This window comes from Lichenostomus cassidix, chromosome 3 (assembly GCF_008360975.1).
Source record: "Lichenostomus cassidix isolate B80296 chromosome 3, HeHo_3.0, whole genome shotgun sequence".
NCBI lineage: Eukaryota > Metazoa > Chordata > Aves > Passeriformes > Meliphagidae > Lichenostomus > Lichenostomus cassidix.
In genome coordinates, this window is record NC_139483.1 from 65,307,500 (window position 1) to 65,379,588 (window position 72,089).

General features: G+C 38.9%; 1 protein-coding gene and 1 long non-coding RNA gene across 4 annotated transcripts; one reads left to right on the forward strand and one right to left on the reverse strand.

Annotated features, from left to right (window-relative positions):
* Positions 1 to 23,764: 23,764 nt before the first annotated feature.
* LOC146439892 (uncharacterized) lies at positions 23,765 to 30,314 on the reverse strand. 2 transcript variants are annotated; one of them, XR_014850953.1, is made up of 3 exons: positions 30,047 to 30,314; positions 28,394 to 28,505; positions 23,765 to 23,854 (listed from the first exon to the last, which is right to left on the reverse strand). It is a non-coding gene; the product is annotated as an uncharacterized LOC146439892 (long non-coding RNA). The 2 variants fall into 2 exon arrangements; XR_014850952.1 differs by lacking the exon at positions 23,765 to 23,854 and adding an exon at positions 25,405 to 25,582.
* Positions 30,315 to 31,018: 704 nt separating this feature from the next.
* HDAC2 (histone deacetylase 2) lies at positions 31,019 to 55,124 on the forward strand. 2 transcript variants are annotated; one of them, XM_085056134.1, is made up of 15 exons: positions 31,022 to 31,221; positions 37,472 to 37,526; positions 38,444 to 38,556; positions 38,897 to 39,014; positions 39,906 to 39,980; positions 40,275 to 40,413; positions 42,141 to 42,282; positions 46,639 to 46,731; positions 46,830 to 46,938; positions 48,369 to 48,509; positions 50,390 to 50,498; positions 52,612 to 52,742; positions 53,667 to 53,822; positions 54,527 to 54,584; positions 54,800 to 55,124. In XM_085056134.1, the coding sequence occupies exons 3-15, from the start codon at positions 38,482 to 38,484 to the stop codon at positions 54,828 to 54,830; spliced, it is 1,377 nt and encodes a 458-aa protein (XP_084912260.1). In that variant the 5' UTR covers positions 31,022 to 31,221; positions 37,472 to 37,526; positions 38,444 to 38,481; the 3' UTR covers positions 54,831 to 55,124. The 2 variants fall into 2 exon arrangements, with proteins under 2 accessions (XP_084912261.1, XP_084912260.1); XM_085056135.1 differs by lacking the exon at positions 37,472 to 37,526 and having other exon boundaries at positions 31,019 to 31,221.
* The last annotated feature ends 16,965 nt before the right edge of the window (positions 55,125 to 72,089 follow it).

Sequence of the window (72,089 nt, forward strand, 5' to 3'; positions counted from 1 at the left end):
AGACAAGGAAAAACAACTCAAATATTTTTAGAAGTCTTTTAAGATGTGACCACTGTGTACTTTCATGAAGAAACTACTAATCCACAGAAATAATATAAATTTATACTCAAAATAAAAAAGAAATCTACATTTTTCATATTTGCACATTTAATTTGGACAGTATGTCTAATGAACCATACATCTGCAGAGATAAGGAACAATTCAGCTGTCTGCTGCCTTTTGCTTCTGTTTGATTTATGTTTGTTTACAAATGATTCTAGATTCCAAATTTCTAGGTTTATTGTTTATCAATAATCACTATTATTGGATTTTACATACGTACAGGAATTAATGGTCCAGAGATTTTTTACTAACTGCGAAGTGGGAACTGTTCACAGGCAGCTTTTCCATCAGTCAGTGAAATGCAGGGAGGCAGGGCCAGATCCTAGGTCCATCCAGCACTTTAGGTTTTCAAAGGACTGAAGGTGTTCAAAGGTCTCACAGGTGGGATTATAAAGGGGCAATTATACAGAACCAAGGGAATGAAGCCAAAATCTTGTCCATGTTACACATTCACTGTAGCTCACAGATTCCTGAATGCTGTAGCCAGCCCTACCAGTGTGAGCACTTGACAAAAACATGCTATTCTGTCCTCCAGCCTTCACTGCAGACAGCCAGGACCAGAGTAGATCTGGCTTTGCATTGCAAGGACTGGATGTAATACTGCCATCACAGAATCATTTCATGTTTTTACTTATGGAGAGAAAGTAAACTTTTTCATTCTGATACAGTTGTGGAAAGAAATGTCCTAGGGTAGCGTACTGGTTTGAAAACAAACCAGTGGGAGATCACAAGTCAAGACTGAAATTAAAAATAAGTGAAATAATACAAGGAAAAAGCACTGACAAAGTCAGATACAACCTGACACCCTGTTAGGGTGGTAGTAGTAGTCCAGCTGAAGTAGTCCAGTCAAAGCAGTGATCCTGTGAAGGTCTAGTCTCCAGCTGAAGATCCAGTGGTAGCTCTTGTCCTCTGGGAACCCAGTAGACAGGGCTAGCTCAGGCAGTTCCAAGACCAGGTTATATCCAGGTGGGAACACCTTGCTCCTCCCTCCTGGGCAGAGCATCCCACAATGGGATAAGTCCATGAGTCACACGGTGGGTCCCTGATAGCCCATTGCCTATCATCCGGGGTGGGTCATTAGCAGGTGATAACAGCTAATGGCCCACAGCTGGTGGTAATAGAATACTTAAATACATCTATATTGCAACCTAGGACAGGTAGCCCAGCATAACTGCTCCCAAAAGCATGGTTGTCAAGAGCTTTCAGCAAAGCTGAATACTTCCAATGGAGCTCATGTTAATTTTCCAATAATCTGCGCACAAGATATTAAGGACTTTGAGGTCAGAGAAGACTAACTTGCCATTTTTTACAGCCTAGTAGTCAAATGAAAAGTCTCATTGGTTCACGAATAAGTAACACAAAAATGTTTAGTTTACTGATAATGAAGTCTTCAAGAGATGGATCACACACCTACTTAAGATGTTAGTTACAGAGGAAGCCGGGCATGCAATTCATCATTTCTGAGTTGTTTGTCAGGGAAATAACTGATGCCAGGAAATACTGAAAAATGTAGAAGAGCACTAGGTTCAGCAGAATACATTCTTTACAGGCAACATCCTATCCTTGTGGGACATAAAGGGCAGAAAACAGAAAAATTAACATCAGAAAAGGTGAAAAGCAGCCAATACAGACTAAGTACTTTTTAAATGCAGTTTAAGGAAATAACAAACCATTATATATTTGTACTGAATTTTATTTCGATTCTGTAAGTCTAAAGAACAAGACTGGGGAACAAGAATCCCTCATTTAAACAAGGGTATTGATAAAATAATAGATGTATCAAGAATTTGTTACAAGGAAAATGACCTGTTTAACACTATAGCTACTCTATCTATCTAATTATATTACTCTTTCAGTAACCTAATCAGGGGCAGGTCTTAATCTAGAGCACTATCTCACCATGGTCCATGCTGCTGGTATTCCTCATGGCAAAGAAGTGATTTGCAGCAACAAGCAGTCTCCAGACATCTTCTTTATTGGTATATAATAGCCTATCATACCAGGGTATGAAACATAGAGAAAAGCTACAATATCCTTGTGTTAAGATGTACATCATATACACAAAAAAATACAATCAGACTTTTTTCAGGTCTAAGCCAAGTGTGTTCCTCCTTCACTATCGCTAGCTGTAACTTGGCTACTTTATGTTCCCTAACAGATGAAATAGGGAGGTCTCAGTCTTCTCCCATACTCCAAGAATGAAAGTGTCTGTTGGTCATGACCACAGGTAACACCAGAGGCATCATCATAATTAAGAGTAGCTTAATACAAAACAGATGGCAGACGTAATGAAAGGAGATGCTTTGGAGATAGAAAACCAAGAATCCCTTAGGGGAACCATCCTGTGCCGAAAAACTGGGATAAGCAGCAGTAAGGCTACCTTTGTTCAGCAAAAGGCATATTCACATTTATACCAGATCGTGAGCATCAGCACTTTACTGAGTCACAAATAAGGCCTAGAAACATTCTTCTGTTTATTACTCAACACAAAACACCAAGCTGAGACAGTTCCAGAGGGAGCTGGTGGATTTATAGGCTGGACCTATAAAATCTACAGAAATCTGCCTCCAAGGTTTTAATTTCAATTAGGGTTGTGTTGCCCCTCTTCTTGTTAACACTGCCAATATCCACCGCACTCGGAGTGTACGCTGAGCCTTAGATGCATGGGTACAGCTGGCAGCATTGACTGTCACCAGGAGCCACTTTCTGAAAGGAAATGGCTGTATTCAAAACACTTGCAGGACCTCAACGGCAAGCATTGCCACCTCTGCAGCAAGCAGCAGATGATAAGCTGTTCCTCAGGCAGTAGCTTCTGTTCCTGCTGAGCAGTGGTTGGCAGGAGGGAGTGAACTGCAGCAGTGCCCAGAGATTAAATTCTTGTTGTAGTAGGGGGCAGCCTGCTTCGTGATGAGCTCCGTTAATCCAGTAGGAGCTGGAAACTGCCATCCCAGCTGAATGTGGTAATCCCCACCTGGATGTGCCATCCCCAGCTGTATGTGGTAACTTTTGACTTTTGAATGGGTCAATGTGCATTCTCCTTTTCTTTAGCTCCTCATTTTGTGCACACTTGACTAAGAGGGAAGATTTACAATGCTGAGTCATACTGTAAGCCTGGCCTGTTTCAGCTCTACAACCTCCCTGTGCCCTTTGAGAGAAAGTTTCCCCCAATGACAGTGAACTGTGCCTGTGTTGTTTACATGCTGCACAATGAAAGAATGGTGGTAAAGTCCATCTTTAGACTAATGGCTGCCTTATCCCTGCAAAATTCCCTGGTGTTCGTAGATGGAAAGCAAGTGAAAAGGGATAGATACAGCATATTCAGATTGTTATAAGGTAAGTTAATCCTCTTGCTTTCATTCATGTAGAAATAGTTATATCTTACAGAAATTAAGATTCCTGTCTTTCCAACTGCACTGAAGCTCATTGATGCCTAAGGCCTGCCTGAAACAGTGTTACAGAAACCATGTGACTAACAAAGGCCATAAAATTATTTAAATACTTGCTGGTTCTGTTGTATTGCAGAGGATATAGAGACAAGTCAATGGTATGTTGGTTCATTGCTTTCCTATCCAAATACTAGGATTTTTAGGTATTTTGAAATAGAGGATAACAAGAATGGGAATCTTTGAGGTTTCATCTGTGTTTAGCAACTTAGCCTGTTCCTAAGCATAATAGGTGAAATTGATGCCCAGGCACACTTGCAAAGGTAATCTATCTGCATTTCAAAGGAAGTATGGTTTTAATCCTGTAGCAATTCAGTCATAGAGTGCAGTTGTAATTCCATCCTGAAACGAACCTTTAAGTAGAAAAAAAACCAGAGCAACCAACTAACCAACCGAAAAAGAAAAAAAAAAGGAAAAAAGCCCTCAAGATGGGAGTGAGGGGGCAGGAGATTATCTGTTTCAGTAAAAGAGAAATATGTTCCAGGAAGAAAAAATTACAGCTGGAAGATTTTACCTTACTAAGAGAACCTCTGAACCTGCAGTTTAAAATACAGTTCATTGTACATTCAAAATGACTGGGGTTAGCACTTCATAGAGAATTTGTAGCACTTTTGTACCTTTTTCTCAAGGGTTGGGAGGAAGAACACATCTTAAAATAAAAAAGATTTTATTCATTTCTCTTTGCGTGTCATAAAATAACACTTTTTTTTTTTTTTTACATTTAACCTTACGGAAACTTTTATTCCCCAGAGAGCAGCTGGGAACTCACTAAAAAGTAGTACATTTGCCCTGGGCTGGAAGATGCTGAGAAATTCTGTGCACATGAGGACCATGAGCTGTGAGCACAGGAGCATGTTGTGTTCCCCTGAAGATGGCACAGAAATCTTGATTACAAATCTTTACTGTATACTAATTGAAGGGGGACAGCTGGAAAACCAGTGTATAATCTAGAACATTCAGCCTGTTACAAATGAATGAGAGATTGATTCCTCCAACTGGCTTATTAGCATCTTTAGAAAATATTCCTTTACTTTGTAGGGTTGGGGTTTTTTCAGTGAATTTCACCTGGAGTCGTTTTCATTAACTGGAGCTCCCCCTCAAGGAATACAATGGGAAACTAGTTTTGCAATACAGGACACAGATTTCTCATTTTGACTGAAACAATCCTTATATCTTAACCAACAAAATCTTAGAGATTTTCTTCAGCATATTCCCTCACTTACTGCTGATATAAAGTTTGCTAAGCAATTTCATGTAGAAGTGAGACTGTTCTTAAACAAAGAAGCATAGGCCAGAAAAGATTAGAACATTGATTTGAGTGACTTTGGGGATTTAAGTATGATTTTATTCAAGCTTAAATTCTTGTGCCATAAAATGTCTGATATCCACATTCCACAGTAGTACAAAAAGCCTATGTTTTGGCTCAGCCCTGCCCCTCACACTTAACCAAAATTTAAATGAGACCTGCTAGATGGGTCACTCCATGGAGCTCTCAGCAGAGCACCTCTCCAGCAGCCCCACTGTCAGCCAAGGCAGCACACTCAGAAGAGATATGGGGCCAGAAGATACTCAGTTCAAAAAAGGAGGATACAAGAGGACAAGTCACCCACACCCTGTTAATGGAAGTCTAGGCTATGGTGCCCAAAAATTGTGGAATGAACCCTTCCAAGGCATGAAAACCCCTTAGCCTCAAATTTTGCTTTTCTTCAGCCTTACTTCTCTAATTGAGACATTTTTCAGTATAGATAAAGAAACCCAAATCCAATCAAAATTACAGTATATATCAAACAAAACACAGCACATCACAATTTTGGGGTGGAGAAGAATGAGCCATATGCAGTAATGTCAGTCACCTGGCTGAATTCATACTGCAGTATCATTAATATTGTGATGATACCCAAACAGGGAGGGCTGAGGGAAAGGAGTGAATAGCCAGTATCAAACAGTTGTTACTAAGCAGGTGAGGAAGACTGAGAATATCATCATCAGGAATGAGACTTTACTTTGTTTCCTTCTCAGTGCCTCTAATATCCCCAGTGTCCCTTCACCTTGACTTGTCATAGGATAAGTCACACTCCTATAAAATTATCCTAAACAGGAAAAGATGTCCATGACTCTTAAGATTTCACTGAGACACCCTCTGCAATAGTTTCGGTGGCATTAAAGCTTTTTCTGCCTGTCCACATTCAGTCATACTGAGACAGCAAAAATAATATTATACAAAATTTTGAGAGATCTGGCTAAGACATCTATGTTAACTAAAAGAACATCTCTGTTGACTAAATTCTAGCATTCTGTGACTGTTTGCACCTTCTCACACTGAGTCAAGACAATTCTGGCTGTGCCACTCTTATAGGCTCCACTTATAGCTGTCTCTCTGTATTTTCACATTATTTACTCTTTGATTTCTTCTTCAAATTATGGCAGTTAGTAAGATACTTAATGAGTCCAACACTCCCAGGGATGTGTAGCTGGTTTTGTTGACATTGAAATTATTGGTTTTCCCTGATTTTTTAATTTTTTTTTTAATTCTTTTTTCTTAAAAAGTACATAGGTTGGGTCTCTGCAATCACTTGGGAGAGAACAGGGGAGCAGAGGGGGAGATGGTGGCCAAATGTTTTCTCACTATGATCATAGTTAATAAAGCTTATATCTGACCCATGCATTATTATAGTACACTAGATCTATGACAGCAACTTCAGAAATACCATTTTTAAGGTTCTTCAGGGACCTGGTCACACTCTTAGTACTCCATGGTACAGTTAGCATGGTATGATTAGCTGTTAGAATTCAGTTTTAATTTCACTTGTTCCAGGGGGTGAATGAACTCACAAAGCTTTACCTGACACAATATATATCATTTGGTTTTCTTTTTAATGTGCAGAGGATAGAGAGCAAAATGACACTCACTATTGGCTCCAGTAAGGTCACTCAACCAAAGCCCTTAAAAGCTACAGTTTCATGCTGTTTTCCTTGACACAGTAATTAGATTTTGTGTTTTGCAGGCCCTCACAGTTTTGCTGTAGACTGTGCACATGCAGCCCTGTCCTGAACTGGTTGCTCAATCCTGAAACTTTGGAATTAGGTACTCCCCTTTATTCCTCCTAAGCAGTCAGAGCAAATGCTCAGTCATTCAGAAGCCTGGTTGCCAGAGATCTAACAGCAAATCTTTGTAAATCATGCATATTTATTCAACAGAAACTGCAAAGCAGACACAGCCAGTGAAACCAGTGGGACCAGAGAGTTTCCTCTACTTACCTACCCGTAAGTATCTTACAGATGTAGAATCTGCTGAGAGAGGAGTGGGTTTTGCTCAATTAAAAAAAAAATAACATGAGTAGCAACTGTTTGAAAGTGAAATAAGTTGCAGCTAAATGGACAGAAGGGATTTAATTGACTTAATTATGTCAAATTTAGTTAATTATTGTTCAGCTGATGCAAACAAAGCTACTCTTCTATGCTGTACAACAAAATCTGTAGAACTTTAAGTAAATACTTATAATTCCCTACTCTCTCAAGAATTACCTGAATGTTAATATGACTTTCCATCAGAACCAAGCCTCAGTCTACTTTTCAGTTATAATGGCACCCCTTTTCTATAATCAACTAGCACAAAAACCTCCTCCCTGGTTCTTCAGCAGCTCAAGTCACAAGTATATAACTTTGAGGGGAAAGCAGAAATTATACTGCTCCACAGTTGGTAGTCCTTTCATGCCCATACACATCTACTGAGAAAAAAAAAATTAATGTTGTCTGTCCTTTCTATGTCCTTTCTATATGCTATGGCCTCTGGGCTATGACCTGAGAACTCCAGATGATTCAATCTATACAAAGAGAGCTGGAGGGAAATGGTCAGCAGCCAGGCATGTCTATACTCACAGCCACATGAAGCCACAGTTTATACTTCGAAAGCAGTGCAATTGCAGTAGGATCTTTTATTTTTAAATGTAAATTAAATCTCTCAAGTAAAAGGATCCATGTCTGCTCTTAAAAATCTCTGACCTTAAAACTGTGGAAATACCCCATACACAGCAACACTCTATTTTTTTTTCTAGAGAACATTTGTTTTGATTTTTCTTACTGTCCTGTTAGCTGACTAAACCCTTTCCTTCCTCATCTACACCTTCATTTCCATGGACATGCAACATACAGACATTGCAAACAGTTCAGATACTCTACATTTATACCCCATCTCCTCATTACTGCTGGCCTCTCATTTGTCATAAACAATGTGCAGCTAAGTAAATGCAAGCTTGTAACATCCAGGCTACATCACAAACTTCTATTCATGCAAGGGGAAATAATTCTGTGTTCTGTGTCAGCTGGCTTTGGGGTTTTCAAAAGCTGTAGTATCATGGACTGATTAGAAAGGAAATGAAGAATGCAGCAAATGCAATTGGTTTTGCTACTGCTACTCGCATCAAAGAAGGCACTTTTGATTTGCCTCTGTAATGAGAGAGCCCTTCCACTCACAGGTACATTAAGAGAGAATGTGTGCATGAGGGGGTCCCCACTGTGCAGTTTCCCTGATGTTTTCAGGACTTTTCAGATGGCTTCTGCTGAATTAGGTGCATAAAGGAAGAACTAATCCTGCTGAATCAGGAAATGAGACAATGGGGATACTCTGTATGATTCCCATTAACTTTATATTATAGTCTGTGAAGGCTACAGCTCTGAATATTTGATTCTTGTCTAAGTCCTACTGAAATCAATGGGAATTTATTGTACAAGTTCAAACAAACTGCATGGGGAATGTGGAGGACCCTGGCAACCATAAAAAGAACATTTTCTATATTATTCAGGTGTTTAGAATCTGTATCTCAGTGCTCTGGGTCTTGTCTATAAAATAGCATTATTGAGGCTTCTGAATAAGACTGGGAAACAATTTACAACCTTATTCCTTAATATGCCTGAAGCTTTGGGTGTTGTACCATTAAAATTTTGAATCACAAGGACAAAGTTCTATTATAGAGCAACAAAGTTCGTTTTAACTGCAGTCCATATGCTTCAGTATCACCTGTCTTTCCATATTGTTAACTTAACTACTGGCATCAGCTTGTTTAGTGGAATAAATAGATTAATTAGTCTAAGACAGGCATCCCCATTATCTTCCATTCTCTGCACAAAAAAAGACCAATCACAATGTGCACTTATATTAAATTTTGTCAGTAAAATACGCTTGCTTGATATTGTAGGCATTTGCATATTATACACTTCAGTTACCATCTGCTAATAGTAATTTTATCATTCAATAAATAACACTAAAGAGATCAACATTAATGAAGATTGGAGGATTTTTTAATATAATGAATAATTTTTGGTTTATTTCTGTGGACTGCAACTGCAGCCAGCAATAAAAAGGATAATCCATTAAAACTAGAACACAATAATGAAAGCTGTTAAGGTTCTGGCATAGTGGATGACCAAAGGGGATTGCAGATTCCCAGAGCGTTGACTTTCTCTACCCTTTACTAAGGAGTAATGTGTGAATCATTATGCTATAGACAGATGGGACTACTCCAGAGAGACTAAGATTGCATTCTAGCCTAGCAGAAGTTACAGGAGGCATTTGTACCTTGGATAATCACAATGTCTCCAGCAGGGCAGGAGGAAACTGGGTATAACCAAACTCTTTTACAGAGTGAAGGCTTTAGACCCCAGCTCAAGAAAGGATGCTTCTTAGGGAGAGCTCTTCAGGCCTGCTGAATAGTTAAGTCAACTTGACTAACACTTCCAGTTTAAATACAAGCATTTGATTACAGGCTTCTCTTAGTGAATGTATGCTGAAATGTGCTTATAGGTATTTCTTTCCTAATCTTCTAAGATTTTAATTTTTTTTCTCAACCTATCAAAGCACAAAAACTCTTTTTTAAAGTTAAAAACATACACTGTGTTTAATCCTGTTTTCTGAAGTATAGCCCAGAATTTTTCTCAAATGAGATCAAAAACTGTTCTCTTAGCAAGGTAGACACTAGCTTAATCCCAAAATACAGAGCTCAGTTGTCCCCCAATAAACTCCAGAATGCCAAGATCTGTATCTCCATGCTCACATCTTCTGCACTTAACATCATTTGTAATTCAAAACCGGGATCCAGGAAGTGTAACAGACACACAACAGCAGTAGTGCTGTATTCAAGCAATAAGTTAAATAAGAAGAATCAATGATAAAATGATATATCCTATGGGTCAGGTCATTTGCCAGCTGCTCATTTGCCATTTTCCCCTTGGCTATGTCACTAGGAGATGCTACTTAGAGAGCCATCATGAGCATAGTGTTATCCACTGCTTGTTTTGCTCATCCCTAGTATCCATGATCATCAGGATGTTGAAGGGTACATATTTCTTTACTATCTGTTTATGGACACATTGTTTATGGATTTGTCTAATCCCTGTTTGAATTTCCTGATATGGTCTGTATTTCTCAGCAACAAAACCCCTTCAGCAACAAAATCCAGTAGTATCACCAATTGTTGCAGGTTGGTCAGATTTCCAGAGGTCACCCAGTCCAACATCCTGTGCATTTTATGGTTAGCTTCAATGTTAGACCAGGTTTCTCAGGCCCTTGTCCACCTCAGCTTTGGAAGCTGCCAAGGATGGAGACTCTACAGCATCTCTGGCCAACATGTTCCTGTATTTAACCATGTTCATTGTGAAAAATATTTTTCTAATTGGAATTTCTCTTACTTCCCTTTCCTCATTGCAGTTTGTCAACCTTTCCCTTATATTTTTTTTCTATCCACTGTGTAAAAACTGCTTCTTTGTTTTAAAATATTTTTTTTTAAATAATCTCCTCCGTGTTTCAAAGACTTTCCCCTTTAGTAGAGGCCTGTGGTAAGAAGGGTAATGAGTCTTTTTTCACACTATAAGTTAAATTTCCATGAAAACAAGAGGATTTTTCTCCCTTGTATTAAATGCAGTGAAGTGGTTTTTGGTTCTGCTGAGGTGGAAATGTGACTGTATTGCAGTTTTTTTATTATCTATAATCCAAGATGAACTATGACAGAAAAATTAAATATGTAGCCAGTGATTTATTCTTGATTGGATGTCACTGATTAGTGCAAAATAATGTATTCAAAATCAAGTTTCCAGAGTGAGCAATGTCTGCAAGCACAGGAACATATAACACTAGCAAACCCTTTGTGTGAACGTCCTTCTTTTGTACAAATCCTGAACAACCTGTGGTTGGAACAAACACAGAATACTTAAAAAAATACTTTGGATCTGGTTAGTATATGGTTCAGTACTTGATGGTCAGGTGTCTTGGATAAGGGTAGCTATTCCCATGACAGGTGAGTCTAGATCAGCATCCTACCTATGCTTTATTTTGCTTGAAATGTTTATAATATGAATAAGTTTCTTCCCGAGAAGAATTTTTCTATTTTTTTTTCTCACTCAACCTGTAATTCCTGTCTTTTAGTAAAAGACTTGCTAAGTATTTGCTCATCAATGAAGTGAGTTATTCCCATTGATTGATGCCATCCTACTTTAAACTGATGAAAACAATCTCTCATCCATTCTGGAGTCTTCAGAGATAAATAATTTCTCATGTCAGCTACTGCACTAAAAAACCCTTTGTTTATGAGCTTCTAAACCCTGTGGACTGAGGCACCATTTCCTCACTATAATTCTAAAATAAAATGTAATAAAATATTTTGTCACTGTCTTGAGTAAATTATGACCTCTCAGGCATGTGTTTCTAAGACACAACAAAGGAAAGATTAAACACAAACAATAAATACAGACAATTGTAAGTAGAGTACGACAATAATGCAAAATTCTGTTGAAGAGAAACTTGTTATTCTTTCCAGTGGCAAAGAACAAAGGAAAAAATATATATGGAATGGTGTGCTGCAGGAAGTGTGCCTAGATTTTGGCTCACATGTCAAACCAAAATGGAAAGATCATAATGGCAGTAACAGTCAAGCAATTCTGCCTGGATGCATGTAGCATGAGCAGGTGCTGAAGCCTTGTGTACAGGATTACTGTGCCTGTGGTGGATGTTGAGGGAGAAGAAGCTCCAGCAATTGTACATCTCCAGGAGCCATTGGTCTCTTGAGCCTCAGCACAACTCCCCACTTCAGTCTGTACTGGCAGTAAAGTCCAAGTCCATAACAGATGGGGCTGGGCAGAGGTGTGATGGCTGTGGTGTCACTCTGACTTCTCAAGGCTCATGGCTGTGCTGTTCCAGCTGCTGTCCCCATGATCCCTGCTGTAGCTGCAGTGCCTGGTTTCTCCTTGGCTTCAGGTGATACTCAGTACCTGATGCCTAAAGCCTCCTGCTCAATATGGTGCTACTGGCCAGTTCAGAGGGTGCTGCTGGTGCTGTGGACCCCCAGCCTAGTGTTGCTCTCCCACCCCATTGGATGTCTCAGTGTGGTGCTCAGCTCACAGTCAGGCTGTTTTTGACGTTTCCATTGCTTGCACTAACCTACATGATATGAACACAAGCATCTTCATCCAGTGTGTTTTGCCTCCTATGTTAACATCTGGGTGAACCCAGAGGGCTGCACTCAGGATATCTTGCATTTCCATCTTCTGATGTCAGAGTCAATTTGGGGATAAAAATATCTCTAATGGACAATGACTACCTCTTATTAATTCTTTGCTATTTCCCAGTCCTTTAGTCCCCATTGAATTGTTTTTGCAGTGAATGAATGGCCTCTGCAATTTTCACGAAACAAAAGGATTTATGTGTTTTCTCAATAGTCTGAAGACAAGATGTCTGTTGCCCTCAATGAGCTAATTTGCCTGAACCCAGCTGAAGGATGAAGCCAGTTATTCAGGCTCAGGTGAAAAGGAGCAGAACCACCCCCGCTATTTCTTACAGTTCATTTTAGTGAATATAGTTCCCATTGGAGACAAGAAAGTAGATGACAGCAGCTATTATCCTGCTTTGTTCTGATTATTTCTGGCTTGCTCTAAAAGTAATTTACTATAGAATAACCCATGTTAGAAGCTGTGGCTCTGAAATTTTATACAAAGCAAGTATAGCTTGAGCATCCTTCCAACATTATCCTCACAAAGAGTCCTTTCCTGTGTTGAAGAGAGTCGATTTGTCCCAATGCTCCTTCAGCACTTGGTCTGTCTGCTAAAACAGTCAATGAGGTTGCCACTGGTAACACTGTTTTATTTTGAATACAGAACCATATTTTTTTCTAGGTCTAAATGTCTGGCAAGCCTATTAATTGTGCCCGTTCCAGCAAGAAGTTGAAGAGATGTAGTTGTAACACTTAACAACCAAATAGTCATTCATTAGGAAAAACAAAACAAAACAAAACAAAAAACAACAAAAAAAATCCCATCTTGAAAAATTAGTTTCATGCTTAGCTCTAGAATAGTGCTTACTTGTGCCAAATCCATGAGACTGGAATATTATTAGACTGAGAAAATGCAATTTTGAGCTACACAGGCAGTTTCAAGGTAGGGTAAGTGTTGGAAAATTTTTCACTTTACCATTATTTTACTGAAATCAAAAGGGCTGTGCCAGTTAACGATGAGTCAGGGATTTGCCTCATTGCTCTATTAAAATGCCAAACCACGAATGAAGTAGGAAAGTATTGGTGCTGTTTGTGTTAATCAAACGGCCATGTGAAGGCTGAAGTCACCCAAAATAGTCCAACAGGTTCCCTTAGCCCTGTGTAGCTGAACTCAGTCTTCTCAATCTGAATCCCAATGGTGCTGGAAGACTAATCTATGTATAGGCTACCCAAAACACACACCAGGAAGAGAAAATGAGCTACTGTATTGCACCTACTTCAGGAGGTCATTTGGATCGTGGAGAGACAAGAGAGAACAAGAAATATAAATACCTAACCTCAGCAACCTAAGGAACTAGGTACTTTAAATTCTGAGGGTAAGGTGCATACTGTTGGGTGGATCTCTTCACTCTTTTGAATTAAACTCTGAGACACTGAACAGGCAAATGCATTCCTTTCATTCCCAAGGGAATCAGTGAACATTTATTCCTTATGCCATCTTCATTGCAAACTGTTCAAACAATTGCAGCAGAACTCCATCACAGAGCCAGCTGAATCAAAATATAATAGAAAGCAACTTTTCTAGAGAGACCCAAGAGTTCTCCTGCTGGCAAAAATAGTGATGTGTGGCATTTGGACTCTGCCAAGCTCATGCCCTGTGAAAGCTGACAGACAACAAACTCAGAGCTTGTGAACATTGAGGAGACAACGCAAGAAAACAGCACTCACTGCCTTCCTCAAAAGCAGTAATTGTTGCCTTTACTATTTTTTGCTGTATGCACATTGTGCTACTGGAGTTTTTTTGTTCTTTAGTAATATAAAGGCAGGTTTATCCTACATGGCAAAAACACTTAGGCTTAAAATTGTTGCCTCAGCCAGTGTGAATCAAATACTTGCTTCACCTTCTGAGAATAAAGGAAAGTGTGTAGTCATAGGGATGCTTTTAGGAGGTTAACACAAAAAAAAGCAGCTGCATTTATTATTATTGCAAAACATATGTCAGCAACTCAGCAGCTCAGACTGAGTATTTTATGTGCACCTTAAGACTGGGATTAAACTATGATCACATTAGGTTTATTACAAAGTAATGACATATTTCTTCTATGGAATTGGCTGCTTATGGATAATTCAGTAATTTATCTTGTTGGTCCAAGGTTTGGCTTTGACAAAACTCAGTTCTCATGACAAATAACATTCTATCTGGGATTAATGCAAGACAGTTTATTTCTGTTTTCCTGACTTTACAAACGTCCAGCTATATATTTGAGCATATCCATGCATTAAAGAACTGAGAATTCTTGAGGCCTAGAGTTTTATTTTTGTTTCATTGGAAGGTGGTGCTTGAAGAATTTCACAGCAAAGTCACAGGTAAGGAGAAACAATGTCTCCTGGGAAGCATCCAGGTAAAGTGGAATGCTACTCCACCTTCCTTCAAAGAAAGTCTGTTCAAACATCATGTTATGTAATTGTCTCCAATACTACTCAATAGGATGGTCTTTGATCATCATTGTCTTTCAAAGTGTCAGGGTTTGACCCTGACTAAATGACAAGCACTTCTGCTCTCTCCTGCTGCAAATGTGCAGGAGAGGGAAAAGAAAAAAAGGTGTAAAAACACACACTAATCTCATGAGTTAAGTGAGATAGGACACTGGTAGGAGGACGTATGGAAGAAAAGGGCAAATAGGGTCCAAACTTAAAATTGCAAAGTGATTTAATTACTAACAGAGTTGGAGGATAAATGAGAGGTAAAAATAATCTTTTCATACACCATTTTGTTCACTCACCCCCTCCCTTTTAAGACAGCATTTTCTACTCACCCCCCTCCCTCCTTCCAACCAACAGCTCGGGTGGGGGGGGAGGGGGTGGGTATTTTCTCAGTCCATAGAGCAGGTCCATAAATCTATTCATCACCACAATTCTTTTACTACAAATACTCTTTATCTCTACTGATCTCTCTCTCCCCAGACAGTTTTTCTGCTCTTACCCCCTCCCTCTTAAGAAGCACCCCCCCTTCCGTTCTTTCCCGTTCACCCCGCCTTCCCTCTTTCCAAACCAGCAACACAGACAGGGGACAGGGTGAGGGGTTTGTTCTCTGGTCAGTCCATCAGGGAGAGGGGTTCTCTACTTAGCCATGGGGTCCCTCCCATGAGAGACAGTCCTCTGGGAACTTCTTTGGCGTGGGTCCAATTTCATGAGCAATATCCCACCCGAATTCTGCTGCAACATGAGTTTTTGTCCATAGGGTACTGTGCAGACTCTCCTGACCCGAAGCCAGGCTGCTTCCACACCAGGAGCAAGGCCTTTCTCTCCCTTGCAAGGCCTTTGTAGCTTTAACTCTTTAGATGAGACTCCAACTGGTTCACAGCTTCCTCCAGGCATCCACCTGCTCCTCTGGCGTGGGCTGTGGATGGATTTCTGCATCCTTATGGACTCCATGGGCTGCAGGGGGACCTCCTCCTCCCCCCATGGCTTTCACCACGGCTAGCAGAGGGTTTTCAGCTCCGGCGCCTGGAGCACCTCCTCCCCTACCTTCTTCACTGACCTTGGTGTCTCCATGCTGTTCTCCCTTCACATATTTTAACCTCCACCTCCCCCTCCTCTAACTACAAAGAAGTGCATGCCTACTTTGTTTTGATTTTTTTTTAAATATGTTTTCACAGAGGCATAACTAGCACCTCCAATTGACCCACACTTGGCCGGCAGCATGTCCATCACCTTCAGAGCCATCAGAGATTGGCTCTGCTGGACTTGATGTAAAAACTTCCAGAACTTTCACCATGACACACAGGAGCCATTTTGTGCCACTCCCCACCCCTCAGACACTTCCTCAGGCCTACTATAACAGCTTCTGAGAGGTTTAAATTTCTCCTAGATGTTAAAAATACCTTACTGATGTTTTGGACCAATCAAAACCACCACACAAGGGTAGTTGGTCTCCCTTCTAGGGGGACTGACATGGGACTGTCTGTACAGTCACCTGTTGTGTCACCTGTTGTGTGAGTGAACAGTTGGTTGATGGAGAACATTGCGCCTGCTTTACAGCTGCACAGCGTCAACCCATGAAGCTGAAAGGATTACACTGTCAGAGAACTGCAGTGATATAAGTTGCAGAAAATGTAGTGATCAGTGCTACATCCTCAGAATTAAGAATCATACTTAAATCACAGAGTCATAAAAAAATGGGTTGGAAGAGGCCCTAAAGATCATCTAGTTCCAAACTCCCTGCATGGGCAGGGACACCTTCCACTAGATCAGGTTGCTCAAAGCCCCATCATACAACCTGGACCTGAACACTTCCAGGGATGGGGCATCCACCACTTCTCTGGGCAGCCTGCTCCAGTGCCTCAACACCCTCATAATAAAGAATTTCTTTCCAATGTCTAATCTAAACATAATGTATTTCAGCTTGAAGCCTTTCACCCTTGTCTAATCACTACATGCCCTTGTAAAAAGTCCCTCTCCAGCTCTCTTGTAGGTTCCATTTAGGTACTGGAAAGTGCTATAAAGTCTCCCCAGAGTTTTCTCTTCTCCAGGTTGAACAACTCCAGCTCTCCCAGCCTGCCTTCATAGAAGAGGTGCTCCAGCCCTCTGATCATCTTTGTGGTCTTTTGCACCTGCTCCAGTAGGTCCACATCCTTGTGCTGGGGGCTCCAGACCTGGATGCAGCACTCCAGGTGGGGTCTCAGGAGAGCAGAGCAGAGGGGCAGAATCAGCTCCGTTGCCCTGCTGGCCATGTTTCCTTTTATGCAGCCCAGGACACAGTCAACTTTCTGGGCTGCAATTGCACATTGCTGGGTCATGTTGAGCTTCTCATCCACCAGTCCTTTTTTTGTCGTGATGTACAAAAAGTGCTTAGTCTGGGCTGATGAATCACTTTTATGTATTATAAAGCACTAGTAAATATATGTACTGGTATATATATCAGTATCAGAGGATGCCAAAATATCTCAGCCCACTTCCTTGGCCCCATTCCTCTCTGTATAGTTCTCACAGGGAAGAGGCCTAGACACCCAGACCAGGGAATGATAGTGGCTGCTGTGAGGAAAAATGGGCCAACAGTCTGTGCCATGCACCCATTATTTAGGTGAAATGCAGACATAATAATCCCTGTGTTTCTTTCCTTCACTAAAAGCTTGAGCCATCTCTATTTCTTACTGAAATAACTCAAATGAGGCTCACCTTTCATGAAAAAGCTGTTTATGGGAATAAAGTATCCAATCTTGATGTTGTCAGTGAAATTGCTCCAGACTTAGTTCAATGTGAGACCAGAAATTGGGGTATAATAATTTGAAAACATTTTGAGGGTGTCATTTTCCCCAGAACTCTTTTATCAGTGTCACTTGGTGTGTTATTTATTCACCACACATTATATAGCAGTTTCCTGACCAGACTGTGACATTTTGCAGCATCGTTTCAGCATTATTGTCAAAATTGTATAAACTGAAAGCTAAAACTCTAAAATAATCGATTTTGCCAGTTTGTTTTAGTCCTGTCTTTGCCTCTGGAATATTTCCAAAATCTATAGCAGACTGAAATCAGTCCAAATTGCCTTCTCTGAATTTCAAAAGAAATTGAGAAGAAAAAAAATCTTTTGGAGGAAAGCTTAGCAAGTCAATAGAAAGAAGTACAGTCTAAAGAAGTGGTTGCATGATCTAGGGGAATAAAATCACTAGCAAAATCTTATGGAAGACATTGACTTTAAGGTCAGAATTGACACAAAGACAAAAAAGAGAATTTATAAAAAAAAGAGAGAATGTTCTTTCCTCCCAATGAAAAATAAAGGAGAACTTTAGGATTTTCTGGTTTGAATCACTCAAAAAAAACCCAACCAGACAAAATACATCACTGTGTGCCCCACTGGCATGAATTTTTTTGCTTAACTGTGTTGTCAAATCAATTAAAAAATGTACCTTGTAATGAATGAGGAAGAAACACAGTAAACTCAGTGCAACTTATCTGAAGCAAAACCTGCAAAGAGACAGATTTTATGCACAAGGGACCTTTATTTAGACTTGAGTCTGTCCAAAATAAGAAAAAATATACCAAACATTATGCATTAACACAGTAAGCCTTAAATACAATCAATTTTTTTTCTGTTTCTTCTAGTAATTTAATCAAGCTCAGGACAGCTCTGTGGTATTGAAGTCAACTGGAAGAGTACAGCACATGTTCATAACATAAAATTACCTTACCCTTCCAAACCAGATGGCCAAATCCAAACTGCCTATTGGAAATGATCAATAATCATACTCAATTCTGACCCATGCATCTGCTTGCATTTTTGGAACCTGTAAAACCATCTTGCTTAGGAAAACTTCTGTGTCTCAGGATTTGAGACAGCTGCCCTCTTCAGTGACTTTTTGTTATATATCAGGTTGTATGATAATTGGATGCTGTCTGCAGGAGCCCAATTTGATGGAAAGCCACCTACAGCCAGTTAATAAAAAAGCTTAGAAGGATCCCCTGGATGGGTGCTTTGTCTGGTTGAAACCAACAACCTGCTCTTGAAAGCTGGTGCTGACTGTAGTTTCTCCTGAACCTTTCCTTTAAGGCATGTCTGGAGCTGGCTTTCTCCATCTGTATGGTAGTTTACAACGTATATTGCTTAGTGTGCAACTATGAAGTAAGTGTTGCTTCCCCAGGCTCTCCCTGAATGTGTGCCTGTCCAACTGACTCCTAACAGAGCTTCTTGGGTGTAGCGGTATATGTCTGCAAGTTCTAGTGATTGAGAGACCAGCTGCAGGGAGCTGTGACAGCCTGAGCTGTTCAGGTCATGGAGACCTGTGGAAACCAGCCATGAGCCCCTGCTGTTGGAGAAATTAAGCATGCACCGGACCTGAAGATCATTGGCTCTTCTCTCTCCCCCCCCCCTTTCCTTATATGGATTATGTTCCAGAAGTTTCTCCTTTGTTCTCCTGAGTTCTGTGTATTATTGGTTCTTTTGAATTTTGTACCCTCCCCCATCGCGAGACTATTGGTTTGTACCCTTTTCCCTCTTCCCTCGGCCTTCCCAGGTTGGCTCTCTGGAGCTAACCCCTCCCCTTCTCCCTTCCCTTATAATCCCCTGCAACTATCAGTTCGGGGCTCGCAGCCTCCAGACTTCCAGCCCTTTGTCTGCCCCTGTTCTCTGTCCCCTTTCACCACCCCTGGACCTTCACTCGAAGACCCTAAATAAAATCCTTGGAAGACTGCAGACTGCATGCCATACATTCTTCCATCCCACCTCGGTTCCTGCCTGCCTCCGTCCCCCGGGGACTCCGCAGACCGGCCAGTGAGCTTTGCTGCCTGGGCACGCCCGGCGTGAGCACAGCGCGGCAGCTCGCCCTTTCGTTGTGGCTTTGGGGCATGCTGACCAGACCCGAGACCGAGCAAAGTCACACTTGGGCACTTCTATAACAGAATCTCTGATAAATGACTTAAATAACTGCCCGTATACATTGTGCTCATTTTATTCCCTTGGTTTCAACACAGAGTTAATACCTTTGGCATTTACTGTGGTATAAATGCTAAAAAAGTAAAAAAAATATAACATGTGCAGTCATTGAAAATTTATGCCTTGATAAACCAAAATCAGCGACAGAACTTAAATATTAGTTTAATTTATGATTCACAGCCCATAGACCCTAATTCTTTATGTTCTAAGCATGTGATATGGAAAACAATGTTACAAACAGACATATAGAAATATTTCACAGTCAGGAAAACTAATTCAACATGTTAAAAAAAGACATATATGCAAATGGTTGAATTAATTCTACAAAATTAATAACAAAGCAAGCATGACATTTCTTTTCATGAATTATCTATAACTATTCCTTAATTGCAGGCAGTATCAAGAAGTATGTTGCTTCCTACTTAGTCACTTACAGAACCAAATGTATTATGTGGTCTATCTGGCTGGTTTCACAAAGAGAATAGCAAAGGAAACAAGCTATATGTTTCTCACATAGGAGAAATATATTTCCTTAGATTCTAGTCTCACATTGCTTTTAACACACACATTTTTAGCTATTTACCCAAGATTTATAAAAATAACTTTTTTCTGCATCATATACATAAATATTAATAGTTAACATACGCACAGTTCAGATTTGGCAAGTAAGTTTTAAAATATACTGGCATATTTTAAATGTTATTTCTTTGTTCTCCAGATCATAAAGACTTGGGAGTTGAGGGGAAATACCTGTGTTTGTTGCTGTTTGCCTCAGAGTGAAATCTCCAGCTAACACGGTGGGAGACGTGCACTCAAACACGAGAAGAGGATGTAACAGATGTAGTGGCATCTGCTTGCACTTTTGGAACCTTAACTAAAAACATTCTGAGGAACAATTTTCCTCATCCTTCTCAGTGAGCATCAACTTAGCTACCCATTGATAATGGTTTAAATGTCAACATCCTTCTATCACTGCTTATCAGAGACAGAAGAGGAATCACTGCAACATACCATTAAATTTGTCCAACCCCCAGACTGGAAAAAAACTTTAAAATACTTACCAATGATGTTCTGCTCTTGCAAGCTGAGGTTGATCCAGGGACTCATGAAGGTCAGAAGCAGAACTGGGCTCGGGAATGTCAATGTTAATTTGGAGGGTGGGGTACATATTCACAAGATCATGCATACATTATCATTCATCTGATCAGATGACAGCACTGGGTCTGGGGAAATATTTTTTAATGAAAGGATTTTTTTAATATTATAAATAGCAAATGCTATAAATTACTAACATAGTCACTTCTCACATAAGGACAAATTCCCTCAAGCAGAGCTGTGGAGGCATATATTTTGCAATTATTGTTATGGATGGAAAAAAAATGCCAAAGTTGGGGTGGGTTTTTGTGTTTGCTTTGTTTGGTTGGTTTTTCATGGGTTTTTTTTTTGTTTGTTTGTTTTGTTTGTTTGTTTTTCTTTGTTTAATTTGGGGGTATTTTCTACTTACCTTCCTTTATTCTCCTTCTTCTTTCTCTCTGTCTTAGAAGAACTAGGACTCTAATAAATTTGCAGCCCCAGGATTTGTATGAAACAAATCAAAGTCCTTTGTTTTTATTCTACATATCTGTTAATAGGAGAAACCCAGCTAGAAATGTATTCCAAATTTTCTCTTCTAATAGCTTCTTTCACAGCTTTTCCTTCCTACTGCAAGGACATTATGTAAATCAAGGAACTGTGTTAGACAGAAAAGTTGTGGTGGTTAACCTAATGATGAATACAGTTTTGTAGAGGTTTCTTTATGATGACTTCCAGACTAAATGCCTAAATTTGGAAAACTGTGTGGGAACATCATATATCATATCATATCAGTGTGCGTGCTAGAAGATATTGATGCACTGAGATTGGGTGATAGAATGATGCCATGATAGGGTGGTATTGAATAAAGGGGCCACTGAACGTGCATAAAATGATAAAAGAAAATAGGGTGGAGGAAAGTGCTTACAGACACACAGATAGAGTTTCTCTTTCAGAATTCTCTGTATGTTGTTACCTACTCCTAAATGAAATGTTTTGTATCATTCCTTGGTGCCATATCATGGATAGAAGCAAATTTTTATGGCCTGTAATCCTTGCATTTGAGCACATCCCAGGAGCAATCTATCAAAGCATCCAAATATGTCAGCATTTTATCTGTCATGGTGCTGTGGTATTAGGAAGTAGGAAACCAGTACAGTGATCATGCCCCTGAAAGGAAGTTGTAGCAACACAGGGTCTGTCTCTTCTCCCAGGTAACAAGGGACATAATGAGAGGAAATGGTCTTAAGTTGCATTAGGGGATGTTTGGATTGGATATTAGAAAAAATTTCTTCATTGAAAAGGTGGTCATATTGGAATGGACTGCCCAGGGAACTGGTGGAAACATCATCCTTGAAAATCACAGAATCATTTAGGTTGGAAAAGACATCAAAGATCATTGAATTCAACCTTTGACCACACACCACAATGCCAACTAAACCATAGCATTAAATGCCATGTCCAGTCATTTCCTAAACACTTCTAGGGATGGTGACTCCATGACCTCCCTTGGAAACCCATTCCAATATTGCTCTTTCTTTGGAAGATCATTGTCAGCTTGTTGTCTGTACTGCTTCAAGAATCATCAAGGACAGATGTACAGTGAGTTCTTGTATGCACACTGAACACTGAAACAGATTTCAAAAGACTAAAAATACACAATAATTAAAAATCCAACACTTTCCACTAATATGCTTTCAGTTATGTATACCCACTTACTATGAAATACTGACACCTGAGAAAGCCACTCCAAATCATAGAGGAACACCTTAAAATGATATTGGACTTGTCTTCAGATGCAATGGAATTCAATATTTTTCTTCTAAAAAAAACATCAAGAAACATGACCCAATGCGTATATCCTCTCTTGAAAAATGTTGGGTTTTGGCATAAGTATTTTTCAGTCTTTGGAGATTCCTCGAACCTAAGACAGTGTAGAGAATCTGTCAGTTGTCCAAAATGCAGCAACTTTATTGGGTGGATTCTCCCAACAGGCAAATTTATTATGTCTTCTTTTCAAGTGCCAAATCTGAAAACATTTGTCTCCTTAGTTTTTGTTAAGGAAATCTGTATCTACTTCTTTCCCACACCTGGAACTGAAGGTACGCAGATGCAGCTTCACATGTCAATCTCATGGTTCAAATATGCAGTTCACAACATTGTGAATGATGCATACCAACATCTCAGCATGTTAGTCATTGCCACCTAAAAATCTAAATCAAGGGACACTTCATAAACAGTCTTAAACCCTGTTTTAATTCAGGACTCCATGAAGAATAAGGTAGTGGATAACTAGGCCATCAGGTTATGTACGACAGAGTAACCTGAAGTATTCATCTTGTCTATGACAGAGCATTAAATGCATGAGCTGAAAAAATATATGGGATTTAGCTCTGTTATTTGCTCTTCATGGTAGAACAAAAGTCTTTGGTTTCTACTATATTTTGCTATTAAAGTCTAGGTCTCTTGGGAGACTCGAGATATATTCGGAACTGTTAAAACTTTTGACATAAATACCGTGGCAGAAATAACTACTCAGTACTCTTAAAATAAGTTTGGCTATTTAAGTAATCTGCAGTGAACTAAGTAGTTTGGGAATCATTTAGAATGTAGCTCGTCCAGATCTTCAGCTGGTATAATAAGCTGAGGTGCTAAACCAGCTGTTTGTGTAGATAGGCTTAAGTAAACCACTGTTTGAAGAAAAGAAGAAAAAAGATGCTTGAGAGAAGCTACCTAAAGCTCAGAACTTAAGAATTCATACTCAGACCCTGAACCAGCTTTCTCCCTCTGTCTCTCTCATCAGCTCAATGCCTTTTTTTGACTTGCCTTCTCTCCTCAGGCAGGAAGTATCATAGAAAACCTAAAATAGAGACGTGGTTGACTACCAGGAGACTTTGGAATTTGTGATTTTTGATGCTGGGAAGAGTGAGAGACCACACTTGGGGCTGGAGATATAAAAGAATCAGGTGAGATTTGGAGTCTGGATATATTAAAGCACAACTAGTAACAATGTCTCAGCTATGATTTTACTAAAACACACTGCTTCCTTGTCAATGCTGATCATTTTAGGGGGCAACACTTCTATTAGTCCTATGTCATTACATTTATTCTTTCTCTTTTTCTGAGCTCTCAGCGTAATGGACATTGACTATTATTGTAATATCGTATGAGTACTCAGCAGATCTGACACTCTGTATATTGCTCTTCTCTTTGGACAACATGAGGTCCCAACACTCACTGGTGAATCACTGAGGCACTTCCTTCGTACCAGCCTGTCTGATCTTTGTCCACAATGGCCTTCTGATTGATGTGTCAAAGGACTCACAGACCTGCGCAGAAACCAAGGAAGGGACTGAAAAGATGAGGACTATGCATGAAGTAAACCCTTCTCTTGGTCCAGGTTGCCTGCTTTTGGGGTGTAGAGTCAAATCTGGAAATAAGAAAGTGCTGTAGGGTCCAGTAAGATAGACTGTTGCCATGCCAGACAGCTGTCAGACAGCCTTCCAAGATGCCTGTTATTTAACCCTGATATTGAATATATCATGGACTAAAACTGATTAAAAAGCAAATATAATGCCATGGGCAATTTAATGGGGAATAAAAATGTAACAGTGACTTTCTCCTTAATTTTTTTTTTTAGCTTGCTCCTTAATCACTCCAGTGACAAGAAACATGCTTCATCCTGCCCTTCAAACACTTTGCTCTCCCAGACACCACCTGCATGAATATGATATTCCTGAAGAAATCTGCTCAGCAAGTGGGGTGAGGCAAGGAAACAGGAATATTAAGAGATGTGAGTGTTCAGCCAGCACATCGACACTGATGGCTCCAGGAAAAATTATGACAGAAAGGTGTAGAGAAGAATTTGCTTCCTTTACCAAAGGCAGTGTTGCATGTAAGAGGACAAAATATGTGAAGTATATATAATGCAGTATTTTCATCTGGATAAAATATGATAAATTTTTACAAGTTACCAGTAAAACACAGGCCCTAAAAAAGAAAATGTATGTAATTTCTGGAATGTAATATTGAGTCAGTGTGGTAGAATGGATATTTTGGTATTTGGGAAAGATAATGACTAATTTTTAATTTTTTTTCAAGCGGTATTTCTGAAAAAAAATCATAGATGCATAAAAACTTCTAAATTATGATCTTTTTTGACTAGATTTAAGAGCAGTAACAAGAAACCTTTGCTCATCTTTGATTCTGTTCTTTGACACCCAGGTTTGCTGTGCTGCAAAAAAATGTTGTGGTACATTACACCTGTGATATATCCACCCTAACAACGGATGAAGAGAGAAGGAACATTCATGACTTTGCAATAATGAGATTGCTGATCCACAACTTGCTGGCAATTCCTGTACAGAGGAAATAAAGTCAAATAGAATTGCCAAAGACCTCATCTCCATGCTGATAACTACACATCTCCTCAGATGCATCCATCCTGAGATCACTGATCACTCTTTCTGTTATTAAAACTTTTATTGGTATGGCTAAAGGAATGGTGAGCAGTCTTGTCCTCTGAGCAGTGAACTATCTATAGACTTCATAATTCCATTTATTTTGTCTAGTTTTGTTCATTGGCAATTTTTTAATTGCCAGGACTCAGTCAGACAGGAAATTCAAGCTGATAGGTATTAATTCTAAGGGAAATCTCCCCCTGTTTGTCTTTGTTTTCTAATTAATACAAATAATTATGAGGATGCTGCTTTATATCAATTAGCCTCCAAAGATTAAAATCAGTTTATATTGAAGCTAACCCACCACTGTCAAATCAAAATAGTGTTCGTACAGTGTCTCATGGCAGTATAAATTAGATTTAAATTGGATTTTAAATAAATTGATGCATTTTCCTTATGCAGATATATCTTTATTTAATAACACAACACATGGTACACCAGATAGGCAAAAACTAGCACTGATGAGATGTTTGCACAGATAGCCAGTGCTCACTGGTTTTTGCTTGCTTGAGAGATCAAGGGTTAATTAGGGAATCAGGAGGGAGGGTGAATCATGCAGGAACCAGAATGTCTTATCAGCTGTGAGCTGCTCAGCTCCTGAGACAGAGAAGAAACAAGGAAGTGATTTATAGGTTATAGCAGTTCAAGATTCACTCTTCTGGATTTGTTGGAACACTATAATACTCTGCCATCGTGCTCATCCATGTCTTGTAATGCTCCTCATCTAGGGACTTCCTACCAGCATAATGTTTCCTACACTTCATTTGGGGACTTCCCATCAGCAAACTGTTTCCCACTAGCATGGCAAAAGTTTCCTACTACTCTACTGAAAACAAAAAATTACCTATGTTCATACCAATTTCTGTAAATTATACTGTTGTTAAGAACAAAAATATTTAAACCTAGCAATTTGCAAGCATTCTAATACAGAGCTATTAAAATATCATTTATAGGTTGAGAAGGCCTGTCTGCTACTTTTTACAAGTTTGCCTTCCACTCAGCTTCAGTATTTAGCTTAGAAGTAGATAAGATAAAACAAAGTAAAGCAGATGCAAGTAAGTTAGTAGTATTGTGCTTGATATGGAGATCTGTGGCTCTGGGAAATATATTGTGATGGATGGTTACTTTTTTAATCTATGTTTTTGAATGTCATAAATATCTGTCAGATTTTCTCAAAAAAAGAAAAAAAAAATCTTTCATCAGGCATTGCCAGATACAGAGAATATCATTCAGTTGTCTCAGTAAAAGCAAGCATAATTTAAACTGATCTATCTTTGCAAACAATGAGCACTGAAAGACTCCAGGTACTCTAGCAGTCACCAATAAATGGTATTTAGACTGAAAAAGCTAGTGTCAGACATGTAAGTTCTTCTAAAGGTGAATGTGTTCCATTTTCTTTAGGTCTGTTAAAACCTTAAATACAAATAGGAAAAGTTAATTACTTTGCTCTCATTACACTATACCTACCATTGCAGTTTTCTTCTAATCCACTTTCCTAGTCTTAACAGCTCTTTAAAAAGTATGTTTTACAAAGAAAATATTTGAATATTGATGCTTCTAGCTATTTGTTTAAAGACAAGCATTAGAACTACTGAATTACACTACTTTCAATACAAACTGCATCTGCATTTAGGTGCTGTGCACTGAGGGCAGGTTTTCCTGGCTATCAAACTGCCAGGCACACAGCTGCACAGGCAACCAGTTTCAGACAGCAACAGAAGAGGTTCAGTGGGTGGGTACACCTGTCCCAGGCACAATATGATACAGCTGAAATATGTTTACACACATGACAGAGATGAAGACACTGCACAGAGAAATGATAGGCAGACAATATACCAGCCTATTACTACTTAAAATGAAGTCACTGCCATGTGTTACCATCAACATAAGCATTCAGGGAAATTTTCACCAGCTCCCAGACTATTGTATAGCATTAAAACAAAGCCACTATTAGTCTTAGCACTTTCCAGCAACAATTAAGGAAGAATATTCAGCAGTTTGAATATTCAGCCTCTTGAAATTCAAAAGCAGTTAGTAGATGGCAATATTGCCAGTGCTTATTGCACAAATAAGCAATCTGAATCTGAGCAGATCTGAACCTCACAGTTAATTTTCTATTTAGTTCTCTTTATCTGTTTGTTCTTTAATGATTTTGATATTCTGCATAAAGTGATTTCATTAGCAAGGTATCTGCACTATGAAATTTGTGTTTTCTTCACAGGAAAGGGACTCCAAAACCTTATTTACTCTTTTACTTTCTAGAACTGACATAAGGTCTATCAACAGCATCAACAGACAAGAGGACAAGTCAATAGCATTGTGCATTAATTTCTCCTTACGTTTAGGTGTATGTGATAACAAATTTGCAGCTGTGAATGCTGCCTATATCACCTGAAAATGCTCACTTTCACAGATAAAAAGAGGATGGGAGGAGAAAGCAGTATGGTAGGCGTAAGGGAGGTGGGTGTGCTGAGTTATACTTAACAGTATGAGGGATAGCTCTTCTATGAGGAGTTGAATTAGTAAAAATATTGTATATTTCTTTAAGTTAGTTTGGGATTTTTGTTCTGTTGGGGGTGTGGTTGTTTGGTGGTTTGTTTTGTTTTTTTTTCCCCTTGTTTGTTTTTTGGGGGGTGGGGTTTTTGGGGTTTTTTTTTTCTTGTTTGTTTTTTTGTTTGGGGCTTTTTTTTTTTGAGTGTATGGTCTGGAATGAGGTAGTCTTAAAGGTCCTTTCTGGCCTTTGCTAATGCAGTACTCATTAATTCTTAGTAGAATAATTTCCTTTGCTTTTTAAAGAGAAGCTTTGTTGCCTTTAAAAGGCTTTTTGGTTGATTTTTATTTTGGTTGGATGTTTGGAGGTTGTTTTTTTTTTTTTTTCTTTGCTATGGATTTACTTTTTCTGTTTTGGTGAAGTTTTAGTTTTTCGGTTGGTTGATTTTTGGTTTGGGTTTTTTTTCTGTTAACTTGCTTGGTTATGGAATTCTGCTAAAGAGCATGGAGGTGGTTATACCTGCATGTGTGTATGGGGTTGAACAGTTTGGATAAGTAATGAGCTCCGTGATGGTGAGTTTTCTAGCTGTATCTTTCTGCTTTTAGATTATGCAAGGAGAGAGAAGGAAGGTGATTTGCTCATTATTTCTGTGGTATGTGAGGTAATGCCCCTTTTCTATAGCAGTAGTTAAGAGGAAAAAAAAAAATAGGTGCTCTAGATCCTCCATTTAAGCACTCTATATTAAAAATATCGGGGGGGGGGAGTGAAGAGAAGGATCCTCTGGATTTCAGAATTCTAGATTGTGTTTTGATAAAAATAAAGGGATAAACTTTTACCTATTGAGGATTTCTTGTTTGCTATTTGCATAATAATTTAGTGAGTTTTCACAGGAGATGTGCTTTAGGATAAATATGTACCTTCTATTGCAATGCTGGCCATATATCTTGAAGATGAAAGTTACTCTTCTGTTTAAAAGATCCTTATTGTGGCTTTTTGTAATGTCCCTTCCTAAAGGGCATATTATAAATTCTGTGTGAGAGAACAAGCTAGTGTTAGTACAATGATGCAGAGAAAGGGTGAAATAAAGCCAGAATTCACCCAGTAACAGAAACAAGCAACTACAGGAAGGCATAAAAAATATCATCCTTATGTTATAAAGTGTCTATATGTTGCAACATAGTAGAAGGAATGTCAGCCTTTCCCTGTGATACTTTGTTATGTAGTCTTTTCTGTGTTCCAATGGGCCGCAACTCAACTCTCTGGTGTTCATGCCTGCTTACCCTGGGAAGTGATGCTCCAGAATTTCTTCCATGTCGTTAGTTTTTGTGTAGCATGGCTGTTATGCTGTTCTCTTAACAAGCAGGTTTAAAAGTGTCTGCAGAACTTGCATTTCTAGAAGCAGGACGGGTCTAGGAAATCAGTCTTTTATACACAACCTGTGAAACTTGATATTTAAGCTTTACTGACCTTTAAATGTAATAGTGTCCTCACTGGCATACTGAGTTACTGTGAATTCAGGGAATGAATTCTTATCCCTTTGACTAAGGATAACTTCGTATGCTTGTTGACATTTCCTCAATTCAGGTATGAGTTAGTATTCAAGGAGCTTCTCTAAATGAGACCTGCACTTGCTTAAATTCAGATGTTAGAAGAACATGCATAGTCATTTTTGCCCTGAAAGCACCATAAATTCTTTTGATTTAGCCCATTTAAGCCAAAATAAGCTATTCCTATATGAGGTTGAGTACCCATTTGAAATTAATTGGAAATATGAACATTTTTCCTCAGATGAAGTCCCTAATAAGAACTTAGACAGACTTGGTGATGTATTGTCAATTGAGAACTATTGAGTTCCCTTTGTGGTGCTATAGAACTATTCCTAATATTGAGCCAGCTGATGTGCTGTTGTACTATTTTGATAGAAATGTTTACCAGGCAACTACAAAATGTTGAGTAACTTCATAAACACATTGAATTTCAATGGTGAGAGAAGCATATGATGCAGTGTTTAGCTAATACAAATTAGTGTCTGGAGCTTTTAGAGTCCAATCTATGTCTGTTCAAGCAGTGACAGCAGAAATTTCCAAATTGAATGTGACAAAAGCTGTTTAAAAATGCTACACCACCTGGCTACACGGCAATATTGTATCCTTTCATTAAAAGGTAAACAGGGGTGGAATCCAGAACTCCTTTCTTAGCCTGTCCTAGGTGTATCCTCAGGGAGTTGTGTGCATACATGTGGTCAACAAACTTACTTTACAGTTGTCTCTGTCTAACAATATAAAATGATTTCTTTATCAGCTGCAAGTACCCAGACTCCTGTGAGGTACCTCTAGAAGTGAAAACATTTCTGGGAACAAAGATCTAACCTGTGTTTGGGCATGCATTGGTTTTGTTGGGCGACATAGATTATACAAATGCCTTGTTATGAAATGGAGAGGTGCAGGAGGCAATAACCAGCGCTTTCAAATACTTTTAGTGACTCCAGTGAATCAACAAACCTTGGTCAAGTCTTAGATGAGTGGAATTAGCTAAATATAGGCTTTTAGTGTCAGCTGAAGAAACAGTACCTTTAGTGTAACTGATGATTATCCCCAGGCTCTGCTTATCAGGCCTCTCAATTGTGAACCTCCGTGTAAATGCTAATACAAACAAGCTGGCTAAGTGTGAATGCGATCCTGTTTCTCCTTCCTGCATTTGTACCTGAGCTGAGACAAGGAGGGAAAACGGCTGATGGATCTCAAAGAGAAATGATTCAGATGCTAAATGCTTCTTGCATAGCATGCCTTGATTTTTTTTTTGAGGAATTGCCATGGGTTACTGCGAGGCGTGCTTTGAACTTCTACAACCGGGATACTGAGGTGAAACACGTGCCAATAGGGCAGAGTACTGACTGACAGGAGTACTCAAAACTACAAAACTAAAACCAAACAAAACAAAAACCGGTTTTGTCGTGGGAAGGAGCAGACTCTTTGGGGAGGGGACAAGATGCGACGCCCCAGCCGGATGAGCATCTGCAGCCGCCCCGTCGGGGGTGAGGTTCGGGCCCCAGCGCGGCGGAAAGCGCTGCGCGGTTACGGACGAGGCGGCCCCGACCGGCGGCGGTGGGAGGCTGAGGAGCTTCGCAGCGGCCCTGGCGCCGAGCAGGGCCCTGAAGCCGAGCAGGGCCGGGCCCGCTGTAGCCCCGGGCGCGGGGACTCCTCATTCCCACTCCCGCCGCAGCCGCCCTGGGAGATGAGGCGCCCACTCCGCGCATGCGCCAAACGGCTCCGCTGAGGGGCGGGCATACCTCCCCGATGCCCGCGGGGGATCGTACCACTATGCACCGTGGGGGTGGGCCAGAAAAGAGCCTTCTCCAAGAATTCACTTATGAAGAACTTCTCCTTTTTTTTTTTCCCTGATTTGTGTGTGTAGCTAAGTGAAGATGGCACAGAGAAACAGGCGGAAGCCCACGTAGGTGCCTGTGCGTCCTCTCCCCTTCCTTCTTTCCCCTCTCATCCCTCCGTCGGCGGCGAATTGGGCGCGTCCCGCTAGCTGCCCCTCCCGTTGCCGAGGGTCCGGCCCGCTCCCGCTGCTGGCGGTCCCGGCGCCGCGAGTTCCCGCTCTCCCGGCCCCTCCTTCCCACCCTCCGAGCCGGCTCCGCGCTCTCCTCGGCCTCCCGCTCCCTGCCCACGGCCCCAGCGCGGCAGCCCTATGGCGTACAGTCAGGGCGGAGGCAAGAAGAAAGTCTGCTACTATTACGACGGTGAGCAGGGCCGGCGCGGGAGCGCGCGTGCAAGAGCGGGGGGGGCGCCCCTCTAATGGCCGCCCGGGGCGGGCTGTGTCCCCGGCCCCTGCCGGCACGGCCGCCCCTTCCCCGCGGGACGAGCTCCCCTCGGCCCGGCCCCGTGGCGGCCAGGGGTCCCCGCCGCCTCCACCTGCGCCGCCGCGCCCCGCTCCCGCGCTCGGCTCCGCTGAGCCCCGCGGGCCGGCGGGCTAGGGGCGGCGGGGCCGGGGGGCAGGGGTGGTGGAGTCGGGCGAGGTGCGGGTCGGGGAACTGCCTGGCCTGCCGGGCCCGGCGGTAAGTACTGTGTCTATTGTTCCTCCCCCCCGCCCCCCCCACATACTCACTCCTCACACCCCCTCCAAAAAAAAAAAAAAAAAAAAAAAAGAAGAAGAAAAGTTGAGACACTCCCCTCCATCCGCTGAGCGCGGAGGCGTTGGAGTCGCTGCTGTGTCTGGCTCCTCCCCTGCAAAGAAAGTCCAGGCCATGTGTAGCTCCGGCACCTGGTGATTGTTGAGCAGAGGCCTTTCCCTGCCTCGGGCTTTCGTACCGAGGTCTGGGGATCGCAGGGACAGGGGGACTCTGCCCCCTCCTCCCCCATTCCTGAAGCCAAACACGGATCAGAGCGGAGGCCTGGCTCCCACGAGCCTCCCTTCCTGCAAAACGCGGAAAGTTGTGTGCGTGGGTGTTTAATAATAGTGAAATTTGAGTTGCATATAGGCCCTCTGAGTTTGCACTCTCGTCTGGTGGGGACACAGGGGCTTGTGATCTGCGTTGTCAGTCGTGGCGAAAAAGTATGTGAAGCCTGAGCTTGGTCTGAGATATTTTCAGCAACTTGTTTGCGGTTTTCTCTGGCCACGACAGCAAGAACTTTTCATTTTCTTCTTGAGCTTGAATTTATTTAGCCCTTTTTGTACCGGGAGGTAAGCTTGATGAACAGATTAGTTAAGAGATTTGAATAAACTGCCTCCTGTTGTAACAATCTCGTACAGTTGCATCTGAAGCTGGTCTTGGTAGTAGCCAGGAAACAGAGGTTGAGGATGTTCAGCCGTAGTGCTTTGGTGTTTTCACCATTTTGGAAGTGAAGATGAATGGCTAAACCCACTCAAGATATCAAATGGTGTGTTGCTGTAGCAAATATGCCATTCTTCGGAAATGGCAGATCTTGTGGGGCCTGTCTTGGCTTTTTTTTTTTTTTTTAACCACACTAAAGGAGGCAGAGTGGTGGTTGCCGCCCCCTTCTCTTTGTTGCTAGCACTGGTTCTTTGTTCAGCCTAAAGGGGAAAGGAGGCCCCTGTTAGGGATACTTTTGGTGAGGCTGGGATCTTACTTTTCCTCGGGAAGAGGAATCACTTTTTGCCATGTTGAAAGAAAGATAGCAGTGATAGTATAGAAGCTTTCTCTCTGCAAATATTTGCCTTGTTTTTTTAATCAGTTTGCGGGTTTTTTTTTTTGTTTTTTTTTTTTTTTACTTTTAATAAAGTCAGGTGGCTATAGTTTACTAGATGTTGATATAGTGTTTTTCTGTGATTACTGGATTTTGGTACCCGATGCTAACATCAGATTCTCTTAACAGCCAAAAAGCTATACTTGTGAAGAGAGGGGAGAAACTGGAAGAAGAACAAGTTTGGAGGTGGCAGGATAATGGCGACTTAAACCAGTTGTAGCTCATATGTAGACTAGGATAAATGCAGTTAATAATGTAGAGAAAATAACTGTTGTGCCTTAAAATAAATGTTTTATATGTGATACAAACAGTTTTGGAATATTTTTGATGTCTCATTTATTTTTATTGCTAAATCCAACAGTGATTTTACATGTCTTTTGGAAATACAGTTATTAGAAGAAATTTTAGAGCTAGTACCTGGAATAAATATCCTGATGCTACTGTGTGGTTCATGTTGTACCAGCAAAATCATTCAGTCACACTGAAGAGAGTGTTTGAAGCCTTAAATAACCCAAAACAAAAAAATACAAAAGTACCTCAGGCACACAACTGAGGTAGTGATATATCTCTAAAGGAATTTCATGTCTAAAGTAAATGACTTCTTTTTTGGGGTCATAATTGGCTCTCCACACGTACTTTTACTCAGTTTCTTGAAAGGTATACACTAAAAAGTCTTGAAATGTTCTAGAAGCATGTACTTCTAGATGCAGTGAACTTCCCCATGCTTTTTGTGCAGCTTGGTGTGATTGTACTTTGAGGCTGATTTTTTAATTAACTGGTCACTTTCTCAATGTGTATTGCTGTTAAGGTTTTTTTGAAAATAAATAGTTTTAATAGCCTTCATACTGTACTTGGAAGCAGTAAACTTTGAGTAGACAATGCTTGATTTCATTACCTGGAGCTTGCTTGTGATAGATAGTCAACCGCATCCAGTTTGCAGAATCTTCATTGCTTGTGATCATGCTCAGGTCAGGAATTTTGTTTAAATTTAAACCAGTATAGTACGGGAAGAACTAAAACCATGCTAATTAAAATATTTTAGTGACGTTATTTGAAATATTTTTCATAAATACTTCTAGTCTTAATACATGTATGGCCTCAGCTTGGCGAAGTGTGTTCCTCACCCTGCTTAGAACCATGCTAGAAGTGGAAGGATATCGTAGCTTTTATTTCAGCATCTTATCATGTATCTTCAGGTTGTTGTCACGGTCTTGCAACATTGTGGCTCAGATAGTTTAGCTCTTCCAAAGTATTGTACAGTTGCCCATAGCAAAGAGAACAGGGCCCAGATGGTCTTTCCAGCTCTGTGTTCCTGTACAGCCAAGCACAGTTCTTGAGAGCCGCACAGCAACCAGTGTGGTTACTGTGAGTACATGTATTTATTCCATGCCAGTGCACCAGCAGTATTGTTTAGATTGCTGCTTGTGCATAATTTAGTGTGGGTGTTCAAAAGGCTCTACCTTCATGAAAAATTTGAGAGATCTGCATCAGAGTGTGGTTGGTTCCACCCATAAAGACGAGACTAAACCTGTCTTAGTAAGGCAGTGTGTTACTATAGTTGGGCATTGTTTTAAGTCGCACTTCTAGTTAAAGCTTACATCTGCAGGTAAAATAAACTTGAGAGTTTTCTGGAAGTTAATCAGTACTTTGTCCAGTGCCGTTCAAACACAGTGACGGCATCCAGCCTCTGCTCCAGGCTCAAAAGTCAGAGGTTTGCTATTCTTCTGCTGTCTGCTTAATTTTAAAACCAGAACAAAATGCCCAATCCTTCAAAAACTAGTGCCATAATTTTAGGAATGTTTGAGTACCCGTTTGTTGGACTCATTGGGCATTAATGATCTTTTCTTTTACACTGAACTTACATGAGTTCACCCCATAGTATCGCTGAAGCCAATTCGGTGTAATTACCACTCTTAAGGTATGTTTTTTCCATGTGCTTTCCATGTGCTTTCCATTGAAGTGATTGGGTTTCTGCACATAGTGCAGTTCTGAAATACCTCATCATTTCATCGTAACTAAAAATAAGCAGCAACAGTTTATCTGTTCAAAGTTATAAAGTAATGTTACTTAAAAGTTGCAAAGTATCAAAAAACAAGCATAGATGTCATCTCTTGTCTCTTTGTTCAGTCACTTACGACTGTTTTGTAATGGGTAGATTTAATGGTGTTATTTTTCTATATGTCGTAGTAACTAGAGAGAGTAATACTTTTGGGGGGGACATAGCTTTTGTTACTCAGTTATGTGGTTTTGGACAGAATTAAAATTCCTTTAGGGCGTGTAGCCTCTTGTATTTTTCTATGTTAGAATATTATCTGTCGGCCTTGGTAAAGTTTCAGAGAAGTGGGTGTCTGAAACTTATGTTTATCAAAGGAATCATGGGGTTATTTTTACTTGATAGTTTTCATCATTTTGGCATGTAACTTGCATGGATTGGGAAGAAATTTTATATGTATATATATATTTGAACCCAGAACATGACAGTGTATATAACAATTGTCAGGTAGGTCTTCTGTGTCAGTCCTGAGCAGTGCAGGATTGTAAACACCTAGCATTAAATGGCCACTTGATTTGTCTCTTTCAAATTAAGGAATCAACTTTTCAGAGATTATATGTTGCTACTTCTTAATGGGAGCCATTTAGCTGACATTTTTACTGATATAAAACAGTAAATTTCACTCTTTGAAGGCTCACTGTGAAAGATTAATAGATTTGCAAACTTTCTACACATACTACTTTGCATTTTTCCCCTCTTCCTCATGCAGTTACAGTCTCTTTTTTTGCGCTTTCCATATGCTCCCACACTGGTAAGTGATATAAATGTGCTCATAACACTCCTGTATTTTTTTTACCTTTATATTAGTAAGTATTTACCTTTATGTTGGTAAGAATAGAGTCAAGTGTTCATACTATCTGCAGTAATAGTCTTATGAACTTGATCTCACTGTACTCATTTCTTGTATATACACATATTTTAGTGAGAGTTAGTCTGGCAGAGGTTTGTGCAGAGGTTTTTAGCTCCATCAGTGAGTGAGGTGTCCCATCCTCACACACACTAGCTTTTGGTGCACCTTGCATTCTTCCCAAAGTGCTCCAGTAGAGCCGTGGCATAAGAAAAAGAGATACATAAATTTCAGGATCAGCAGATGAAGTGTTTTTACCAGGAAGTGCACCACCACCTTCACCAGGTAGAGGAGGAGAGACTTTTGACAACTTTGCCTTCATCACAGTATGATGTCTCTGTGATGGGTCCCCTTTGTGATGCTGGTTGAAAATCAAGGTGCTAATGAAGAAAGAGGATCTTTCCTCTTTTCCTTCCCCACCCCTGCCTACATAGGCATCACTAATCCTTTGAAACTTGATGGGCTTTTTGTCCATATGGTTCAAGAATTTTTTTTTAATGAGGCTAATGCCAAAACCTTTTTTTAGTTGGTGATGCTAAGACCTGAAAAATATAAATGTTATTGTATAGCCTTTTGCTAAAGTGTATTATATTGATATCTATTGTTAGTCATTACTGCTGGCCTCTAATATGGAAGAATTAATACTCTTGTGCCAGATAGTCACCTACAGATCTTCTATTTGACAAATAAACTCCCATTAAATTTACCAATGTACCAATTCTTTTAAAAATCTCTTTTCTGGTAAAAAAAAAAAAAGAAAACTGAAAAGCATGCTTGATTTATTTATATAACTGGATGCTGCAGTGTATGATATGTAGAACATGCACAAATGAAAATTTTTTTAGTTGATTAATTGTAGTATATTGAAGGATATGTTGCAAGTATATTTGGGAAACTTGTTAATTTTATTTTTTCTCTATTTCATATGGAAAAAATAATAGACCTTACATTATATGTAAGATATAAAATAATTCTTAATTGTCTGCTTTCCCATCCATCAGCATTCTGAATATAGTCAGTGATGACTATACAAGCTGAAGTAGTTAAAATTGAAATTACCAGTACAACCCCCCATTTTTTTAAGCCACAAATGCATTTGTAATGAAGTTTCTTCAATACTATCACATTATTTATAGTCATTATTTTCTTAAAAATCTCAAAATTTAAAGCTCTTACTAGCTGGAAGATTTTTTAAAATCTGGGACTTAACAGTAACTTCAAAATATAAAGTAGAGCTAGTAAATGATTGGTTTTCATCTTCTAGGCATTAGTTTCAAAGAGCTGTGATAGATTTTTTCCTAAACATCAAATATATAAGGTATTCTTTTGTAAAGTGCTGGGAAATGTTTTTGCTGGAAGGAAGGTGTTTGTTTATATTCTTAATACCTTTTGCTCTTGACCTGCATGTGGCCAAACCTGTAGGCTTACAATAAATAACTGACAAAAAGTGCTATTCTTCAACTTAAGTACCCAAGTTAGAAGGTTCAAACTCTTCAAAGTTCTTAACTTAGTGTTAAAACCTGGTATTTCTGTTGTTATGGGATGGCTAAGAGCTAGGTATTGAAAGGTAGTTTTTCTAAACATCTTCTTATGTTACATTAGGTTATATCTGTTTTCTTAAGTGTCTTTACTCTCCTTGTCTCTTTGAAAACTGAAAGCTTGAAGGATTTTAGAATGCTTTGAAACTTCTAATCTTACTGTAATACTTGTTTTTCTTGGTAGTTGATGATGCTACTGCAAGCTGACATTTACCCTTCCCTCCATGAAGCTCATGTTGAAGAGGTGAAACTAAAGCTGTTTTGTAGTGGTGCTGCTTCTTACCTCTGACTGATAAAATTTACAAAATAGTATGACATTGTGAAAATAGTGTTTCTTTTGTTCCCAGTGGACAAGGCAGAGCATGTTGAAGGAGGTGAAAGAAAAGTAAAAAGTTCAAGAAGGTAAAGTTCAGTAATCCTATTGGGAAATTGGGTCAAAAAGAAAAGAGGTGCTATTGTGAAGAGTTGTTATAGAATTCTCCAGCTGAAAGCCATTGAAAACTGGACAAAACTTTTAGGCTTGTTTACATTTCCAGAAACAGTTCTGTTTAAAATGGTTCATGTCTCGGGAATGTCAGTGCTCAGAGTGGGGTTGTGTGTGTTCTAACAATACCTGAGCTCAGAACAGAATTTACTACTAGGCCATGAGAGCAGCTATTCATTTCTTGGAAATGAGTGTCAAATTTGTTGTTTTAATTTTGTGCCTAGTTGGTCTCCAATTTAACAGAGAATAATCTTCATTTTAAGGTTCTTGTTAAACCACTGTAGATCTCCAGCAGCAGGTGTCTGGGGAATGTTTGTGCGTGTGGTTGCCACAATGGATCTGAAGCTAACTTCTGGATGTAAGAGTTAGGGTTAGTAGTTAAGGATGGGCTGAGGATGGTGTAAAATCAGCTCAAGCAAAATGGTGGGTTTTACTACAGCCTCTGTTGTGATGCTATGTGGCAATGTCATCAGTAGTGTCTCCTCATCTCTTAATTCCAGTTCTGTTTCCCATTTTATTGTTCTATTCTGGCCCACTGTTGGGACAGGACTTCACTCTTGGTTTAAAACCATGTCTTACAGTTCTCTTTGCTCTGTCACTACTGTGTGCTTGTAGTAAAAGTGTTAGATTTGGCTTCTTTTTTTCCCCTCTGTTTCTGACGTACAACAGTTTGTTTCCCTTGTGTTCCTTTTGAAATAGACATTACTCCCTTTGTGGGGTTTGTTTGTTTTCTAGAATCATAGCTATTTACTTATCTTCTGAGAATGATTCTTTTAAGTGGCAATGAAACTTGTTTTGTAATATGAATAGCTATTCTTGTGTGTATTATTGACAGGTGATATTGGAAACTATTACTATGGACAAGGACATCCCATGAAACCTCATAGGATCCGAATGACTCACAACTTGCTGCTAAACTATGGCTTATACAGAAAAATGGAAATTTATGTAAGTATAGGTAATAGAATGTCCACTAAAGCATTTTAAGTTCTTTTTAAAGGGCTTCAAGTATTGTCACTCAAATAAATGGAGAGAGGTGGAAGTGGAAATAGAAAATACTGAAATAGTGTATTCAGAGCTCTTTCTTAGAAGTGAAGCAGAATTTAATGAAGTTGTTTATCACAACAGAGTAGCCCTTGCTTTATGTAAAACACTACTACTATCACTTTTGCTTTCACTATTTTCCCATCAAAGTTGGTGGGATTCTTTCAAGTTGTCTGTTTTAGCTCATTGTTAGCTGATTTTGCAGAGAACTCTGATTATTTCTTTAACTTGTTCTTGTTATCAGCGACCCCACAAAGCAACTGCTGAGGAAATGACCAAGTATCATAGTGATGAATACATCAAATTTCTCCGATCAATAAGGCCTGACAATATGTCTGAGTACAGCAAGCAAATGCAGAGATGTAAGTCTGTGTGTGCATGTTTTGATACTTAGCATTGTTTTAAGGTCAGTATTCACCAATACAGAGGTTAGAGAAATACTTTGACAAGAGTAGCATGTACCTGCCTTTAGCTACACTCTTTTGGAATTGTCCATTAAAAGCAGCCATCTTGACAAAAATGTTTTTAAAGCATATGTAGGGATTTTTGCCTCTCCTTTCACAGAGTGTATTCTAGATGTGAAATACTACTGCTAATAGTAAGACTTAATGCACAAATTGTGAATTGTTTGTGAAAGTGCCTTGAAATCTTGCTTTTAAAAAATGGCTTTTAGATTACTATAGAAGTAAAGATCAATGGATGAAAATGCATTTTAAGAAAAGAACTTGCACATTCCCATTGGAAGGAGATAGTAAAAATTGTGCATCATTCACTGTTCATCCTTTCCTCTATTCCTTTAATTTATTCCTTTAATTATAGGAATAAGCTCAATGTACTGTTAGGAATACAGTTTGACAGCTATTATATCAATTTTAAAGGCAGTATTGTAACCTCTATGATGCCTTATTGTCAGCAAATTATCTTTCTAAGTAATTGTACGTTTCTTAACATGATCTGTGTTAATCGTCATTTCTTTAAAAATCTAAAAATGACCAAACTTCTTTAATGAGGAAACAAATCTTCCAATGGAAATTTAAGAGAATTAAAAAAGAAAGAAAAGAAAAAAAGATTAGTTTGGAGTTGTATTATACTATTAAGACTCTACATTCAGTGTTTAAAACTAGCCTGACAGATGAGATGGGGATGGGGAGTGAGTAGCTATAATGGTGAATGAACTATGCATGTGTGTTATCCATGTGTATATCAATGCTGTTGGAATGGTATTTTTAAAAAATAATACATTTCTTATACAGTTAATGTTGGAGAAGATTGTCCTGTATTTGATGGCCTGTTTGAATTTTGTCAGCTGTCAACTGGGGGCTCTGTTGGTGAGTATAGATTGTTTGCCAACTGTTCTATAGCTTTAGTAGGTTTATGTCAGCAACTTAAAATTTTGATAGTGCATTTAAAATTAAGTAAATATTAGGGGGTTTTTATATCTCAAAAAAATCATATATCAGTTATAGACTATAAAATATGAGATCCATCAAGTATCTCAGTATCAGTAAGATATCTGTTGTAAATCAACTTATTTAAAAAATCAATTATTATTTAACAGATCTAAAGGCCATCAGAAATTTCTGACTCCATTTCTTTTCATTCTTCTGTGTGTCTTTTTACAGCTGGGGCAGTAAAATTGAACAGACAACAAACAGACATGGCTGTCAATTGGGCTGGGGGACTTCACCACGCCAAGAAATCGGAGGCATCTGGTTTCTGTTATGTCAATGATATCGTGCTTGCCATCCTTGAGTTACTGAAGTAAGTTTGTGATGGGCACAGGTGAAAATTATAGAAAGTGTCAAATTTAAGTATAAATGTTAAAGATGTGGATTGTCATTATTTCCATGACTTCATAGCCCATGTTGAACTTTTACAGTTTCAATTGAAAAAGCTCCATGCTCTGCCTGGTTTCAAACTAAAATACAAGCAAGCTGAAAAGATAACAAATAGGAGATAGATCCAAGAAACAATGCACCCTGTAAAACACCATATGCTGTAATTCTAGATGGTGGGAATGGACTAGAGTAGCAGACTACAGAAAATGGACAGGCTTGCTTGCTTTCTCTAAATATTTCTGTAAAGTGTCCCTTTGCCACTCATGGGGACAGAACAGTGGGCTATAGATGTATCACTACCCTGACCCCTTGGGACAGTCATTGTACTCATAATCTTACACCCATGTGGTTTCACAATATGCCTTCTTGTTTTCTATCATTTGAATTGTTACTGAACTAAACAGGAATATTCAATGAAGATCATGCACTGAGCTTCCTTGGATTATTACTTGAATTAATGTGGCTGATTTTAATAAATAATGAAGTAACAGCTGTGCTGCTGTGACTGCAAAATAAAAAATCAGGAGTAATGAAAAAGTGATCATATAATTGACTTCAACCAGTAATGCTTCACTAAAATTTCAAATCCTAAGTGTTGCTTTTACTGCTTTAGAGGACTGTAGCCCTACTAATAACACGTAAATCTCATTTATTAGACAAAATACTCTACTTATTTGACTCTGGTGAGTGGGACGGCTGAGTTTGCTGGCGAGGAATGAGGGAAGTAGCTGTAATATGGAGGTCTAGAGATGGAAAATGTTTCTAAAGGCACTAAGAATGGTTAATATTAACATATTAAGACATTCATTTTAATGTGCAGCAATTATTCAGGAGCTGTCTCTGCAGTCTACAAGATATGACTTTCTGTGGTCCAGTATTGAAATTTTTAGCTTAATGTGCATGTGAGGGAAGGAGTCTTGTGAATAGTTATAGTTTGTGTAATTGTGAGAAACTGTTCCTGGAATTATCGCTGCTCATACTCAAAGCAGGATGAAAATACATCATCTCCTGACAGACTGTTTTTTATGAGAAAACATAAAATTTAAGGGATACTTATTGTTTTTCTGGTGCTCTAAGGCTTCAAACCACTGGTTTCTTTAGTCATATCCTGTCCTGAAATTTGCAACATTTAAGAAAATAATAAACAGTAATGTGATAAATTTATGAAAATAGAAAGTGCAATACACTTGAAAGTAAGAATGTGCCTATCTTTACAAGCTGGAGACGTGAGGAAGAAAAGCTGATGGAAGATAAGTATTAAAGTTCATTTTTGTGTGTTTAGGGAACACAGACTGTGTTGCTAATTATTGAGAAGGCAGAAAAAAAGGCCTTGGGGTGAATGAAAGGGGTAAATCTGAAAGCAGATGTGAACAACAAAGTGATGTGAACAGGAGCACAAGCTATAGCTTCTACAGAGTGAGACAGTTTAGGGTAAATACTAAATAAATTACTTATTTTGATGAAAATAAACTAATGTTATTCAAACTGTACTGAGAATTCTAAGAGCATATGGTCACATCAACCAAAATAATCACCATGATCATAATCTTGGATTTTAGGGTCTTATTGGTTTTATTTCATTAGTGTTTTTTTTGTTTGCTATCATTATATTATAACAGATAATGATGATTTCCTTTATGTTCTTTCTAGGTATCACCAAAGAGTGTTGTATATTGATATTGATATCCATCATGGTGATGGTGTTGAAGAAGCATTTTATACCACAGATCGTGTCATGACAGTATCATTCCATAAGTATGGTGAATATTTTCCAGGCACAGGGGACCTTAGGGTAAGATTGAACATGAAATTTCATTAAGTGATAAATTCCCTCTTACTGTCTTCCTTGTAGATACTTTTTTGCACTAGGCTACAATAACTATGTCCAATAATGATACACAACAGTAAGTTTTCAGAAAAAATGTTAGCTTAGAGTGATAGATTAGTTGAGGAATTTTAGGAAAAATAATACAGGATAGTGGGGAACTAAATTATTCACTTACACATGAAATTAACACCATCACTTCTAATTAATAGGATAAATAGACTGAAATCTTTGTTGAAATATAGTTGGTTTAATTCACAGATTTTGGAGATGTCTCTAAGAAGACAGTATGGTATATTTATAATTATCAGCACTTTTTGATTCTGCTCTTACACTGAAAAGATCACCCATTAACAGTCACAAAGCTTCAGTTACAATTTGAATTTACTATGTTCTATTTGCTTAGTAATACAGTTGACTCATTTTTGGAATATTTCTTATGTCATAAGGTGTGTTTTGAGTTCTCATGATGCTGACTGCTCAAGAATTGTAGCATGCCCCATAGGCAGTTAATTACTGGGCATTATAGCTGGCCTGAGGGAAGGAGCATTTGCCCATAAAGAATTATCATTTAAGCTGTTGTAGAATCTCTGGCAAAGCTGAGAATGGAAACCAATTTTCCTGGCCTTTCATATTAATTTTAAGTTAGTCATTCCTCATGTTAGACTCTTGTCTGTTAGAAAAGGAAATTGTTCCACTTCACAGCTTGAAAGAGTATTACAAGTATTAGGATTAATATATTCCTAGCTTCAAACTCATAAATTAAACCTCTTTTATCAGAGACACTCCTGGGGTATGTCATTCCTCTGGTGTTAGCAACTTTGCACATTAGTTTGTGCATACAGTTAAAAACTTTTTAAAAAAATTGTAAACAATTCTAACAAATTGGCCTACAAAAATGCTGTGCTGGGAAAGAAATCCCTGTTTTCCTAACATGTTTAAATTGATTCATGAGACACAAATGTTTGTATTTTGGCTAGTACTCCTGAGAAATGTGTTTCCCTGTCTCCTGATGATACCTATAGGGCACAGGTGTAAGTGAAAGTTGAGCACTGGGGTGCAAAGCACTCATTTCAGTGTGGTTGTTGGAGCTGAATATTATTATGGTTGTTAAATTCTGTTAAACTGTGTTATGAATAGATTTAGGAAGAAATCAGATTAGTTTTTATCTGTGTGGTTTAGCTTGACTTTAGCCACAAGGTGGTAGTGGTGCTTCAAACTAAAAGCGGCTCAGACCAGGATGTTTATCATGACAAGCTGTTGTTGCTGAATTTGGCTAGGAGTTTTTTGCTGGTTGTTTTTTGGTGGGTTTTTTTTTTTTAAGGGTTAGATATCTTGACTTTTCAGAAGCAGAACTTCCCACTGACAGAGAAGTATGTGGACTCTTCACCTCACCACACCCAGAACAAAGAATTAAAAGATAGCATAGCTGAAATAAATAGAAGAATACTGTATGGTTTTGGGATTTTTTTTAGCAGTGTCAGTGACAAGCACTATCTCAGGCATGGCAACATTTTTTCTGCGCTGCTAGTTAGGATTTTGAAATGAGCATTGACTGCGTACAGTCTTTAGCAGGCCTTATTGCACTTATTGCTTCCCCATAGGGATTTTTTCCTATCTCCAGAGATTGCAAAGCTAATTGAACTAAAGGGAGAACTAATTCTCTGAAAAGTCAGTATTCCTTCTGGAGGCCAGCATTGTGTTGCTTCCTTCTGCCTAATTTCATCTGCCATTGGTGGTTATTTCTATCAACTTTAACAGCCAAATCTTCTCTGTTTTTATTGGTAGGCTGTATTACAGCTTGTTTCTGTAATTCTTTAGTTAATTGATCTGTTTGCTGATCAGGTTACATTTATTTGATGCAGGAACGAGTCATGTGTCAAATGATGATGTTGTGATTGCAGCTCCAACAGTGTAGCTGAGTCTGAGATTTTCTAGTTCAGCAGCATTCATCCATTTTCAACTGAATGTGTTGTTCAGTCTAAACTTCCAGTGTCCTCAGTAAATTATTGGACTATGTATATATCCTAGACGATAGCACAAATTTTGTCATTTATACACACAGATCACTTGAGACCATAGTTCTCCATAGTGGCCTGGGTTCTGTGAGGCAGCTTGATCTGTTGTGAATGGGAAGCTACCAGAAATGCTGTATTGTTTCTTTCTGTTTTACATCTAATGCAATCATCAGTTACAAAAAAGGTCCCTTGAGTAGCTCAAGCAATTACTCTGTTTAGGTGGAAATTTGTGAACATTCGGCTTTCTGTTTTTTAGGATAAGATCAATTTAATGATTTTTTTTTTTTTTTTTAATCTGTAAAGCAAGACAAGAAGAGGAATGACCTGATGAAGCTGTATAGGTTAGGTGTTGACCTGCTGGAAAGCAGCTCTGTGAGAAGGACCTAGGGGTCCTGGTGGACAGGTTAACCATGGGCCACCTGTGCCCTTGTGGCCAAGAAGGCCAATAGTATCCTGGGGTGCATTAGGAAGAGCATTGCCAGCAAGTTTAGGAAGTGATCCTACCCCTCAATCCACACCAGAAAAGCCAGGTCTGCAGTGCTGTGTCCAGTTCTGGGCTCCCCAGTACAAGAGTACCTGGAGCTCCTGGAGTGAATCCAGAGGAGGGCAACAAAGATGCTGAGGGAACTGGAGCATATCTCTTACAAGGAAAGGCTAATGGAGTTGGTCCTGTTCATCCTGGAGAAAAGACATTGAGAGTGGACCTCATTAACCCTTACTAATATCTCAAGGGTGGGTGTCAAAAGAATGAGACCAGATGAATAGGGGACAATAAGCACAAACTGAAACACAAGAAGATCTATCTGAATATGATGAAAATCTACTTTGAATATGAGGAAAAGTTACTTTGAGGGTGACAAGAGCACTCTAGCGGTCCAGTGAGGTTGTCAAGTCTCCTCTGGATATACTGAAAGTGATAACCTGAATGTGATCCTGTGCAATCAGCTTTATCAGGAGTTTGGACTAGATGATCTCCAGAGGTCCCTTCTTCCAACACTGACCATTCTGTGATCACCTCAGAAAATTCAGCATCTGAAAGCCTAGATGATTCACTCTGGGAAATTCTGGACAAGTTCAAATCAGCCAGAGTTGAGTTCAGCAGGGGTCTTCAGTGTCACTCGTCTTGCAATACCATGAAATGTTAATAATGTGCTGTGGGCAAAAAAGTCAACTGTTAACATTGTGTCTGTGTTTCATTGGGCCATTTGTCCCTCTCCCCATCTCTGTCCATTCCCCGTCATGCCTCCAGTAAAAGTTAGTTACTGGAAATGACACAATACTGATGCATCCCCCTGCTAAGGAGGCTTTATTCAGGAAGAGGAAAAATGTCAATGACTTCCAATAGGTGATGTGAGTAGTATTTGTATTGCTGGGTTATGCTACATATGACTTGTAGTTTTTCAAGGATGTTGGACCAAGTGTGTGCTCTTTCTGCAGAGCTGCTGTTTGATAATAGTTTACAGCTATACTGAACATGTTAATTCTCACTGTCTGCTCCACTATACCTTTATTAGGGGCAGAGGCCTGCTATGCATTCCTTTCTATCTGTCTTGGTGATGAAATAAAGGGAGGAAATGGGAATCTGTGTCAAGCAGAGATCTTAATGTGACAATCAAAACAGGAGTTGATGGATTCAGGGTGTATTCACTTGGGTTTTTCTTTTTTGTCTTTTTGGATTTTTTTGCAACAAACTTTTTCTCTTAAAACATAGGTTCTCTAGGAATGCTAGTAAGATAGACTACTGCAGCTCCTTGTCTTGGCACCTGATGGTACTGAGAATAATTTGCAAGTTTGTTCTTTTTTTTTGTTTGTTTAAAAAGTCTAAGTTTCTTCAAGAGCACCTATAAGTGGTCCCTGTTGGATTTTTTTTCTCTACCTTTTGCTTGAGCTACTTTCTCATCCTATGTTTAGGGCAATAGTGTGGTTTTAAAAACCTCTTCAAGTCCAAATCTTCTATGCAACACTGAAAACATGCATATCACCTTGCTCTTCTTGGTTTTATACTTGTTTTTTGCTTAGCTATTTTTACCAGACTAAACTGATTGGTTATGGTTTGTCTTTTTGTCTTAAATCTTTGAATTAAAAAACTGAGTGTACTTACTGCTATTTAAATCTTGGTGTAGAACTCCTATACTGCAAAATTATTTTATGGGAGAACTGGAATCGAGTAAACTCTGCCTCTTATCCCTCACAGATCTGTCTAACGGTGCAAAATAGCTCAGCAGACTTCTGTAGACCTTTTTTCATTATACCATTCTATGTGTTTCTGTGTTTGTATTAAAGCGTTTGTCATCTTTGCTTGTAGGACATTGGTGCTGGAAAAGGTAAATATTATGCTGTCAACTTTCCAATGAGGGATGGTATAGATGACGAATCATATGGACAGATATTCAAACCCGTGAGTACTTTGTTTTCTGTCATAACCTCTCTGGCAAGCTGCTAGTTTCATACATTCATTATGTGAATTAATGACTTGCTGTTTTATATTGATTATAGATTATATCCAAAGTAATGGAGATGTACCAGCCCAGTGCTGTGGTATTACAATGTGGAGCAGATTCACTGTCTGGTGACAGGCTGGGATGCTTTAATCTTACTGTTAAAGGTAAACAAAAAAGTGTCTGCTTGTTGTCTGTAACTTTTTACTTATTAGAAACCTCTACCCTTCCTACTGTTTTTCGAGACACTTGCATAATGAGGACTGGAGTCACAAAGATTTTGTTCATTATTATGATTAATCACCTCTTTCTTTGCTATACAGGGATGGCCAAAAGAAACCCAGAAGTTGCCTCTTTCTTTCTGTCCATCTAGAAAAGTTAAGAAGCTTGGTTTTCTGTGTGCTTCCTAGCCACTCAAGTGATTCCCTTTCTTCTATGTACAGGCTTTCTGTAGCTTTAAAGCAGTGTCCTGGAATGACAGGGCAGCAATCATCTGCAACACTTACAATGACCTGCAAATAAAACTAGTTAGTAGTCCACTTAGTAGGACTGCAGATGCTAAACATCAAACTCCTTGTTGGGTGTAAAATAGGTATTATTGAAATGAGAATACTCACTGCATTGTTAAATTTGTAGTGGTGTTTGTTATACTGAGCCATATGTTAACACTCATTTTCATTAATTTTAATATAATTAATATGTTTTAGTATTACTAAAGTTGCTACCCAAAATTGTGATTCTCTAATTTGGGATAAGATGTTAATTTAGCAAATAGCATAACTGTTGCTGATAATATTACTTAATTATTATTTATTTAAATGATAAAATATTAAATGTATGTCAAACTTTTGCGAAGCCTTCAATCCAACCTGTTTGAATCATTCATTTTCTGGATTTTTGGTTTTGTGGGGTTTTTTTTAAATGCAACAGTTAGAGTCTTGTAGGCAACAGAATGCAGTATAGTATCTGTTGGGTCTGCAGTGTTTCAGGGTTCTTTTCTTGATTTGCACCAGGTGGCAAAGCTACTTCAGTTGCCCATACAGCTCAGATTTTTTTCCATCTTACATATCTTGGAAACCAAGAGAGCTGCTGCCTCCTACAGATGCCTTTCAGTATGCTGTATCTCCCCGGAGTGTGTACTGTCTTGGCACCAGTTCACTCTGTAAGCAAGACTTAGCAACCTCTAATACAGGTTCAAATTTAGAAGTAGAAAGGACCGAGTGCTGATTTTATTTTCCCTTCTTCCTTCATTGCACTTGACTGAGAAATGGTCCCTAGTTTTGTCACTGTGTATGACATGAGTTATGAAAGGCCAAAACACTAAACATTCTAAGATGATTTCAGAACAACAACAATAGACCATCATGCAAAGTCTCTGAAGACTGGGGTGGATGATATTCATTGGTTTGTACATTTCTAATCTGTAGGTCTTGACTTCTTGTGAGGTTGTGCTTAGCTCTAGGGGGAGACAGTTCTGTTTGAAACAATTCAGTTCTTGTTAAGTGTGACTGCATATGACTGATTCTTTAGTTTGTTATATATTTCTCTGTTTAATAGATATTTTGCACATATCATCAACTCTCTTTTTGTTTGACAGGTCATGCTAAATGTGTGGAAGTTGTAAAGACTTTTAACTTGCCATTGCTGATGTTAGGGGGAGGAGGCTACACAATTCGTAATGTTGCTCGATGCTGGACATATGAAACTGCTGTTGCCTTGGATTGTGAAATTCCTAATGGTAATATTGATATCCAAATTAATATTTTATTAAGAAATAATCATGGGAGATTTTAAGTAAACAGCAGATATTTGTATAGTTAGTGGTAATGCATCAGTTTAGAATAAACTATGTAGAAAGTTATTTCTAGGATTTAACCAATAAATTTTCAGTATCTTATGCACTGAATAAACACAAGTATTCAGAGCAAAAGCTTTAAATGACTGAATCACTTTTTGAAAATTCAAAATGTAAAATTTGTAAACCCTACTTGTAAATATTTCTAATATGAATATCATCAGTATGATAGAATATATATGGCATTTTGATTGTACTGGGGTAGATCTTTAAGTTGTGCAACACAGACATGGTATACGCAAGAAATTACTGAGTGTGCAAGTGTCCACTTTACATAGCAAAACTACTGTTTCTTCATTTTATTTAAAAAAGGTGCTGTGAAAGGATACTGACTTCTGCTCTTCTATTCACTCACTTTTGGCTCTGCAAGCTATCTTAAAATTTAAAACCAGAAAAAACACTAGTAGACTGCTCTTGAATAGTTGAATACTGTAGTAATTTCTCTGAGGAAGATCCCTAAAGATCTTGGACTCCTTTTGCTTCTGGCCAAATATGCTCCTGGATATGTTTTTGAAATGCCATTTATATAAAATTGTTGTTTGGACTGATTTGTTGCATATGAGTCACAGGCTGTTTGCATGTTGAACTGTAATTTTTGCTGATAACCTCTTGCAATTCACATATCTCTTGGTGGGCTTGGTGTTTCCATCTGACTTCAGCAGAATGTTGCTGTCAGGGAGAAAAGACTTCGTGGACTGTGCCTTTCAAGATACATGTTTTCCATTTTGCATGTCAACATAGTTTTCTTTGTCAGTCAAAGCTTTTGAAGACACAGTAGCAGTTCCTTATCTTGGGACTTTTTTTTTCCTATTAGCATGCCCCTTTCAATGGATTACAGAGATAAATAGATGGATAGATAGATGGGTGTTTTTATATATATGAAGTTTTTTGGATTTTTTTAACATTCCTCTCAGCTTTTTGAGTCCCTGTCATCTTTAACCTATTCTGAGAAATAACAGTGCATTTCTAAGTGTTACAATAGCAGCTTAATCTTCCCATCTCCTTTCTATCCACCTAACAAGATCGCTTATCCTGTAATAATCCTAAATGAAGAAAGATAAATGGCTCAATTAAAAATGGATTACAGTGTCTTATTTCTTAAAGCTCCTATGGATTTTTTTTTTAATATTTCTCTTATATTATCTGGAAAGATACAGTCATATTCAATATAAATTACTGCTGTTGTCCTGGCTATGTATTCTTCATCAACTTTATTTTGGTGGTTCAGTGTTCTAGTCAAGGGACAATTTTCTGTGAAAATACAAGAAGTGAGGTAAGGAGGGAAACAGACAGACTGAGCCAGTCAGCATCACTGAGCCAATGTCCAGTGCTTACCAAGGATATTCAACTAGTTGTGGTATTCAGCCTAGTAACGAGTGTTAATACTTGTCCTGAAGAAATATTTTGAAAGGCTCACATAAACCTTTCAAACTGGACTAACTTTGAAAACAGCTATAGGAAATCATCGGTTGATCTTATCTTTCCTACACAAGTACAATTTTTAATTATTTTTCAGATTTGTTACTTGTGTTGTTCAGTGTGTAATTGCAGTAGAACTTTGTATTTTGCTAGCAAATATAAGTTCTTTTATCGAATAATTTAGAGAAAAAACACTGAACAGTCCAGATAATGAATAAGTATTGCTTGCTTTGTTGCTAAAGGTTTGATGGTTCTCTGTGTAAAATCCTGTCAAATCTACTGTTTTATTTAAAATGTTTAAAGTCTTTTTGAGTCACAAAGTTGTCTTGGTTTTTGGTTTATAGAGTTGCCATACAATGACTACTTTGAATATTTTGGACCAGACTTCAAGCTTCATATTAGTCCTTCAAATATGACTAATCAGAATACACCAGAATATATGGAGAAGATCAAGTAAGTAGTGGTTACGTTATCTGTCAAGTAGGTCATGTGGATCATGTTTCTCCAGAGGTTTAATTGTTAGGCAATTTTGAAAACTGTATGCCTTTCTCTGTTACACACTAAAGATAAGTACTGAATAGATTTGACATGTTTTTTGTTTCTGTCAGAAGAGCAGCTTTTTGGAAGTCTCTTCCTCCAACGGAATGCATGGTTATGAAGTCCTATGACTGTAAATATGAAAATTTATGACTCAGCTTGAATTTTTACTTTTTCCAGCATCTGAAAAGATGACTGTTTTACTTGGATTCCCATTCTAATTTGGTAGAAAGTTTATCCTGCCAGGAAAGAAGCTGGTGTGCCATGCCAGTTAGGGTTTTTAATTCTCAGCTCCGTGTCTAAACATGGATGGAGAATGTCATTCTTTGTAGCTGTCAGCTGCAAAAATAAAAATCATATGTGAGCTCAAACATCCAAAACTGTGGAAAGACAGTGATACGTGTGCAGGCAATTGAATGGCTGTGATTTGACAAATCCACAAGGTTTGAGCAGTGCTCATTGACAAGCTGTGGTGGGTGTGTGTTTTTAGGTTGTACCACTTTTGTTACTTAGTTTATTCCTCCTCACACCTTGACATTTTGATTTGAAACAAATATTTTACTTCAGGGGTGAAGTAATACTTACATACAATCAATTCTACACTGAACTGGTAGGAGGTAATTGGTTAGCCTGAAGTACCCTTGGCTTACTCTGGTTTGTCCTTGCTCTGGGTTTAAAAGAATAAACTGCCACCCCTGCCCTGAGTTTTAACAGACTGTTAAGAGCACACAGGAATTCTTTTTGTTACTAAAAATAGCTGAATTTAGATGTGAAATTGCCTGTATAAGCTTGCCAGTACTCCTATAAAACCTTTAAAATTGTTAAATTGCAAAATTCACCAGAGTTGTTAAAATACTAATTTTTAAGTGATTGGTATGTAGACTGTGATGGGAGTTCATAGCACAAATATATCAATCACAATCAAATGAAAGGGCTTTAGTCTTTAATAATGTGCAATGGGAGAAAAAACTCACTTATTTTTTTGTTAATCTAAGTGTATAAAATTTCTCAGTAGTAATGCAGTTCTCCAGCTGGTGATCTGCCAGGCTGCTTGCTGTATTATATACATTGTTGAGCTTTTGTGGTACAAGTAGGCTGCAAAACTTCCTGCTGCAATCCCAAGCACGGATTGCTCTCTGTCAATAGAAAACACACAGTCTCACATTCTTATACTAGCACCCACAAGATTAATGACCCATCAGTTTGGAGAATCCTCCTTCAGTTTATTGTATGCTTTCACAGACACCCAATTTGAGGGAGCTCCCTGGTATGACAAAACTACTTGGCCAGGTCATGTGATTTAAACAGTCAGAGCAGTCAGAGACTGTAAGGATTCAAAAAAAGCACCAGTTGCCCTTTAACCCTTCAAACTATGCAGAAGGATGCTAAGATAATTGTTGCAAATGCTGATTATTTGCCAAGCCTGCCTTTCTACTTGCACTGAGTTTTGAGTCCCAAGAGAAGCCCAGTATGCTTTCCTTTTCCTGCATGGTGCTTTGGATTATGTCATCCATCACATCAGGTTGCATAGACAGGACAGAACTTGTCTCTGTTCTTGCTGAAGCAGCCAATAAGGAAACTTATCCAGGTGAGTTACTTTTGTCATTGCTGCACACAGTTGGGAAGTCTTCATGCTTTTAAGTGTCTGAATTTATTTCTAAGAAACTAGAGAATAGTGTATTATCCAACTCGATACTCTAGCTTATTATAAACAGAGTAGTAGTGACACCAATTTAGCCCAAGTGAGCAGTACTTGTGCTAACCCTGTGGGGATTAACAACTGAAATTGATTGAAATAAGTATTTGAAAAGTACAGAGAAAATTATGTTCAAGTACACTGTGAATGCTAAAGATCTCATAGGGCTGGAAAACTTCCTGAACTTGGCATGCTATTATTTTAATTAAAAAATGAAACTGACTCTAAAGCAAAGCAGACTAACTTTGAATGCAGAGTTTTCAGAACTTCACAAAAAATCCAAGGAAATGCTACTTCTGAGTAGTAATAACTTTTCTTGTGTGCTGCTTGCAGGCAACGCTTATTTGAGAACTTGCGCATGTTACCTCACGCACCTGGTGTGCAGATGCAGGCCATTCCTGAAGATGCTGTTCATGAAGACAGTGGAGATGAAGATGGAGAAGATCCAGACAAACGGATTTCTAGTAAGAAATATCTTTTCATAACAGAACATGTCCAAATAAAGACGTTTTGGATTTAATTGTTCAGAACCTTAGTCGCAGTAGTGTGCAGTATTGGAAGACTGGCCTTTTTGTTTCCTGAATAAAAAATTTTGCCTCTGGTCTGCCACTTTCAGTGTTTTTAAGGTAGCATCTCTGTGCACATTTGAACCTCTTAAAGGGTCTGATGAAGTGCTGAAGAGCATATGTTTTTCCACCTTATGGAAAGGTGTTCCAATCTATCAGATTAAAGTCTATCATAGATACTTCCGAAGTTTTAAATCTATCATAGATACTTCAGAAGACTTAATGAATTTTAAGTAAAGGAACAGTACTTTATTTTTTTTGTGACAAAAAGACAGAAGCTATGTTTCCCTTTGAGGTAATGTGAGATACAGTGTTTAAGGAAAAAAAAAAGTCTTTTATTTGTGTTTTTGTTACAAGACAGATTTTCCATACTTGCAACACTACTCTTGACCATATTACCCGAACCCTTCCATGGACTTCCAGTTGTTCTTCAGCTATAGCCAAGTTTCCTGCTATCTTTAGTATTTTTGACAGTGATTAGAGTAATTCTGTAACTTCTTATTAGTGCCCAGTGTCCATTTCCTGAACTGTTGAAACCATTATTTTCTCCTGTGATTTAAGCTTTCAGTATTTGAAGTTTTATTTGATATATAGTTAAAGTATTCCCACTCTCCCCCTATGTTTCTGCAAAGCTATTTTTTTGAAAGTTGTTGTGCAAGTCCCGGAGTATCTTGAAAGATAAGTGTTTTTAACTGTGATTTAGTTTATCAGCATGAAATGATTGTAGTATATTACTACTCATTCTTAATTTGATAGTTCTTTTTATTAGGCCTGTTGTAGTTGGCCTTTTTGATTAATTAATATCATAAATCTGAATCCTAGTTCGAGCATCTGATAAGCGCATAGCCTGTGATGAAGAATTTTCAGATTCTGAGGATGAAGGGGAAGGTGGACGACGAAATGTTGCAGATCATAAGAAAGGAGCAAAGAAAGCCAGGATAGAGGAAGACAAAAAAGAGACTGAGGACAAAAAAGCAGGTAGGACTGTGGTGTGATTTCATCCCATATTTTAAAACTGCAAATGTCAGTCCTGCCAGGAGACAGATGTTTTATCTGTTAACAGTTAATTTTTTGTTGAGATTATATTTTTTTCTATCATATTTAAATCAACTATTTTAAGTTAAACAGTTTCAAGATACAGCTGTTCAGACCAGTACAATATTTTCAGGCAAGGTTTATTGTTTCTTCCCCACAAGCTTGAAGTCTTACAGATAGGGATTTTTATGACTTAATGAAAATAGAAAATGAAAAAATACATGTTGGGCAAAACATTTGTTCCTGATTGCTTTTGTGTGGTGAGCCAACTAGTTTTCTCTGAAACAGAAACCTAATAGGGTTCTGGGGACAGTGTAATTCCAAGGACTCTTGATTTTTCTAAGAACTGGATACATCTTGAGCTCAGGGGAACTCTAGGTCTCATTACTGCATGCCATCATTATGGCCAGTCAAGAGAGACCTTGCCTTGAGGCATTCTGAATCACTTGGCAGCATGCCCAGATCGCTCCTTTGGATGGATGCATTTAACAATACTTTAATATGTAACTAGTGACTTCTTTTAAAAGCTAGTTTCCTCTGGCTAGAAATATATACAAAAGAATAAACTTGGTCATGCTCTTTACTTTTTAAGTGTTTTAAGGCTTTCTTGCATCTTTTGGTGTATTTAAAATCTTGTGATTTTTCAGATGTTAAGGAAGAAGATAAAGCCAAGGACAGCAGTGGTGAAAAGACAGACACCAAAGGGTAAACACTAATTAATTAATAATGTCATCTTTTTGAAGAGTGTTTATTAAGTCAATACTTATTAATAGTTTTCAGTTCTGCAGAGATCACTTTCTGTTCCTCCTAATACTAAATAGTTTTGAACCATGCCTAGTAATTCAGAGTTACATTTCTAAATCAGTTAATTAAAAAAAAATAAAACAACTTAACAGTTTGTTTTTTTTGCCTTTGTGCAGAGCAAAATCAGAACAGCTCAGCAACCCTTGAACAAAAGATAGCCTCTCATCAGTTGCAGAACATAATACTAGTCGGAGAATACCTAAAAGGAGAAAAGTTTTCGTATGGAGAGACTGCTGATTTCATTTTGTACTATTTGGCATGGACTGTATTTATTTTCAAGCGGCTTTGTTCTGTTTTTTGGCAAGTTGTATTGTGAGTTTTCTAATTATGAAGCAGAAATTCCTTTCTTCACCATGCTTTATGTAATAGTATTTAAAAATGGATGTGAGTTATTATGTTAAATGTCTAAACTGATCTATTAAAGTAATTTGCCTTTCCTGAGCTGATTTTACCTTTTTTGTAATTTTATCTTTATTAAAAAAAAAAAAATTGTACTTGGTTGTCTTTTGTCCATCATTGAACTACAAAGAGGAGAGCCTCTATATCAATTAGGCAGATCTCTACTTCTCTACGAGTACCTAGTGTCCTAAATGGACAGTTGGTGAACAGGCAAGTTGAACTGTGTTGCTTTCATTGACTCTGCACACTCTGGCAGCTTCTGCATGAGGTGCAAACATATCTATGGGTATACAAGTGAGATATGAACAGGCTGGATAAATGGGTGGAGGGATACTGAAATAATGTGATTGTATGTGCTCCCATTTTAATGTGAGTGTTTAAAACTCTGCAGTCACAGGCCTTTTACTGTTCAAGAAAGTTTGCCACCATCAGAATCTACCTAAAAAAATTATTCATTTGCTGTTCATTAAATCAGTATAAGGTCATCTTGCAAAGCTTACACGATAGCAAGTGAAAATTGGGATTTGACTTAAAACCCATTCCATTTTTTTTACAACTATGAGCACCATAGAACTTTTTCATCCTTAGAGAAAGGATTTTAGTGCCTGCCTCTTTCATTGATTCATTAGTTCTGGTGCCTGAATTGAACAGAGACTTCAGTGCCCTCATTCCCCTTTTTCTTTCTCAATCTACAATTGCCTTACAGGCTGATATTTAATGAAACTAGCATAGGCTTTGATATCAAGATTTCAGAGCAGTGAACACAGAAGTTAGCAGAACTGCACTAGTACTCAATCGGTTTTTTTTTTTCAAATATAAATTTTTCTCGCTACTTTTTTAACCTGTTTTCTCACTGTGGTTGTGGTATAAGTTGATGTTGTGCCTGATGCACTGTAGAACACAGCTGGCTTTCCTGGCTGCAGGGAACTGCTGACTCATGTTTACCTTGCCATTGACCAGGTACCCCAGGTCCCTTTCCACCTCATTGCTTTCCAGCCTCCCATACTCCAGTCTGTCCATACATCCAGGGTGGTCCCATCCCAGATGCAGAATCTGGTGCTTTCCCTTGTTGAACTGCATGTGGTTGGTGATTGCCCAGCCCTCTGATTTGTCAAGGTGTCTGCTGGGCTTCCCAGCCTTCAAGGGAGTCAACAGCTCCTCCCAGTTTTGTATCATCTGTGACCTTGCTTAGTTTTCCCTCCAGTGCTGCATCCAAATCATTTATGAGGATGTTGAGGAGCACAGGGCCAAGAATGGAGCCCCGTGGAACCCCACTAGTGACAGGTCACCAGTCCAATGTCACCACATTCCCTATAACCCTTTGTGCCTGACTGGTGAGCCAGTTGCTCACCCATCAGCTGGTGTGTTTATCCAGCTGTGAGCCTGATATTTTGTCCAGAAGGATCCTGTGAGAGAAACTCTGGAAAGCTTTACTGAAATCCAAAAAAGTTAAATCAGCTTGGTTCCCTTGATCAACCAGACTGGTTACATGGTTATGGAAAGGAATCAAGTTTGATAAATGGGACTTTCCTCCCATGAAGCTGTGCTGGCTGTGACCAATTGTCTGCATTGTCTTTCAGTTGTTTTCCAATATTGTTTGAGGAGAAACATTTTGCTTTCTTAATGCCTTTTTAGTATATATGCTTTGGTTTTTAGGTTTTATTTTATTCTTTAATCTCTCTGAACATTTAGTTTGGATGTTTGGGTAAACTTAATAAGGGTTAGATTCTTAAAAATGTAGGGAGAGATATAAGGATTTTTTACAACATCCGTATACTTGTGCTGTTCTTCCAGGAAAGAACCCATAAGTGTCCCATCAGGAATTTTCTAAATCTCTACTGAAAAATCACATTTAAATTTTTTGCTGCAGTTTGATGTAGCTGATAGATGACTCCCTGCTATTTGCATGACAATATTTTAAAAGCACATTTGCTCAATGTTTTAAGTATTATGCTAACTTGCTGCTATATATGACTGCAGAAAAGACTAACAATTCAGTTTTACAAAGAGTGGTATGAGCTCTTAATTGCCTCCTTCAAGTGTTTGCCACCTTTTCATCTGAAGTTTAGTAAGGATGGCAATTCTCTGTCATTTAAGATGTTAGTTTTAAAGAATTTGTGGATTAATTGCTGGTTCTGTTGGAAACGAAGACTAAGTATGAGAGTAGAATTAGTGGACTGAAATACAATATTTAAAGGGATAAAATAGAGGGAGGTTTATATGAATTAGACTGTTGCTGGCAGTAGATATGACGTGTTTCTGCTAGACTGAGAACCTCTTCACTCCAGTAATACCCATGTGATGAAGTGTTGCCTCTTTATTTGAATGCAGATAGTTAAGGTACTAATGTTGAAGGACCATGCTCTGGCCAAATGGTGTTTGCCTTCCTCTAGTCTCATGTTACTTGTCAGCTCACTTTTTCTGAAAAAAAAAAAACATCCAACCAAAACAAACAAAAAACAACAACAACAAAAAAAACACCAAACCAAAAAAAAACCCAAAAAATAAAACAACCAAACTGCAAAACACACACACAAAACAAACAAAACCAAATACACTGCCCCCCCTCAAAAAGACCCCAAATGTAACCAAGCAAAAAACCCGACCCACTCCAAAAAGAAAGACATTTCACTTAATATTTTGAACATTTCCTCTGCAATGTTTGTGTGCTGTAAAAGGGTCATGGTCTATTCCTGACCCCTGTGAGGATTGAGGAAGAATGTTTGGGCAGGGAATTGGACAGTTGCTGTGAAAATTAACTTATTTAATCTTTCAGTGAATCATACTTATTTAATCTTTCAGTGAATCATATTTGCCCTCTTAGGGCACCTGAAACTTCAGAGATGTGACCTTAACCCTTTTGAGGAGGAGTTGCTGCAATTTTTTTTTTTATGATTGAACCATGGATTCAGAGACAAGCCCTTTCCTTCTAGCAAATTATCTTCTTCAAAATGAACTTGGAATTGTGGCCAAAAAAGGTGTATTTATAACATGGTTTGCTTTTTTGTATGTGCAAGCCCCACTGGAAATACATTTCATGTACTTGCAGCTTCCCATTCTTTCAATGAGTTTCATTTTGGGAACATGAGTTTGTGTGTGGGGAGGAAAAATATTTAAAAGGGAATTCAGAAATTATTTTGTTCAGAGCGTAGAACTGTTTACTTATGTACATGTATATGCTAGTGGTTGAAGATGGCTGATGTGGCTGCTCTTAGCCAGGTTTTCAGTAGGATTTAGAAATCTGTAAATAGAGCCATATTAGAAAGGATTACTATTTATGGTTAATAGATGTTGCAAACATACAGCCTGTAAGATAATATCCAGAACACAGCAGCAGAAATAATACTATTATCAATATAGTTACCAACCATGGGATCATTTTTGTTTTGTTTTGTTTTTAAAGAGTAATTTGTAATAATTATCTATTTGTAAGGTGAAGACATAGAACATGGAGATTAATGTGTGACCATATTTGGTCATTTTATAATTCACTCCAAATGTTTGAAAGTTGACTTCAACAAATAGAATTGTAAATGCAAATGTAAACATCTGTTCTTGGGTATGGTTGAAGCACTGGCATGAATGATGTATTTTCAGAGGGAGGGGATTTGGGGAACTGCAGCCATCACCCTTGTTCCTCAGCACCACCAAATATGTTCTTTGTTCCCCATCCCATGGCAAGAGAATAGCTACAGTCTCTTCCCCCTCTTGGCTGTGTCTTGATTTAACCAGCTCTCTGTTAGCAATTTTTAAGTGAGATAATTTTACACTTTTGAAAATGTTTCTTTAGGTAACTAAAAATATGAATGGATGCAGCTATTTGAAAATGCTTTCTTTTAAGTGAGGGGTTTGCTACTTTTTTCTAGAAAAAAGAATCTTTCAAAATCTTCATCTCTTTTTCTGCCTCACTTGTGTCATTTTGTTTAGTCATATCACCTGTGTAAGAGTACACACAACAGGGAATATGAGCTTATTTTAAAAAAGGGTTATATACCACACTCAGCAGTAAATTTAGTAAAGTATTCAATTCGTTTCAACTTACCTTAAAGAATACCAGATCTTTGCAATTGTGTTCGCTGTAGTCAGATGACCTAGCAAAACAAGCTATTTAAGCTGTATACCAGCAGGCAGAAATAAAGAATTACTTCCTAGGTTAGAAACTTGTATTATAACAGTTTAGGCCTAATGTTTTCCATGGTCATGTTGCCAGAAGTAGCAATAAACGAACAAAAAAAAAATCTGACTAATCAACCAACCAAAAAAAGACCCCAAAAGGGCCCCCAAAACAAGGAAAGAAAAGAAAAAAGTTGTGGGCAAGCTTTAAGTAATTCCATGTTGCATTTGCCAAACCATCTCCACATGGGTAATGCATATTCTGAATTGCTCTTTGTTTTTTAAATCTATTTTAAAACTTTCTTTATGTGATGCTCCTTTAGCAATATTTGATTCCATAAAATGCCCCAGAGACTTAGCTGGTGGAGGGAAAAAAATCTGTATCATTGCAGATTGTATCACACTGCTGTATTAAGACTAGAACAAAATTTACTCAGTATTTTAAAAGCAGTCTTTTTCAGGCTAGTGAGCAATTGAAGACAGACAAATGGACATTTGGGTTTGAAGTGGAGGGAAGATCAGAGTGAATGAGAAGGGTTATGAGTCAGAAAACCATGCTGTTGTGTGGCTGACTGAGACCTCATTTTGTTGGGAAGGTTTTCAAACACAATAGCAACACACTTCTAAAGTTTCTACTTAGTACCTTTCTGTGGAGAATGAAATTATGAGGGAGATTTCTGACAGCTCAGATTGGAAGAACAATACTTAAACACCGTGGATTTTTAAATGGAACCTTTCTGTGCCAACAGTCTTCAAGTTAACCTTTTCACTGTGTGAGTGAAAGGGCCATGCCTCCCTACTTACTGCGCAGGGTTTTGTGTTGTTTCCCTTCCCTCCTTCCTCCCCTTCCCCTGCTATTTTTGGCAGTGTTTTTTCATTCCCTGTTCAGTGAGTGGTAACAGTAAAGGAATCCATGAAGAGCCACTGCTTCTGTAACTGCAGATACATATGTTAGCAGCCCAAAAAAATCTTGCTATGCACCTGACCCTCAAAAACCTAGACACTCTCCTTTTCCTTTTTTTTCCTAAAGAAAAAAGCAGAATATTTCTAGAATTGCCCTGCAGAATTTTACATGCTTCTTCTGCCTAGAGAGGAGCTTTAAAACCAGTAAAGATGGTATGTTTTCCTCAAGCCAGGTGTTGGTCTTAACCACTGGCAACATGGGAATAATACATAAAAGCTCGATCTCTCTGTCCACAACCAGCAGGAGTCTGTGACACCATGCACACAGCCAGAGCTTGGTGTTTTGCAAAAGTAAGGGCTTGTGCTTATGGGATGAAGAAGCACCCCAGCAAGGCTGTGCTGCTCTGCAGCCCCCAGTGAAGCTTTCCTATGTGTGGTACCTTTAAAAGCACTTGCTCAGCTTTCAGAAGCATTCCAAGTGGGTTGATCCAAGTCTCTGTTCAGCCTAATTTAGACTTTCTCTTGTTTGCTCTTCACAAGCAGGTGTTGCTTAGCCTGGACTGCATTTGCAAGATATTTCTAAGGCTCACATAACCTCAAAACTCATTTAGTTTGGAAACCTTCTTCATTCTTCATGCCTCTGCCTAAAGCTATGTTTGTTGTAACAAAGGGAAATAGGCTTGGAGAAAGAAAAACCCAACCCCTGGTATCTGCAAAGTCTGACGAAAGTGTTTTCTGTTCTGTTTACCTTACTAGTATTTCCTGTTCTCAGATGGATGGTGCCTTAAGTCTTAAAGCATGACTCAAATTCAAGATATGAGTTATTTTGAGTTCCTAAACTGAAAGAGTCATTTGGGATTTGATACTGAGAAGTCGATAAACAGCATTTCTGCAAATCAGCACCTCCAAATGAAAGTTACTGTGGAGAGCCTGACACCTTGTAGTTTCTAAATTGACGAACTGAAATTTTGGAGCATGAGTTAAGCCTTTATGTGACAGCAACAATGACTGCTTACTACACACATGCCTATCAAGGTTCCTCTACACGATGACATGAAAAACTCCTTTTCCAATTCCTATTTTTAATATTAAGAACATTTCCAGTGCTGTAACAAACCCGCTTGGGTAGGAGCTCCTTGTTTGTTTCGCTAAGCCGTCTCCTGAAGGCAGGCGAGGAGAATTGCAGCGCAGGCCTTGGCATGTCCCCGCCGGGTTCATTGTCGGTGTGTGCTGAGCATGCCTAGGCACGCTGCAGAGGAGCAGCAGTGCATGATTCCATGGCTGCTTGGGCTCTTTGAAGCCCGGAGCGATACAAACCTTGATGAATGGTTGGGGCAGCTCCTGCAGGGACAAGCGCTGAGGCAGACCGCAAATAAAGGCGCGTCTCTTCTAACACGCTGGCTTGAAAGGACGTGGCTCAGCTTTCAGCAGCAGCCTTGCCAGGACAGGGTTCAGCTCAGGTTTAGTTTAAAATTAGGTCTCAGGTAGGCTGAGCTTGTGTATCAGTGAAACAAAGCTTTTGAGGTGCTGGCTGGATGCATTCCAGCAACAGGACATTGAACTCCAAGGTTAAGACTGGAACAGTTAATTCAGTTAAGGCTGAGTTATACGTGACAGAAAGGAAACAGAAAGGAAATCTTGCTGTTGCTGGGTTTATCAGAGGGTGCAACAATGGCGCTTTCACTTTTAGTCCTGGAGACCTTGTTTCACTGGGGCTGGCTCCTTCTCCCCCAAACCAATCCCGTCTGTGCTTGTTTGAAAACAAGCAGGTCCTGCCTGTGCAGGCTCAACCATGGCATTTCCTGGCTACCTGGAGTACAGAACCCTGTGAGAAGGGCCTTTGGGTAAAGGTTTTTATGGAGATTCAGATGTTGCAAGCCAGTGAGGGTGCACTCCTCTGCTCCTTTTTTTTCTGTGGATCACTTCTCTTTATGGGGCAGAGAGGAGCTCAGTTCAGCATGTACTCCATGTGCTGTTCGAGCCTGTGGACACAAGCAGTGTTTTGTGTCCAAACAGAACCTGGAGGAATTTCTGGGAAGCATGAATTGCTGCCTCTGAGGAGATGGGAGCCAGCAAAGGAGGAACCAGGGGCTCCTCCTCTTCCCTCCTCCCTGTGCAGGAAGTTATATGGGCGGCTGTCACCCTGGTGGGGACATTGCTCTCCAGGACAAACAGAGGAGGTATGACCTCAGTCAGCTCTGCTCCTTTGCAATGAAATGCCGTAAACAAGGGCTGCCTGCATGTGATAGTTCTTTGTTAATCTAAACACAGCTAATATAAAAGATGTGCAAGGCCCTAGGGAAACTGTTCAGCAAAACAACAGAGCTGAAAGCCTCATTACCAAGCACTTAACTAACATGCTTCTGATTTCTTTGAAAAGAAGCTCAGAAAACATGTGGTGAAATCCTGCAGCCTTTTTCCTGAACTCCTGAATGGTCATTAAAATCACTGTTGCCCTGGTTAAGGAATCTGAAGTGTGTTTTTTAGGGCTAAAATGCGTTCAGAGTATCCCCATCTCACCCTGCTGGAATAAGACCCCAGTCCCAGAGACTGAGAGCGCTGGATGAACTTTTGTCTCCATAGTGTCAGCTCAAGTACTGTTTTCTTTATTTCTGCTTTTTTTCTTGCCCTCACACTTCCTCAGCCTGTGCCAGTAACCCAGTCAAAGGTGACATAATAAGCTGCTTTGGGGAAATGTTCTGTGACTCAGAATATTCCAGCAAAAAGGTTCTGTGCATTAATTCTCTTACAGGCTGGCAGCACTGGAGCATGGGTGGTAGGTGGGAAGAGGCAGAGGTTTCCTAATGTGGTACCTGTACTGAAAGAAAGGCTTATTGGTTTTTCTTTGGTGTTCCTTCTACTTGTTACATATAGGGCCCACTTTTCAGGGCAAAAATTGCATAAGTTTAAAAGCAGTGTTATTGAAGTATTCCATATTGAAGGTGAGCAGACTTTTCAGTATTAATATTCAAGTAGGGAGTAAATAAGTCCTTCTCAATAAGACTATTGGAAAATACTACCTGATTTTTTAAAGGATTTTCTTCTTTCCAATTTATTATTTCCATTTTAAAGCAGCCTTGAAAATTTGATATTTAACTCCCATGGAGTTCCTGGGCTGCTGCTCTAGCAAGGACATCTTGTCAAGTCAGTGATAAAAACATGATTATCAGGGTATAACCTTATATAACCTTACCTATTTCATCAAAAAACAAAACAAAAAAATCTGCAAAAGGATTTGTCTTGTTTGATCTTTTCACTATTTCAGCTCTTTTTCCTTCTGTCTGTTCTCCAACCTCAGGTAGTAAGTCAAGGAAATGCTGCTGCATATCACCTGTGAAGCACTGCAGAGCTGTTACAAACCTCTGTTGTGGTCCTGCTACTGTGGGTAGTCCTATTTATTGTTTCACTTCTGCCTGAAGTATTGTTGTGGATGGAGGGTTTGTTTGTAAATTCCTTTGGAGTTTCTCAGCCTGGTGAGTTCTGTAGGGGCGGGGGGTTCAGTGTGTGATTGCCAAAAATACTTGGACACATCCTTCAAATGTTTATTGCCTTAGGATTCTTGCAGCTGCTTTTACGGGTTTTCTTTTCCTATGCCTATTTTTACTGCTGAGTTTTCCTGATTCATTGTAAAATCCCAATTTAACAATCACAGAGACTGTGCAGAATTATTTTTTTATCAATAGGAAGTCCCTTCTTAAATTTTTGCTTTAGACCTTGTTGGGATTAGCTGGCTCTATGTGTACTTCTGAATGAGCCCTTCCAAGCTGATCTGTATCGCTTCCTCTTATTGATAAAATCCAAAACGCAACAGTTAGCAAGTACCAAGCCAGTGCAAACTGAAGATATTCTTTTATTGTTTTATTTTCCCTTCCATCCCAGCTCTTAACTTTTCATAGCACCACTGCACTGAGTGTTCTTTTTATGATCTGAAGCAGTCAATAGATAAAGATTCAGTGAAAATAGCTGCAGACATGACAAATGACAGACATAGAAAGAGCATACATAGCACAGGGTAAAATATTAGCAACTCATACATTCATGTTGACCTTTTCCTTTAATACCAGGGTGCCTGTGTTACTTGAAAACAGTATACTGAGAAATAAATCAATTCTTGTTAACCTCACCCTCAAACATGCACACACACAAAAAAAGTTTGCAGTTGTAGCCCACTGTCATTGCCTTGAAATAGAAACACATTATACATATAAGTAGGAATGTATTTTGGAGATGTTAAAAGGCCTAGTGTAGGCAAACTGAACCCTTCTCTCCAAGACCCAAAGTCATCTGGAAAACTCATATTGAAATAGTAGACCAAATAACCTAAAGTGAAATGGCAATCTATTTGTGTGGTTTGGATCCATCCTTTGGAATGCTCTAGTGAAATAATTCCCTATGAAAATCTACAAAATAACATTAAAAAGACTTTCCTTTTTTAACTATATATATTTCTTTCATGTAAACTTTTCCTTTCTGCTCAGCAGCCAAGAAACTGCTATGTATGGGGTAGCTGAGGGTTACATGCATAAACTGGAGCTAAGTTGTGAATTTTGTCATGACTGTATCTAAATTTTTATTGCCCAGAGGAATGCAGATTCTGAAGTGTTGTTCCTAACTTTTCTGTGATACAAGTGAGGCAATTCCACTGGAAGCCTACTGAACATATAACTCCCTAAAGGAGGCCTTAGTAAAAGCTGATGTTTGAACTCTTCTCAAGCTCTGCTTGGGAGACACAAAGAAATGTTCCATTTCCCTTCAATTTCTTTACTTTGGACCTTCTGAAAGTAGGAAATCAAGTTTTGAATTTTAGAAAAGCAAAAACTAGATGTTGAGAAGGGATAGGGCTGGAAACATTGCATTCTTGAAGACTCTCAAGCTCAAGAAAATTATTTAGGACATGTCAGCATCTTATCCTACAGTAAGGATAAGGCATTCCTGACCTGTTTTTAGAGCTAGGTGCAGCATAATCATATTGGATAATGTTCCCCTGAATTAAGTGCTGCTGAAGGACAGGACTTGTTTGGTGAAGAATCATGGGGGCATTGCTGACCTGTATTTAGCTGAAAAAACAGTATAGCTGCATATCCCTGTGGCTCTCCATTGCACAACTCGTAGGAACTTTCAGTTCATGATTGAAAACAGAAAGATAAGGCTTAAACAGACACTTTTAAAAATCTCTTCCTGAAAATCATTGTAGTAGCTCTGTTGATAAAGTCAATAATCCCGTTTTCTCACCCCAGGAAAGGCCATGCTGAAGAAAACACCTTTTTGGGGAAAAAAAAGAAAACCCTAAACCTCATGTAGGATTGAGACAGAGGAACAAGTCAATTAAATTACCTGCACCAATCTGATGTTCAGGTTGAATTCACCCTGCAGGCATATGTATTATTTAACATACAGGCTGTTTTGCATTAACTGATTACATTATTTCTAATCAGCTATCTATAAAAAAGGGACAGATCATTCAAAATTAAGTATCTGTGTAATACAGAAAATACAGACAAACAACTTCTAAAAGGTCAAACAGAGACTGTGAGGACAGACCTCATTTGGGAAGTTGTGGTAAAAGTGTGTTGAACAAAAGTAATTGTGGAAAATTCTCAGCTGATGTTTATAAATCCATTAAGCCATTCTGACATCAAGCCTGTTGAATCCTTGCTATTCCTCTAGAGTGTTCACAAACCAAAAAATATATATTGATACCTTTGCTCACTGAATAGCTATTTACTACCCTCAAGTGCACAGGTCTTCACTCTGATAGCGCAGTGTGTGTTGTTTTCCACAGAAGATGGTGAAGTTGCATTGTTCAGAACTGTCAGAAAGGGCAGAGAATATTCTGCCACATACATGTTTCAAAGGTGGGTTGAGTGTCTTTTGTTCCTTCCCCCTATGCTTTATGCACCAATTTTGCTCCGTCAGTCAACAGATGCGTTTTATTCTAGGTGTCAAGTCTGGTCTCAGTGTATTAGCTCAGGATTATTTTATTAAGACTGCTTCTTCCTTCTGTGTGAAAATTGTGTGGGTGCCTGAGACTGCTTGATCTTGAATTCAGTGTGCTTGTTTGTGCTCACTGTTTCTTTGAAAGGCTACACTAGGTGAGGGTTTTAAAGGCCTGGATTAAAGCTTTAATTATTTTATCAATCCATCGTCAGTGGTGTTGTTTAGCAGAATGTATAATAACCTGCATTTTTTTCTAGCTCACAAGATTTTTCTTTACAAAAGACTGTATTTGGATGCAAATGTCTTTGGAGATGCTCTCATGGAACTGTTTTTTTCCAAGAAACACTCAATGCCTGCAACATCTTGTATGTACAGATATTTTCTTGTTGTGCTGAAACAAGGCTGCAAATGTGTGCTGGTTGTGAAGGACACCTCATGTTCATCTTTGGTCTGCTTTACACACAAGTGTGGCCTAGGTTGGTACTGAGGAAATACTCTTTAGCCTAGAGAAAAAACATACTGTCATCTTTAAGAAAGAATGGTCCATGTATGACTTTATGCTAGTGCTTCACATGGAAATTACTGTATCTGTGAACAACATGATTCTTTCCATTACTGGTGGGCTCCCTTCTCATTCCAGGAGTTTTGCAAATAACTCAGGGCTTTGAAAATGCCAAAGTCCCACTTCTAACTTTCCCCTCTGTTTGGAAAATATGTTCCTCCCTCTTCAAAACCAATTTATATTAGTGAATCCTAAGGTTCTGGCACGATCCTGAAAAATTCCCCTTTCCTTCTTTTTTTTCCTCCATTGGCAGGAGGTTTGATTTTCTAAACCTTAGGCATTCAGTGCTTCACCAATCTACCTGATGCTCTCTGTTGTTCTGTGCCAAAAGCCCACAAAATCCTTTTTTATGGCCTGGTGACTTAGCACATGGTGTAAATTACCTTCTACAGCTTTGTGTGGAAAAACAGGATTTGTACATTTTTGGAAGACACAAAGTTTTCTGTAGCTTCATATGGTTCTGTATATCTACACACACTGATATATCTGTTCTGATAAGCATGCTGTGGCATTACTGTAGTAGCACATCCTTGATCAAATTAATTTCTTGAGCTTGAAATAGATTTAGTGAAGAAGTTACACAGTTCTCTACAAATTAATCTGTATTACTCAGAAGAAGTTTGCTTTTATGAAATAGAATGGTAGCCATAAAATGGTAGCTTTACTTTTTAGGCCAACTGATCCTCTTCACAATTTTGTTTCTTTTTGTTGTTACAGTGTTTTTTCTTGAGAAATATTAGTGATGTGAAACTGTTTAACACATGAATGTATGCATTCTTTATGTGAGGATTTCCGCTTGATATTTTTTGCAGAATACACCACATGTTACAAATACAGCTTTCCAGTATCTCTGTTGATAATTCTCTGTTAAGGAACAGAACTCAGAATTCTGCGTTTTTAAAAATATTCTGTTCTCTTTCATTTTTCTTTGTAAAATCAAAAATGCTTTGCAGTCCCTCCCTGCTTTGGAGCCAATTCTTTTCAGGCTTTCTGCAATCTCAGCAAACTTTTTACTTGCTTTTTCAAGTGGAATGGTTAGACATGCAACAAGTTACAGATTTCAGTCCTCTGTACACAGCAGAGTTTCTCCCCCTTTGTCGTTGCTGATACCACGACATGCTGGACTTATCCACTCTCATAGTTCTTGCTTAAGCTCTTAAACTTGTCAACTGCTTCCAGATTTTTAATATTTTTTTTAATCCTAGTTCCAGCTGTAAAGTGGGTCACTCAGAGTTAGAATAAGATTAAGTTTTTCAGATCTTATTTCCAAAATATGTCACGTAGTATCAACTGAAACCATTTTGAGCACTTCCAAAAGCTAAAACCACGCAGAATAATCAAATATTTAATTTGAAAAATCTTTTATTTTCTTTTTACAAAAACTTTCCAACAATGTAACTACCTTTAAGTAAATGTTGAATCTAGAAGTAAACTTGAATTAGTGGTGAGTACTGCCTTTATGATTTCTCGTTGTCAAGAAAAAAAATGTTTTCGACGTTTTTAAGGCTGTCAAAAAAACCACCAGAACCACCCCCCACCTTCCCAACCAAACAAAAAGCCAAAAAACAAAACCCAAAGAAAGCTTGCACCATCTAGTTCTGGTGCTGGAGACTGTACACTTACCATTTCCCTACAGTTCTGGGATCACTCCTTATTCTGTTCTCTTAGTCAAGAATTGGACATATTTGACATCTGAGGATCTACACAAGAGTAAACACAAAGCAGTATTACATACATTATGTGGGTATATGGGTAGCAACTATATGGGAATATCTGTGCAGCTGCACTTCATTACCAGGTTGCTGTCTTGCTGTCTTTATTAGCTGCATACAAACATACCAGCCCTCCAGATGTTGTCGACCTGGCCTGCCTCTCCAGTGGAAGGCAGGCATATGAATAAATATGACATGATATTTAGATGTTATGTAATCTTGTGATTTGAGAGCTGAAAATCTGTGCCAGCATCTGTAACAGGATCTTTCCTTGAAGAGGGAAAGGAATGTTATTATGGATAGGTACATACTTTTACAGTTACACTTGAAATTAACCACCATGAAGAAATAGATATCAGTGGAAGGGCAAAACTCCTTTGAAATTAGCTCTCTGGGAAAATCCTGAATAGTCTTCCAAGATCTGTTTGAGGTGTGTTCATTTATCTTAACGATAATTTATTGGATGGATTTAATATTTCTCAGTGCAGTGGGACTTTGGGGTTTACATCGGTGAAACAGATCATACCATTTTTCTAGCCAAAGAAAGGGGAAGAGGTCAAATGTAAATCTCATCCTCCTCTTACAGGCTGGAAAACAGTAACTGCAAAAGAAGTATTTGGTTCATTATCATGCTTTTCATAGGAATGTAATAGTAGAGAGGAACTTCTGGAAACTGGGATGGGAGGGTAAATGGTACTCACAGTAAGGGATGCTTCAATAATACAAGAATCCAAAACAGTACTGGCAGCAACACGAACATTCATTCTTAGTAAATGTACTAACACAACATCACTTTACCAAGAAATGAAAATACTATAACTTCTTCCAGGAAGTAGCAAAAAGATGGATTTGAGCAGATGCCAGGAGATGTGTAAATAATAACTTATGATTACAATGACCTTCCTGCATAATTAAGGCCAAATGAAAAACATGCTTTAGCAATCTGTTCTGAGGATTTAACCCCTGAATGTGTAGGGCTGCAGCTCTGTCAATTCAGGCACCTATGATGGGTGAATATACCAAAAATATATTAAAGAAGATTAACTTCTTGACAGGATGGTGTTTTCTAGCTCTGTCCCATTACATTTTGTCTCTTTCCCTCAGGACAGAGTCTGGCACAGTGACTCTGAACACCTGACAGTGTGTTCTGCAGGAATACAGCTAATTGCTTAGACATGAACAGCCTCATTTTTGAGGCTGAGCAGGGAACACTTCTGAGTCCACATGCATTAAACTGCTGCACATACTTCTGCAAGACAGGAAGCTGAGGTGAACATTTGCAAAAATTACCATTCTGCTTCTTTGTATATAAATAGTTGTCTTAAGTCTCCATTCCACAATGTATTCCAGAAAAAAATAACCTAGCTACCCCATTTCTGCTGAGGCAGAATTGCCCAGCATTCAGTACTGCTGAGTAGCTTAATGATAACCATAAACCTATACCTTGGAAAAGCAATTGCCCTATCTGGCTTCTGAGTTTCTAGGGATGCTCAGAGTAAAATTATTCCCAAACAAAGGAACGAGAAGCAAGTGGTGTCTTGCTTGCATCATGCCAATATTTAGATGTTTCAAACCTTTAAGCTGGGTATGGTGGATGTTGATGTCAGCTCTCTTGTTAGACCTGGAATATAGTTATTTTCTCCTTTTGATGCTAGTCTACTAAACACAGAGTATTATCCAGGCTTTTTTTGGCATAAGACTGAAATCCAAGTTGTTCTGGAGAGTTCAGAAGCCATCAGGCTCTCACTGAGCTCTTGAAGTTCCCCTGTGCACATGGCCACATGGACTGTGACTGTCTCATCTCCTAAACAAGGACTGTGGTGGGATATGTGCGATGACAAGGCTGAACATTTAACATTAACATATGTTGAATTTAAAAGTAGGCTTTCTCACCTCATAAAGTTGGTGATCACATTATGTACAGAGATCTTTAAGCACAAACCAAAGGTGTACATATGACACTGGGTGGGGAGCTACTGATCTATTGGCATTAAATTTAATAAACCAAATCCACTTCTTACACAGATTAAAACCTAGAAGAACAGCTTTGAAGTCCAGTTTCTATTATTTGACATTATAATGTGCCAGGACACATGACTGCCAGGAAACAACTAGTACCATTGACCAGCTTTCAAACTGACCCAAAGATGTATCAGAATTAATTCACTATTTTCTTTTCAAAAGCATAAAATATAATAGATGATCACAGGCTCCCCCTCAGGGATCAGAATGCCATCCTTAGTCTTTATGGAATAACATTGAACTTGGAGAAAAGCTTACAACTTCAATAGGTCTTTACAGCATCCCAGGAATGAACAATATTCACGCTTTAAAGGGCTTGTCACAGTTCTCCATTTACTAACATAAACAGAAAAAAAATGCTTAAACTGTAGTCACATGCTTAAAAATGTAGTCTTGTATGCAGATCCCAGCAGAGCATTTATTTTTACTGCTTCTTTAACTTTTTTCCCCCTACATAAAAACTGTCTACATGTAGGTGACAGGAAATGTTCCCTATCTCTGCAAAGACATGAGCAGAGAATTTTAAAGATAGCAGTAACTATGAAGTTTTACTTACTTTGGCATTTCCAACTGTGTGTGCCTCTGATTTAGCTGAAAATGGAGAAATCTGAGGCAGACTAAAGCTTCCTCCATTAAAGAGTCTTCATTCTGTTTTTCATGAGGAGATAGAGACAAGGTTCTGGATCAAAGCCCAGCTACTTTTGAGCCCTGGGAATTGTGTATTGCAGCTGACCAATCTCTGAAGTGCCAATGCTTTTTCCTTAATCCCAGCCATACTCACACAGTGAAAACCTGCCCCACGAATTGATGGCACTCACTTGTTCAAGATTCATCCTTAGCACAATAGGCTTGGAACCCCTTATTGCTGTGAAAAACATATGTTGCACCCCATTTTTGCATCTGTCTGCTTTTAATTTAATGAGGAAGGGAATATTACCTGTGGCACAAACATTTGCAGAAGGTCCTGGTGCCACACTCTTCCCTGCCCACCAGGGTCCCCCCAGCCCACCCTGATGGGCAGCAATCCCTTCTGCAAAGCAATGTGCATTCACTGAACTAGTTTCTCCCCAACAGGGAGAATGCCAGGAGCTCTAAGAGAGAACTCAGGGTGACTAAATCAGCATCAGCTTTCCAAAGAGCTCTCCTAACTAAAACAAAACAAGAGGAAAAAAAAAAGTACATTTTTCTTTCACCCCAAGGATTCTGCCTGGGTTAGCCTGATCCCATGCACAGCTGAAACTCTCCCCTGGCACTGGTGGGACTCCATGTGTCAAAATTCCCTTGCACCCTGCCAGGTGCCTCCAGGTGCTCTCAGACACACACTGGCAGCCCAGCTGTGGCAGTTTTTGGGCTGTCAACCAGGCAGCCAGGGTGCCTCAGAGCACACAGGGCTCAGTCCTGCTCCTGCTCTCCCCCTTAGCTGCAGCAATGCCATAACCTGAGTGCAGGGACCAGGAAGTTAGTTATTAAAGCATGTAACAGAGTTTTTGACTTTTACAGGCATGTTTTGAGGTAGTTTGACTACACTGGTTACTTCTGGTTCAGTTTAGCAGAGCAGCTTGGAGAAGTAAACCATAAATGGGTTGAAAATAAGCAACCTGCATCTTTATAACTTTTGTATTCTCCCAATTTCCTCAAGGGCTGTACCTATGGATAAAAAACACCCCACAAACATTGCAACCAGCCTTGTGAGCTCACAGCATCCTCATGATAGTACCCAAGTGTTCCCAAGCCTGTTCCAAGATGATCAGCATGTCC

Bases quoted from the DNA above. Each gene is read 5' to 3' on its own strand.
- HDAC2 (XM_085056135.1), top strand. From the start codon at position 31,170: ATGGCGTACAGTCAGGGCGGAGGCAAGAAGAAAGTCTGCTACTATTAC. The intron at 48,510-50,389 runs GTAATATTGATA...TTTGGTTTATAG, and splicing joins GGATTGTGAAATTCCTAATG to AGTTGCCATACAATGACTAC. The intron at 53,823-54,526 runs GTAGGACTGTGG...GTGATTTTTCAG, and splicing joins GACTGAGGACAAAAAAGCAG to ATGTTAAGGAAGAAGATAAA.